Source organism: Oncorhynchus mykiss, chromosome 26 (assembly GCF_057628025.1).
Source record: "Oncorhynchus mykiss isolate SJ-2025 chromosome 26, ASM5762802v1, whole genome shotgun sequence".
Taxonomy (NCBI): Eukaryota; Metazoa; Chordata; class Actinopteri; order Salmoniformes; family Salmonidae; genus Oncorhynchus; species Oncorhynchus mykiss.
This window is the reverse complement of record NC_143047.1, coordinates 44,391,128-44,463,216: the sequence shown is the minus strand read 5'-3', so window position 1 is coordinate 44,463,216 and position 72,089 is coordinate 44,391,128. Positions and strand designations below refer to the sequence as shown.

The window sequence follows — 72,089 nt, the reverse complement described above, 5'->3', positions numbered from 1 at the left end:
GTGAGGGTGAACCCCAACAACAGAATGGTGAGGGTGAACCCCAAAAACAGAATGGTAAGGGCGAACCCCAACAACAGAATGGTGTGGGTGTACCCCAACAACAGAATGGTGTGGGTGAACCCCAACAACAGAATGGTGAGGGTGAACCCCAAAAACAGAATGGTGAGGGCGAACCCCAACAACAGAATGGTGTGGGTGTACCCCAACAACAGAATGGTGAGGGTGAACCCCAAAAACAGAATGGTGAGGGCGAACCCCAACAACAGAATGGTGTGGGTGTACCCCAACAACAGAATGGTGAGGGTGAACCCCAACAACAGAATGGTGTGGGCATACCCCAACAACAGAATGGTGTGGGCATACCCCAACAACAGAATGGTGTGGGTGTACCCCAACAACAGAATGGTGAGGGTGAACCCCAACAACAGAATGGTGTGGGCATACCCCAACAACAGAATGGTGTGGGTGTACCCCAACAACAGAATGGTGTGGGTGTACCCCAACAACAGAATGGTGAGGGTGAACCCCAACAACAGAATGGTGTGGGCATACCCCAACAACAGAATGGTGTGGGTGTACCCCAACAACAGAATGGTGTGGGTGTACCCCAACAACAGAATGGTGAGGGTGAACCCCAACAACAGAATGGTGAGGGTGAACCCCAACAACAGAATGGTGTGGGCATACCCCAACAACAGAATGGTGTGGGCGAACCCCAACAACAGAATGGTGAGGGTGAACCCCAACAACAGAATGGTGAGGGTGAACCCCAACAACAGAATGGTGTGGGCATACCCCAACAACAGAATGGTGTGGGCATACCCCAACAACAGAATGGTGAGGGTGAACCCCAACAACAGAATGGTGTGGGCATACCCCAACAACAGAATGGTGTGGGCAAACCCCAACAACAGAATGGTGAGGGCGAACCCCAACAACAGAATGGTGAGGGCGAACCCCAATAACAGAATGGTGTGGGCATACCCCGGGTTTGAGATCTCAGGTGGGATTTTTGAAGTGGGTTTTTCCTTCCAATTTATGCTTTGGCCACAGGACGAGTCATCAGCATTATGAGTTAACAGAATATTAACTTTTAAAAGTGAGATTTTCACTGGACAGTTACTCTAACTGAATTGTGAAAACGAATTAAGAATATGTTAATGTCATTACTGAAACGGTGACAATTGAAAACCATGGCAACATGAAAATAAATGTAGAAAACGGTCCCTTTTTTAGTCTGTCTCTGCATCATTCTGCCTGCTCAAACCTTAAACCTGACACTTCTCCATCTTGTCTGTCTCTGCATCATTCTGCCTGCTCAACACTTAAACCTGACACTTCTCCATCTTGTCTGTCTCTGCATCATTCTGCCTGCTCAACCCTTAAACCTGACACTTCTCCATCTTGTCTGTCTCTGCATCATTCTGCCTGCTCAACCCTTAAACCTGACACTTCTCCATCTTGTCTGTCTCTGCATCATTCTACCTGCTCAACCCTTAAACCTGACACTTCTCCATCTTGTCTGTCTCTGCATCATTCTGCCTGCTCAACCCTTAAACCTGACACTTCTCCATCTTGTCTGTCTCTGCATCATTCTGCCTGGTCAACCCTTAAACCTGACACCATCTTGTGACCCTTTGCATAGCGTCGGCAGGGTCTGGGCCACTGAGTGAGCAGTTGTGGAGCAGGGGACAGTTGTGGAGCAGGGGACAGTTGTGGAGCAGGGACAGCTGTGGAGGAGGGGACAGTTGTGGAGGAGGGACAGTTGTGGAGCAGGGGACAGTTGTTGAGTAGGGGACAGTTGTGGAGCAGGGGACAGTTGTGGAACGGGGATAGTTGTGGAACAGGGGACAGTTGTGGAGCAGGGACAGTTGTGGAGCAGGGGACAGTTGTGGAGCAGGGACAGTTGTGGAGGAGGGGACAGTTGTGGAGGAGGGACAGTTGTGGAGCAGGGGACAGTTGTGGAGCAAGGACAGTTGTGGAGCAGGGGACAGTTGTGGAGAAGGGACAGTTGTGGAGCAGGGACAGTCGTGGAGGAGGGGACAGTTGTGGAGGAGGGACAGTTGTGGAGGAGGGACAGTTGTGGAGCAGGGGACAGTTGTGGAGCAGGGGACAGTTGTGGAGGAGGGGACAGTTGTGGAGGAGGGACAGTTGTGGAGCAGGGGACAGTTGTGGAGAAGGGACAGTTGTGGAGCAGGGGACAGTTGTGGAGCAGGGGACAGTTGTAGAGCAGGGGACAGTTGTGGAGCAGGGACAGTTGTTGAGCAGGGGACAGTTGTGGAGAAGGAACAGTTGTTGAGCAGGGACAGTTGTGGAGCAGGGGACAGTTGTGGAGCAGGGGACAGTTGTGGAGCAGGGGACAGTTGTGGAGCAGGGGACAGTTGTGGAGCAGGGACAGTTGTTGAGCAGGGGACAGTTGTGGAGAAGGAACAGTTATTGAGCAGGGACAGTTGTGGAGCAGAGGACAGTTGTGGAGCAGGGGACAGTTGTGGAGCAGGGGACAGTTGTGGAGCAGGGACAGTTGTTGAGCAGGGGACAGTTGTGGAGCAGGGACAGTTGTGGAGCAGGGGACAGTTTTACTCTCTTGTGTTTCTGTTCTCCCAGGTTCTGCCGTCTCTCTCTGGGTGGTGCTTGTGGCAGCTGAGGGGCAGCTGAGGCACTTCCTGCTGGTCTATGAGACTGTCCTAACTGGCCTGGGGCGTGTTAAGGCGCCGTACGGGTGAAGGCTGAGCCGAACTGTGGACGTGGCTGGAGGTGTGGTCTGCATGGTGAAGCTGAGGAGGACAGCTAAGAGGACAATACTGCCATGGCAGCCCGCAGACAGCCGGGTGGAGTGGGCCACTCAAAGTGGATGAGCGATGGGGCTGAGGTGACTGAAAACAGGCAGAGTGCTGGATGTTACACCCGTCGTTGCCTGGCAGTCAGGACCCCAGGTCGACCAGGAGACAGGAAGCAGGGGATAGAGAAAACTACCAGAATGGCCCCGGCCGCCTCAGGACACCGTGTGGGAGGGTTGCTAGCTAGCTGGCTGCCTCAGGACACCGTGTGGGAGAGCTGCTAGCTAGCTGGCTTCCCCAGGACACTGTGTGGGAGGGTTGCTAGCTAGCTGGCCGCCTCAGGACACCGTGTGGGAGAGCTGCTAGCTAGCTGGCTGCCTCAGGACACCGTGTGGGAGGGTTGCTAGCTAGCTGGCCACCTCAGGACACCGTGTCGGAAGGTTGCTAGCTAGCTGGCCGCCTCAGTACACCGTGTGGGAGGGTTACTAGCTAGCTGGCTGCCTCAGGACACCGTGTGGGAGGGTTGCTAGCTAGCTGGCCACCTCAGGACACCGTGTCGGAAGGTTGCTAGCTAGCTGGCCGCCTCAGTACACCGTGTGGGAGGGTTACTAGCTAGCTGGCCGCCTCAGGACACCGTGTGGGAGAGCTGCTAGCTAGCTGGCTGCCTCAGGACATGGTGTGGGAGAGCTGCTAGCTAGCTGGCTGCCTCAGGACACCGTGTGGGAGAGCTGCGAGCTAGCTGGCTGCCTCAGGACATGGTGTGGGAGAGCTGCTAGCTAGCTGGCTGCCTCAGGACACCGTGTGGGAGAGCTGCTAGCTATCTGGCCACCTCAGGACACCGTGTGGGAGGGTTGCTAGCTAGCTGGCCGCCTCAGGACACCGTGTGGGAGGGCTGCTAGCTAGCCGGCTGCCTCAGGACACCGTGTGGGAGAGCTGCTAGCTAGTAAGCTGCCTCAGGACACTGTGTGGGAGAGCTGCTAGCTAGCTGACCGCCTCAGGACACCGTGTGGGAGAGCTGCTAGCTAGCCGGCTGCCTCAGGACACTGTGTGGGAGAGCTGCTAGCTAGCTGGCCGCCTCAGGACACCGTGTGGGAGGGCTGCTAGCTAGCCGGCTGCCTCAGGACACCGTGTGGGAGAGCTGCTAGCTAGTAAGCTGCCTCAGGACACTGTGTGGGAGAGCTGCTAGCTAGCTGACCGCCTCAGGACACCGTGTGGGAGAGCTGCTAGCTAGCCGGCTGCCTCAGGACACTGTGTGGGAGAGCTGCTAGCTAGCTGACCGCCTCAGGACACCGTGTGGGAGGGCTGCTAGCTAGCCGGCTGCCTCAGGACACCGTGTGGGAGAGCTGCTAGCTAGTAAGCTGCCTCAGGACACTGTGTGGGAGAGCTGCTAGCTAGCTGACCGCCTCAGGACACCGTGTGGGAGAGCTGCTAGCTAGCCGGCTGCCTCAGGACACTGTGTGGGAGAGCTGCTAGCTAGCTGGCCGCCTCAGGACACCGTGTGGGAGGGCTGCTAGCTAGCCGGCTGCCTCAGGACACCGTGTGGGAGAGCTGCTAGCTAGTAAGCTGCCTCAGGACACTGTGTGGGAGAGCTGCTAGCTAGCTGACCGCCTCAGGACACCGTGTGGGAGAGCTGCTAGCTAGCCGGCTGCCTCAGGACACTGTGTGGGAGAGCTGCTAGCTAGCTGACCGCCTCAGGACACCGTGTGGGAGAGCTGCTAGCTAGCTGGCTGCCTCAGGACACTGTGTGGGAGAGCTGCTAGCTAGCCGGCTGCCTCAGGACACTGTGTGGGAGGGTTGCTAGCTAGCTGGCCGCCTCAGGACACCGTGTGGGAGGGCTGCTAGCTAGCCGGCTGCCTCAGGACACCGTGTGGGAGAGCTGCTAGCTAGTAAGCTGCCTCAGGACACTGTGTGGGAGAGCTGCTAGCTAGCTGACCGCCTCAGGACACCGTGTGGGAGAGCTGCTAGCTAGCCGGCTGCCTCAGGACACTGTGTGGGAGAGCTGCTAGCTAGCTGGCCGCCTCAGGACACCGTGTGGGAGGGCTGCTAGCTAGCCGGCTGCCTCAGGACACCGTGTGGGAGAGCTGCTAGCTAGTAAGCTGCCTCAGGACACTGTGTGGGAGAGCTGCTAGCTAGCTGACCGCCTCAGGACACCGTGTGGGAGAGCTGCTAGCTAGCCGGCTGCCTCAGGACACCGTGTGGGAGAGCTGCTAGCTAGCCGCCTGCCTCAGGACACCGTGTGGGAGAGCTGCTAGCTAGCCGCCTGCCTCAGGACACCGTGTGGGAGAGCTGCTAGCTGGCCGGCTGCCTCAGGACACCGTGTGGGAGAGCTGCTAGCTAGCCGGCTGCCTCAGGACACTGTGTAGGAGAGATGCTTGCCGGTATTGAATAACTTTCTGTTCAAGGGGACTTTGTTGTTTGTTTTTAGTAAATATGGGGGGTTTATTTATTTTTGTGTGAAATAGTTGCTTTTGCTAACCAAACGTAATATTGCGTGTGATCCAGGCAGCTGCCCACAGGAAGTGATTCTGTCCAGAGGCATGGTGGATCCTTGTTGCAATAGACCTTATAGCTGAAATCTTTGATGAGAGCACATGGCAAATGGACTTTGTTGTACGACCAGAGATACCGCATACAATGAGGAGATGCTTGTGTCTCCGCCCTAACAACGGGATTCGTTGTCCACAGAGCGGACGGGCGGGCTGTCAGTCTCCCGCCTATTTCTTTCTTTGGATTGGTGGATGGATGGATTGGTGCGTGGATTTTAAGTTAAAAGTAAAGAAGCAATTGACATAAAGCGTTTTAACTGAATTGTGAAGAGGAATTGACAATGTGTTAACTTGATGACTGAAACGGTAACGATTGAAAACCATGCCTTATTAAAATAATTGTAAAAAAAAAACAGTCATTTTTGTTGTCTACCTTTGCGTCACTCTGCCTTTGCGTCACTCTGCCTGCTCAATCCAGACCCTAGAACCGGGCACTTTTCCATCTTGTCACATATCTCGGCCTATATACCATTATTAACAGTCCATCAATAATTGGATGGATGGGTCTCCTACACTGTTGTCATGGAAGATAACAGAAGCCATGGAAAAGGGAGGGCGCATCACTTTAATTTTTGCAACGTCTACTTTCCAGAGGCGGGAGTGTGCTGTGACTCTCTGCAAAATCCAATCGCAACGCACAGACATATCAGCATCCGACCACGGAAGGACCCACATATGTTTCAGCAATCATGTAAGAGCAATGCCATACGTGCACACCTTTAAAAACTTGCTCCCAACTCATCATGTAGCCAGCTTTACGAGGTTCAAATAAGAGACCACTCCTATCAATAGTAATAATATCCGTCGCTTCCATTGCGCTGAGGAAAACATCACACTGGTAAGATGTGTTATGTTGCTTTTGATGGCGAGGATGAATGTGTTTATTTTTGCTTAGAAATTGGAATTTGTAGAATGTAGCATTGGCCTTTTAATTGCGTTTTGACCTCTAAGGACACCTGAGTCATCGTGAAATATAACTAACGTTTACTTCCTAAACGTTTTACATTTAGTTGTGGGTTTTTTTTTGCAGTGAAATGTCGCCTTGTTTGATGCATGACCATAGCATTCTACTCCAGCTGCACGCATGTACTGATTCCGCGGTTAACAACATCATAAGCGGTGCCGGTGCCGGTGCTGTCCGTCTCAGCACCAAGGACAGGGCTCGGGCACAGTCGCTGTGGCGTAGTTTAAAAACAAACTGCATGCGCTCCAAAAAGGTGGCAACCTTTTTCACAAGCCGCTCTGGTTTAGTTGAACTGATCAGCTGGGTTGAAATTTCAAATTTAATAAAACAATCTTTCTATATTTGTATAACAGTACATTATTATCAATGGATATTGAAACTAATAATTCTGGTTAAAAAAAAATGTATCAATCAATATTTTTGTTCTAATTTAAGCAGAATTCCTAAGGCATAGCAGGCTATCAGACAGATATAAACTATTACAGTTAATATTTAAATCCTGTAAGTGGATTTCAAAGTCAGGGGTTGGCAGTTGCAATGTTTATTAGCATATATTCATCAATATTCATATTTTCATTGCTGCATTTACACTCAAGAGAATGTTGAGGTATCTTTTTATCCAGGGACTGTTTATGAATGGTGACTGAGAGTGTGCAGATATCTAGTAACAACAATGACATTTACTTTTGCAGGAAGAGAACATGTCTCGTTCCTACGTGTTCTTCCTCTCCTTATGGAGCTCTGTTATTGAAGTCGGACGCGGTTGTCCTGAACTATGCGACTGCTCCGACAAATACGGACGCCACTTCGCTGAATGCTCCTACAAAGACTTGGTTGACATCCCTGAAAGGCTGCCCCCCAACGTGACCACTCTGAGTCTCACCGCCAACAAAATATCTCTGGTGGAGTCGGGCAGCTTCGACAATGTGACCCAAGTCACGTCCTTATGGATGGCCCATAACGAGATAGTCACCATCGAACCGGGCACCCTGGCTCCCCTGGTCCAGCTGAGGAACTTTGACGTCAGTCACAACAAGATGGTGGATTTCCCTTGGGAGGATCTCTGTCACCTCACAGCCCTGCAGCTGCTGAAGATGGACCACAATGAGATGGTCAGTCTGCCTAAAGACTCCTTCTCTAACCTCAAGGACCTGAGGTCTCTCCGCCTCAACAACAACCGGTTCACCACTATAACGCAGGGGACTTTCGACAGCCTGATCTCCCTGTCTCATCTACAGCTCTATAACAACCCATTCACATGCCACTGCAGGATGGACTGGCTGAGGGACTGGATTCTAAACGCCACCATATCGGTTCCGGAACAGAACTTGATTGTCTGTGAAACTCCAGAGCAGTTGAGAGGAGCGGTGATCGTGAAACTGTCTGAGTCAAAGTGCATGGCCCCTAATGTCAGCATAACAGCTGAGCCTAACGTTGAGAATACGACACTCTATGAAGGCACAGTGTTGATCCTGAACTGTGAGATCAAAGGGAACCCAAAGCCAGACGTTATCTGGAAAATCCACACAAACCGTCAAAGTGTAGAGTACCCTCTGTCCACCAAAGGTAAAGAATCAGCAGAATCCAATGAATCTAACGAGGATTCTAGAACGACAGACAATCCATTTGAAATGTTCCGTAACGGCACTCTAGTCATACCGCGCCTTAGTAAAAAGAACAATGGTAACTACAGCTGTACCGCCACCAATGAGTTTGGTAAAGATGACGATTCACTATCAATAGTAGTGGTAGTACCGAAACCACCACCACCTCAACCTGTTGGAAAAGTGATTGGGCCACCAGTTACTATTAATGGGGAGAAAATCCCCTCAGTACTTCAACCTGTGATCAAAACCTCCATTAATAACCCTTTTAAACCATTCAACATTCCCCAGGGAAAGTACAATATCTTCCCAACCCTTCCTCCCATTGAAGTTGACACTGAGCGTACGGCGCAAGTGCCCAAATATCCATCCCGTGCAACTAGCAAATGTACCTTGACCAGTGAGACACAGTACATCTCCAACCAGGCCTTCAATTTAAGCCTGGAAGATGTCAGGCAGTATACCTTTGACTTTGGAGTCATAGCCTTAGGGGTGTCGGAGACCGAGGCTAAAGTTAGACTCAATCCTCTCCTCCTTCCTAAAGACGACACAGACATCCATCTCAGCCCCACAGAAGGGTTCCATTCCATCCACAAAGAGCCTCCCAACCAATCAGAGGTAACCAGGAGAGCCCGGGCGGACTCAGGGCTGTATCTGTGTGTCACCTCAGACCACAGACACTCAGCCATCCAGTGGTCCAGGATGGAAGATGGCATCAACACCTATCTGTTCCAGGACCTGCGCCCCGGCGCCAACTACTCCCTCTGTCTCACCTACAGAGGAGATGACTGTGAGGTACAGGTCCTCTTCACCACCAGGAAGAGAGTTCCTAACCTGTTGATCATTATAGTCGTCAGTATCTGTCTCCTTACAGTCTCCACCGTGCCCCTGCTGGGGGCCACCTGCTTCCACCTGGTCTACAAATATAGGAGCAAGACCTACAAGCTCATCATGAAGGCTAAAGACCACCAGCATCACATGGAGAGGAACCTAGTGGTCAACTTCAACCTGAGGAACTCGTACGCCGAGTCACAGACGCAGATCACAGCCAGCGAGACGGGGGAGGGAGAGGACGGGGAGTCGGAGAGTGGGGGGGAGAGAGAGGAGGACGTGGAGGGGAGTGCGGTGACCGAGTCGTTCACTCTGTCTCAGTACAGAGGGAATCTGGATGAGTGTGAGATGGGCTCAGAGTTCAGCGATAGGTTACCACTCGGGGCGGAAGCTGTTAATATCTCTGGTCAGTACAAAGAGCCACACCACTGATCCTGTTGTTGTTGTTAGTGTTTGATAGATCGTCTTGACCTAGACAGGTTCTAGTCATCTTCAGTCATGATCACATGTAATGTAAGTCTCACAGTAACTGTTTATCGATCCCACGAGAGAAGAACCTGTGACCTGTCATTTTTCAAAATGGCTGCCGTATCAATGACCTGGACACAGTGTAGACAAAGTCATAGGTGCTTCCGCTGTTGAAAGGAAAAGTAAAGAAGGTAGTTTATGTACGCTGTGAAGATTATGTAAAAGAAAGAAAGAAAAGGTCCCTGTAAGTAAAATATTTAAGCCTAGTCTAAAAATAGACCCCTCCGGTGTGCTCTTAGCAGTGACAGTTTCCTGAGACTTGTGACCAGTTATTCAGTGTAGTCTGTCACAGGCAAGAAGGCAAAAAGTTCTGTAACTGTATGTCTAAAATGTATCTTTTTTAAAAGTAACAGATGCACTTATGAATGTCTATGTTAATCTATTGTAGGCTATCAATGCTATTTTCTATCTAGAGTGAATGTCTATGCTAATCTATTGTAGGCTATCAATGCTATTTTCTATCTAGAGTGAATGTCTATGTTCATCTATTGTAGGCTATCAATGCTATTTTCTATCTAGAGTGAATGTCTATGTTCATCTATTGTAGGCTATCAATGCTATTTTCTATCTAGAGTGAATGTCCGCTTCACTGTTGCCAACAAACCCTTTAAGCTGTGTGTCACAAGCTATTGTTGTACGTCATTTTACAGTGACCTTTAACCCGGTATTGTGTCAATAATATACAGTACCAGACAAAAGTTTGGACACAAAAACCCTTGAATGAGTAGGTCTTTATTTTTATTTATTTTTACTATTTTCTACATTGTAGAATAATAGTGAGGACATCAAAACTATGAAATAACACATATTGAATCATGTAGTAACCAAAAAAAAGTGTTAAACAATGTAAAATATATTTTAGATTTTAGATTCTTCTAAGTAGCCCCTCCCCCTTTGCCTTGAGGACAGCTTTTCACACTATGTTTTGTTTTTGAATCTAGAGTGAACGTCCACTTCACTGTTGCCAACAAAACCCTTATTAAGCTGTGTGTCACAAGCTATTGTTGTACGTCATTTTACAGTAACCTTTAACCCGGTAATGAGTCAATAACATGCATGATCCACGTGTCTCTATCTCATATCCATTAAAACCCTCACTGTTGCTCAACTCTTACATTTTAACAGTAAGATAAGTGTTACATTTTGATAGCGCATGGTTAAATGTAAGTGTTTCAGATGTGTACATTGCCTCAGTGTTCATCCTCTGCTATATGTGCCTGAAGTAATAAAGTATTGACAAGGAATGCTTGGTCGTTATTGATTTGCAGCTTCCGAACATGGCATGTTATTCGATCTATAGTGAAATGCCAAAAATAGGGGTTGTTGTACTACGAATGAACTGTCTGAATATTGGCTTCTGTAAAAATGGGTTTTCCGTACGCAGTCATCGTGGTTCTTGAAAACATGCTTACACGTTTGTTGTTCCCCTGTATTTACTTTAAAACGGTTTTATTCGTTTGAAAAGAAGTCTCTCTTTCAAAATAAGAGTCTTAATCACATTCTCCCACCTGGGAGAAAAACTGTTGATTTTTTTTTTGTTTTTTCACTCTGGATTGTGATGTCAGTTACATTAATTTACACAAAAAAAAATAAATGTATCATTGTTCTTAAATATATTTTGAAAGCAAATATCTCAACCTCTGAAAACTTACCGAAACAACTGATAAAAGGCAGCACATTAAAGGAAGCGGTGGATAGTGGATGCTAAAACAGGATGTGTTCTGTGCATCATAACCAAACACATACAACCGTTAAGATGTTGTACTATTTCACCGTAACGACCTTTACCAAAAACTAAATAATAGACCAGCAAATTTTAAAATCGACATTGCAGACAACAATATGACACAGAAAGCAACATACATAGAGATTCACTTCATGTGCAGCTGAACAAGCCAAGGCACTTGACTGCAACCCACAGAAATTACAGGCCTCTTACAGTCAACTGCTACCCTGAAGACCAAGCAGTTGGAACATTGGGTTCTATAGAGAGCAGCAGGGTGTCCGTACCCCATAAACCACATGACATCAGTCATGACCGTGTGTCATGGTCTCAGTTAGCAGCGGCGTCGGTGGCAGCGCCTGAGGGTGTGGCAGCGCCTGAGGGTGTGGCAGCGCCTGAGGGTGTGGCAGCGCCTGCCTCGGCAGCGGTGGGTTTGCTGCTGGCGTCTTTCTTGCTTCCTGCCGCGGCGCTACGGTTCGTTCCGTTCACGAAGCTGTCAGAGGGCTGGAGAAGAAAAAATGTGTTTGTCTTGTAGAGTACAGGAAGTTGTCACACACACACACACACACACACACAGACACACACACACACACACACACACACACATACACACACACACACAGACACAGACACACACACACACACACACACACACACACACACACACAGACACACACACACACATACACACAGACACACAGACACACACACAGACACACACACACACACACACAGACATACACACACACACACACACACACACACACACACACATACACACAGACACACACAGACACACACACACACACACACAGGTTGCTGGCCTGCTTTTCTACTCTCTATTTTGGCGACCGACCTGCAGCTGGTAGTGTTTTCTGGACCCCAGTAGAGACGGGTTGTTGACCAGCGTGTAGAGTAACTGCCAGCGTGCCCGCACCCTCCTGCTGTTAACCACCTTGTCCGGTCTCTTCTCCTGATTCACCAGCTGGATCCCTGAAAGGAGAATGAGGAGGAGGAGCAGGCTGTCAGGGCAGAGCAAGAGACTGACACTGGATGGATGGATGGAATTATTTGGTGGTATAAATTCCACATTGTGTAGTAGTAGTAGTAGGTTCAGTCAATGTCATGTCTGGGAAGTGTCTGCGAGGGACCGAAAAGGCCACACCCCTTTTGTGCAAATCCGTGTATGAGTGTGTATGTCTATAACAACCTTCCTCAGCATCTCGCATCTTCTGCCCAGCACCTCCAGCCGAGGCAGCCTGCAGCGCCAGCCCACAGAAGGCCTTCATCACAGGGTGGGATTGGCTGACCTCTACCTTCAGGTAGTGGGTGTAGTAACAATAAGCTGTATGAAGGTCAGAGGTCAGGGATTCAGACATATCGAGAGCACATATTCATAAACCAATGTGTTAGGTTTAACCTGTTCACCTGTGTATTTCATAGGATCAGGAACATATTTCAGAAATGTTTTTCAATTACGTGGGTTATTGTTAGATGATTGCTAATGAACGTGGTAACCAATACATGAGAATACTTTAATTAGGGTGATGGTCAGTCAGTGTCCCGGCTGGCAAACCGTGAGGCTGCTGGTTTTGTTTTGGTGGCCATGACACCTTTCGTTTGTTTTTTGAAGTCTTTAGTTTGGGCATGCCTTTGGTATTTTTAAATGTTTTTACATATTTATGTATCGCCACCATCTGAACAAAATAATCTGCTTGGACTGGCCAACCAAGAGGTCAAGAGAGACAGAGCTGGCTGGCACTGGACCAAAGTAAGGTTGCTGTCTCCCTTAGGCACATGTCCAGCCAACACGGTTCCTCAAACCCTTTATTTCTCACATTCATTCAGGTTACAGACGATGTAACTAGGACCCCTAGACAATATCCGTTCTGTAACAAATGTACCAGTGACAGGCCTTTCAACAACAAAAAAAGTTCCTATAGAATTCCCTGAACTGTATGTTGACGTACCCGGGTCGTAGGATTCAGCCGCGCGGTTGAGGAGGCTGATGTCCATGCGCCCCAGGTGGATGATGTTATAGAGGGCAGTGATGACCATCCTCCAGATGGCTGCTATCAACCCCACCACGATGTTGATCAGGAAGAGCAGGTAGGTAAGCAGGAACAGACTGCCTCTGGAACAACACAGCCAGTAAAACATCTAGTTAGTTCTACTTTGAATGGATCAATGGTGCTAAGAAAGTACAGGGGGTCCGGGGGCATGTCCCCCTTGAAAAAAAAAAAATAATTGAAATGTGTCATTTTTCATGTTAACATGAAATTTACCAAAAAGAAAAGAAACCCATCTTTCAACTCAAGAAGTGTGTAATCCAGCATTTCCACAAAATCAGTCCTCGGGACCCCAAGGGGTGCACCTTTTGGTTTTTGCCCTAACACTACACAGCTGATTCAAATGATCAACGCTTGATTATTTGAATCAGCTGTGTTGTGCTGGGGCAAAAAAAAAACGGGAAACCGTGGTGAAATCTATGATGTCACTAGTTCTGAGAAAAAAAAGTTAGAAATAAACAAATAAATAAAGTAAATCATTTATAGAGTTCTAGAATCTTAGTACCAACTGCGACCTGGCAAGATAAAGCATAGCAGTGTGAACAGATTTATAGAGTTCTAGAATCTTAGTACCAACTGCGACCTGGGCAAGATAAAGCATAGCAGTGTGAACAGATTTATAGAGTTCTAGAATCTTAGTACCAACTGCGACCTGGCCAAGATAAAGCATAGCAGTGTGAACAGATTTATAGAGTTCTAGAATCTTAGTACCAACTGCGACCTGGCCAAGATAAAGCATAGCAGTGTGAACAGATTTATAGAGTTCTAGAATCTTAGTACCAACTGCGACCTGGCCAAGATAAAGCATAGCAGTGTGAACAGATTTATAGAGTTCTAGAATCTTAGTACCAACTGCGACCTGGCCAAGATAAAGCATAGCAGTGTGAACAGATTTATAGAGTTCTAGAATCTTAGTACCAACTGCGACCTGGCCAAGATAAAGCATAGCAGTGTGAACAGATTTATAGAGTTCTAGAATCTTAGTACCAACTGCGACCTGGCCAAGATAAAGCATAGCAGTGTGAACAGATTTATAGAGTTCTAGAATCTTAGTACCAACTGCGACCTGGCCAAGATAAAGCATAGCAGTGTGAACAGATTTATAGAGTTCTAGAATCTTAGTACCTGTTGTTCAAGTCTCTTGTCCCAGCATCCTTTTTGATAAAAGCAAACCTGGCTGTGACGTGTTGTAGAGTAATAGTCAGTATCAACGTCACCCACACAGGCCTGGTGAGATCAGATACCACAACGGGAAAATAATCCACACAATATGAAAATAATCCACACAATATGAAAATAATCCACACATATGAAAATAATCCACACAATATGAAAATAATCCACACAATATGAAAATAATCCACACAATATGAAAATAATAAGCTTTTATCAACTGATGAGTATCTCAAATAAGTTCAAAGTGTATTGTGGTGATGAGCTAGCTGGTCAAAAACAATTCTGTAAGATGGTGCTTGAAAATCAGATAAAGGCTTCGTGGCAAGAGTATGATTCCATATAAGAGTATGATTCCATATGAGAGTATGATTCCATATAAGAGTATGATTCCATATGAGAGTATGATTCCATATAAGAGTATGATTCCATATGAGAGTATGATTCCATATGAGAGTATGATTCCATATGAGAGTATGATTCCATATGAGAGTATGATTCCATATGAGAGTATGATTCCATATAAGAGTATGATTCCATATAAGAGTATGATTCCATATAAGAGTATGATTCCATATGAGAGTATGATTCCATATGAGAGTATGATTCCATATGAGAGTATGATTCCATATGAGAGTATGATTCCATATAAGAGTATGATTCCATATGAGAGTATGATTCCATATGAGAGTATGATTCCATATGAGAGTATGATTCCATATAAGAGTATGATTCCATATGAGAGTATGATTCCATATAAGAGTATGATTCCATATGAGAGTATGATTCCATATAAGAGTATGATTCTATATGAGAGTATGATTCCATATAAGAGTATGATTCTATATGAGAGTATGATTCCATATAAGAGTATGATTCCATATAAGCACACAGGAACAAATGTAGTTCCAATTTAAAGATGCACTCACCAGGCCTTGGCAGCGACCTGGAAGAGTATAAGGTTCTGGCCATACAAGATGGGGATGATGATGAGGAACACCAACCACACAAAACAGATGAAGAAGACCAAAGTCTGGAGGACCATTCCTGACAAAATAATATTAAATAGTAAGAGAGGAATTTAGAATAAGAATATAAAATTCATAAAATTCATTTTTAAAAGTAAGTTTTAAAAGGAATTGAGGTTGGTAGCACACAGAAATTACCAAGTATTCACTGAAGAACTATATGATAAAATGGGAATTGGATAATCCTTTAATTAGGAATTAAAACCACAGTGTCAGGTCAGCCTACCTAAAGAGATGACAGCAGCCTGATATCCAATGAAGCCCATCCAACACACTAGGCCTGTCTGAGACGGACGGATGCTCTTCTGGCAATTATACACGTTGTAAATATCTCCTCTGTACAAGCCCTGGAGGTTCCATCTGATGTTAGAAACATGAAGACGTAGAATTACTGAAAGGATTATGAAAGGAACACACTTGAAAATATCAGTTATTTGGTATTTTCCAAATGTTTCTTGAACGTACAAAAGAACACAATGTTTGCTGCACTGATATAGTTACTGTGTTAGTGTGTTAGTGTGTTACTGTGTTAGTGTGTTAGTGTGTTAGTGTGATACTGTGTTACTGTGTTAGTGTGTTAATGTGATACTGTGTTAGTGTGATACTGTGTTAGTGTGTTAATGTGATACTGTGTTAGTGTGATACTGTGTTAGTGTGTTAGTGTGTTACTGTGTTAATGTGTTACTGTGTTAGTGTGATACTGTGTTAGTGTGTTACTGTGTTAATGTGTTACTGTGTTAATGTGTTACTGTGTTAGTGTGATACTGTGTTAGTGTGTTACTGTGTTAATGTGATACTGTGTTAGTGTGATACTGTGTTAGTGTGTTACTGTGTTAGTGTGATACTGTGTTAGTGTGTTACTGTGTTAGTGTGATACTGTGTTACTGTGTTAGTGTGATACTGTGTTAGTGTGTTAGTGTGATACTGTGTTACTGTGTTAGTGTGTTAGTGTGATACTGTGTTACTATGTTAGTGTGTTAGTGTGATACTGTGTTAATGTGTTACTGTGTTACTGTGTTAGTGTGTTACTGTGTTAGTGTGTTAGTGTGATACTGTGTTACTGTGTTAGTGTGTTAGTGTGATACTGTGTTAGTCTGTTACTGTGTTACTGTGTTGGCTGATCAAATGTATTTACCTGTGAAGGATCATGGACCTCATGAGCATGATCAGGGTGAGCATACAGGCCAGGGTCAACCCACACAGGTAACACACTACAAAACATAACGAACAGGCCATGGTCAACCCACACAGGTAACACACTACACAACATAACGAACAGAACAGGATCAACCCACACAGGTAACACACTACACAACATAACGAACAGGCCAGGTTCAACCCACACAGGTAACACACTACACAACATAACAAACAGGCCAGGATCAAGCCACACAGGTAACACACTACACAACATAACGAACAGGCCAGGATCAACCCACACAGGTAACACACTACACAACATAACGTCAACCCACATAGGTAACACACTACACAACATAACGAACAGGCCAGGTTCAACCCACACAGGTAACACACTACTCAACATTACGTCAACCCACACAGGTAACACAATACACAACATAACGAACAGGCCAGGTTCAACCCACACAGGTAACACACTACACAACATAACGTCAACACACACAGGTAACACACTATACAACATAACGAACAGGCCAGGATCAACCCACCCTTGTGCTGCAGCTCATGTCAGTAAATGCAGGACAGACACCCACCTTCCAGACACCAGGTATAGTGAATAACAATCTGGACCACCTCCATCCTGTCCTCTGATAGGACGATACCAACGCCCTCCAGAAGGAAGGGGAACTTGTCATCTATACCAGCACGGACTATATGGAGGGTGGGGATCACCAGTATTACCAGCAACAGCGCCACCTAGGGGATGGATGACCACATGACTGTTAAGAGTTATTTCTATTAAAACAACTGGCATCTTGTCAGGTTATCTGAAAGCAGCCATGTTCACAACCAACCTTCGATGTGGATTGTTGTTATGTTCCTTTGTTTATTGTTACGTTTTGCTGAAACGTGACGGATTCCTAATTAACTGCAGTATTTATTTACCTGATAAACTGCTATGGACGACACAAATGCTGAGATCGCCAGCTTCAGTGGAAACCGAAATACTACAATAAAAAATCATGGTAAAACAATGGTGTCGTTAGAATATTTTGTTTTAAAAGAAAAAGATTAGCGGACAAATTGTCAAAAGCCTCCAGACTTACCTTTCTCTGGTGTGTAGATGTAGGACTTGACTGTGTCTTTTATTGTCTCCAACAGTTTGGGTTTATCTGATCTGATAGAGGTACTGAACAAGAACACAATGATGTCAATAACGGCATGCTGCAGTCATCACTACTTAGTTTACTTAGTTACTTTACTTAGTTTATGTCATAGAATAACACACCTTTCAGTTTAGTATCTTGTTTCTCTCAGAATAAAACACAGTCTGGTCATTCAGTTTAGTATCTTGTTTCTCTCATCATAAAACACAGTCTGGTCATTCAGTTTAGTATCTTGTTTCTCTCAGAATAAAACACAGTCTGGTCATTCAGTTTAGTATCTTGTTTCTCTCAGAATAAAACAGTCTGGTCATTCAGTTTAGTATCTTGTTTCTCTCATAATAAAACACAGTCTGGTCATTCAGTTTAGTATCTTGTTCCTCTCATAATAAAACACAGTCTGGTCATTCAGTTTAGTATCTTGTTTCTCTCAGAATAAAACACAGTCTGGTCATTCAGTTTAGTATCTTGTTTCTCTCATAATAAAACAGTCTGGTCATTCAGTTTAGTATCTTGTTTCTCTCATAATAAAACAGTCTGGTCATTCAGTTTAGTATCTTGTTTCTCTCATAATAAAACAGTCTGGTCATTCAGTTTTAATATCCTGTTTTTCTCATAAACCCCACCTGATGTTTGACTTTTTCTTCTTTAGAATTAATTTCACGTAGTCTGTGTAGTAGCTGCTCTCCAGGTCCTGAAGCCAAAGTAGGATCAGAATCAAACTGTTTAAATTAACACATAAACATGATGGGATGCATGATCTGACAACACTGACCACCTGCAACACTGTATAGAATCAATCATTTTGGATGCAGAAAATTCACATTCAAATAATGTGTGAGGTCGCTAGAACTGTAGCTGTGATCACAACACAGACGGATTAACGACCTCACGTGATCTCACTGTCACCGACAGTTTACAGCGAGACAATCCACGGATTACAGTGAAATAAACACTGCATTGTGTAGACCTTGAGAGAAATAACATTCCTGGGTCATAATCTGTGCAGGGGATATTTTACACTAAATCAATCCCATCCAAGCTGTTTACGTAATCAGACCTTTTGGTTACAAGTTACGTGGTTAATGTAGTTTCATAACTTTAAAAGTGTCTTGAGGAGCTACGTTTAGTTTTTACATACTGTAGATATTCCAGAAGCATCACGAGCAGGACAATAACCCCAGCGTTTTGACATCCTAAATACAGGCAGTTCTCATCCAGATATTAGACTAGCAGTCCAATAACCCCAGCGTTTTGACAACCTAAATACAGACAGGACAATAACCCCAGCGTTTTGACAACCTAAACACAGATAGGACAATAACCCCAGTGTTTTGACAACCTAAATACAGGCAGGACAATAACCCCAGTGTTTTGACAACCTAAATACAGGCAGTTCACTAACCCCAGCGTTTTGACAACCTATATACAGGCAGTTCAATAACCCCAGCGTTTTGACAACCTATATACAGGCAGTTCACTAACCCCAGCGTTTTGACAACCTATATACAGGCAGTTCACTAACCCCAGCGTTTTGACAACCTATATACAGGCAGTTCAATAACCCCAGCGTTTTGACAACCTAAACACAGACAGTTCAATAACCCCAGTGTTTTGACAACCTAAACACAGACAGTTCAATAACCCCAGCGTTTTGACAACCTAAAGGATCATGACACGTTGACATCGTTCTCATCAAAACCTTAAAGAGAGACTACAGCGGCTGGCAGGGTCATGACTAATACACTCCTTGGTCAAAGAGCAGGCTTCCCTCACCTCAGAACCATTAGCCTTGGCACCTTTGAGAAACAGCAGTGGGTACTTGATACAGAGGAATCCCAGACAGCCGATCTGTGGGAGACTGGCCAGCAGGGAATAGTACTTATACAGCTGTGGAGACCAAGAGAAACATATTGATACAAAACATACAGTTTGTTATGGTTTTAAGATACTGTTATTATAGAATAAGTTTCAGCTGGAGATATGAACTCTGTTAAATATGACACAACAACAACAACAACAACAACAGCAACAACAACAACAACAACAGCAACAACAACAACAACAACAACAACAACAACAACAGCAACAACAACAACAACAACAACAACAACAAAAAAGATGTGCCCTCCCCTTTTTTTTCTCCCACTTTATATATCAGATGATTTTACCTCCGGTGTTTTGGGACAGTCAATCTTCTGCCAGACGAGGACAGCAAAGTGGGTCCAGGAGAATAGACTGCCCAGCACATAGCCCAGTTTACTGTGGAGCGTACCACAGGCCAGGAGTGGGTAGTACAGGGCAGGCCAGTAGAAGATGGCGATGATCTTCATGTACTCTGGAAGGAGTAGGAACACACACAGTATGTATTCAGTATCACAACCAGTTCATCCTTCAATGTGTTTACACTGTTCCACAGTTGGATCGCAGAGTGAAGGAAAAGCAGCCAACAAGTGCTCAGCATATGTGGGAACTCCTTCAAGACTGTTGGGAAAAGTATTCCTCATCAAGCTGGTTGAGAGAATGACAAGAGTGTGCAAAGCTGTCATCAAGGTAGAGGGGGGCTACTTTGAAGAATCAATATAAAATATATTTTGATTCAAGACTTTTTGTTGGTTACTACATGATTCCATATGTGTTATTTCATAGTTGTCATGTCTTCACTATTATTCTACAATGTAGAAAATAGTAAACATAAAGAAAAACCTTGAATGAGAAGGTGTGTCCAAACTTATGACTGGTACAGGAGTAAGCTAACTAGGCAACAGGATAAGATTATTATCAACCTCACTCTAACATTGTGGTGGTGTTATGGGGTATCCAGGGTACACTTAATTGTCCTTTCAACCTCACTCCAACATTGTGGTGGTGTTATTGTCACACCCTGACCATAGTTTACTTTGTATATTTCTATGTTTTGGTTGGTCAGGGTGTGAGCTGAGTGGGCATTCTATGTTTCATTGTCTAGTTTGTCTATTTCTATGTCTGGCCTGATATGGTTCTCAATCAGAGGCAGGTGTTAGTCATTGTCTCTGATTGGGAACCATATTTAGGTAGCCTGGGTTTCACTGTGTGTTGGTGAGTGATTGTTCCTGTCTCTGTGTTTCCACCAGATAGGGCTGTTTCGGTTTTTGTTACGTTCTTGGTTTTGTAGTGTTTGTATCGATTCGTGTTTTACGTTTGTTTATTAAACATGGATCGCAATCTACACGCTGCATTTTGGTCCGACTCTCCTTCTCACACAGAAAACCGTGACAGTTATGGGGTATCCAGGGTACACTTAAGTGTCCTTTCAACCTCTCCAAAGTGTCAATGTTTTAACTAAACCGTTTTTGCACGTTGGATCTTAAAAGGTTCTAGGCAATGCTTTGTCCCAGTCAGGTAAACCGCATATCTCTGGAAAGCTTATCTCATTGGCTACGATACTGTCAAGGTGCCATAGTAGCCAATCCCCTGTGTAACGGATGCCTACAGCGCGTAACCAGGCAACATATTTTTGCTGTGCAAAGATATAGTCCCTCGGTGGACATTGGATGTTGCCATTAAGGCCTACATCATCAGATAACATGACAGTAGGCCGGTGATCGATAACGGTAGGTCACGGGCAGACAAATAAGACCTCCTCATGATCTGTGGAGTCCCGGCTTTCGGTGTCTATCGACGTATTCCCTGTTTATTTAGTTTATGCTTCACAACGCTAACCGAAATGTAGGTGGCAGCCATCTTGAAAATGAGGTCATCGGCTCTGCCTGCGCTTTTAAATTCGTATGCCCATATATGGTAGTAAGTCACACCGAAGATTTGAAGGCACCGATCAATAGCCAAAGATACTCAGCTGACGGCAGACTTTGCAGATAGGGGCCACCGTTTTCATACCAGACTGAATTTAATAAAAATAATTTAAAAAATAGGGTCACCAAATATGAGAACTTTAAATTCAAGAGGTTTTAATGGGACAGGGACACAGCTGCTCACCTTTGATTTCCTGAGGGGTGTCTTTGGAGAAGGGCAGGGGATCTGGAGCCAGGACCAATACAGACAGCTTGCTGAAGACCAGCCCAAACACAGCTACTGCTAGGGCTTTGTGCTGCGTCTGGTCCAGGAAGTTCACTGGACTGGTGGTCGGGCACACAGCGGGAAGAGACCAGAGATAAGACCAAGCAAACACCCGCAAATGAATGGTAACTTATTTCATTGTTATAAATGATCTCATAGTGTGTTATGGCGATGAGGCAGCCTGAGTTGTTTTTGTAATAGTGGTGTTTCCCGCTGGGCACAGACGTCAGTTCAACGTCTAGTTTTGATTTACATTTGGTTGAGTTGTCAACTAACATGAATTCAACATGAAATCAACAACAAAATGTCACCATGTCATTGGATTTTAGGTTCAATTTTGGGTGAAAAAACAATAGGAAATTCCCTCAGGTTTCCTTTCTCTTTTCAAATCCAATCAGTTTTACACATTGATTCAACGTCACATTTAATTTTTGAAGTTGAAATTACATGGAAACAAACGCTGGATTTTTAACCAGTATTTGCCCAGTGGGTTGTCACAAATTGACAAGAGTTCCTGGTTGCTTCATGTTGATGTGTCTGGTAAATGAACCTGCACTTTACCTTGAGTTACCAGTTGATCCACTGGCAAAACCCTCACATAGACTCTTTCTCCTCTTCAGGACTGCTAGAATCAGCACCACAACGAGCTAGGAGACAAGATATTCCATAAAGTGATACAATAAGAACTCTAATTCCTCTCCTAAACTACAGTACAACTAAAACAATCAGCTAATGTACCTTGTTGTCAAGCCAGAGGGCCTGAAGGAATATGGGGGGGGGGGGGATACTCCTAGGAAAGGACCTTCTGAATGCTCCCTCCCCATTGTCTCATTATTTTTGATGAGCCCCTGGTAAGTGGAGACGCTGACCCACCCTTCCAGCCTGGTCTCATGGACTAGACGTAACATAGGAAACCTTAAATAACCTGGGACACTCAAATGAGTATGATACGTTAGGTTTGGTACGGTTACGTAGGACAGAAGGTTGCTTACAGCAAGAAGAAAAGAAGGGTGGTTGGTTGGGGTGTTTGGGTGTATAACATGGGGGTGTATAACATGGGGGTGTATAACATGGGGGTGTATAACATGGGGGTGTATAACATGGGGGTGTATAACATGGGGGTGTATAACATGGGGTGTATAACATGGGGTGTATAACATGGGGTGTATAACATGGGGGTGTATAACATGGGGGTGTATAACATGGGGTGTATAACATGGGGTATATAACATGGGGTATATAACATGGGGTGTATAACATGGGGGTGTATAACATGGGGTATATAACATGGGGGTGTATAACATGGGGGTGTATAACATGGGGTGTATAACATGGGGTGTATAACATGGGGGTGTATAACATGGGGTGTATAACATGGGGGTGTATAACATGGGGTGTATAACATGGGGGTGTATAACATGGGGGTGTATAACATGGGGTGTATAACATGGGGGTGTATAACATGGGGGTGTATAACATGGGGTGTATAACATGGGGTATATAACATGGGGGTGTATAACATGGGGGTGTATAACATGGGGTGTATAACATGGGGTGTATAACATGGGGGTGTATAACATGGGGTGTATAACATGGGGTGTATAACATGGGGTGTATAACATGGGGGTGTATAACATGGGGTGTATAACATGGGGGTGTATAACATGGGGGTGTATAACATGGGGTATATAACATGGGGGTGTATAACATGGGGGTGTATAACATGGGGTGTATAACATGGGGTGTATAACATGGGGGTGTATAACATGGGGTGTATAACATGGGGGTGTATAACATGGGGGTGTATAACATGGGGTATATAACATGGGGGTGTATAACATGGGGGTGTATAACATGGGGGTGTATAACATGGGGGTGTATAACATGGGGTGTATAACATGGGGTGTATAACATGGGGTGTATAACATGGGGGTGTATAACATGGGGGTACACATCACAGACAAACTGAAATGGCCCACCCACACAGACAGTGTAGTGAAGAAGGCGCAACAGCGCCTCTTCAACCTCAGGAGGCTGAAGAAATTTGGCCTGTCACCCAAAACCCTGACAAACGTTTACAGACGCACAATCGAGAGCATCCTGTCGGGCTGTATCACAGCCTGTTACGGCAACTGCACCGCCCTCAACCACAAGGCTCTCCAGAGGGTGGTGCGGTCTGCACAACGCATCACTGGGGGCAAACTACCTGCCCTCCACGACACCTACACCACCCGATGTCACAGGAAGGCCATAAAGATCATCAAGGACATCAACCACCCGAGCCACTGCCTGTTCACCCCGCTATCATCCAGAAGGCGAGGTCAGTACAGATGCATCAAGGCTGGGACCGAGAGACTGAAAAACAGCTTCTATCTCAAGGCCATCAGACTGTGAAATAGCCATCAGTAACTCAGAGAGGCTGCTGCCTACACTGAGACCCAATCACTGGCCACCTTAATAAATGGATCACTAGTCACTTTAAATAATGTTTACATATCTTACATTACTCACATCACATGTACAGTATATACTGTATTTTATACCATCTACTGCAGGATATACTGATATGTACTCATTCTCATTCACCCCTTTAGATTTGTGTGTATTAGGTAGTTTCGCTACACTCACGTTAACATCTGCTAACCATGTGTATGTGACCAATAACACTTGATTAACATGGTGCTTCTACACCTGCATTGCTTGCTGTTTGGGGTTTTAGGCTGGGTTTCTGTACAGCACTTTGAGATATCAGCTGATGTACGAAGGGCTATATAAATACATTTGATTTGATTTGATTTTGATTTGATTTGAACACGAATATCTAGCAACCAAAATATTGCGTGTTTGAATTTCCTCACAGACAACTTTAGCATTTTTATCTAATTAACAACATTGGAACTACTAACTACTTTTTAGCTACTTTGCGACTATATAGCATGTTAGCTAACCCTTCCCTTCCCCCAATTATCCACCTAGCTAGCGTTAGCCAAAACAAATTGGAATTTGTAATATATCATATGAATTGTAATTCAGGAACATATCATACAAAATGGATGATGGACAGCCACACATACCATACCAAACTTAACATATCACACTCATTAGAGTGTCACGGGTTTACATTTACTATGTTACGTGTACCCCTGAGTCCAGGTTGTCCCTACATAGTGCTCTGAGTGTGCTCTATTTGGCAGAATACCAAAGTCCTACGGTGTGTCAGTTCAATTATAATTCATGCCATTGTTCTCCTCAGAAAAGTGGAGCGAGCCCTCTACCACAAATTGGACAAGGCCTAACGATGACATATATCACTGATGATGTTGAGGGAGATGGCTATCTGAGATCATAGAGAGTAACACCAATGTACTGACTGAACATCCCCTTTAGGGCATGGCCTACAGTCATCTGTACTGACTGAACATCCCCTTTAGGACATGGACTATAATCATCTGTACTGACTGAACATCCCCTTTAGAACATGGCCTATAGTCATCTGTACTGACTGAACATCCCCTTTAGGACATGGTCTACAGTCATCTGTACTGACTGAACATCCCCTTTAGGGCATGGCCTATAGTCATCTGTACTGACTGAACATCCCCTTTAGGGCATGGTCTACAGTCATCTGTACTGACTGAACATCCCCTTTAGGGCATGGTCTATAGTCATCTGTACTGACTGAACATCCCCTTTAGGGCATGGCCTACAGTCATCTGTACTGACTGAACATCCCCTTTAGGGCATGGCCTATAGTCATCTGTACTGACTGAACATCCCCTTTAGGGCATGGCCTACAGTCATCTGTATTGACTGAACATCTCCTTTAGGACATGGCCTATAGTCATCTGTACTGACTGAACATCTCCTTTAGGACATGGCCTATAGTCATCTGTACTGACTGAACATCCCCTTTAGGACATGGCCTATAGTCATCTGTACTGACTGAACATCCCCTTTAGGACATGGCCTATAGTCATCTGTACTGACTGAACATCTCCTTTAGGACATGGCCTATATAAACATTCACTGTTTCCATTCATTCCAAACATTCATATTTGATATTCATTTGACCTGTGACCCCTACTGTTGTTGGTAAATGTGTACCGGATGTGTGTGTCTCTGTAATGACATGGCTCATTAGTAAAAGAGACCTTGGTCTCAACATGACTTCCTGTTCGAGGTTCAAGTAAAATGTTTTCACCAGGTGTAAATATTGAAAATAGACAGAAGGTCTGATACTTACAGATACTGAAGCGATGCCTATGTGGAAAAGCTGGTCATCCACTGTGGGGTCACACGGGAGAATAACTCTGAAACAGTCATGTAACACAAGCTGAGCAATGACCGTCAGAAACCATTTAGACAGAGCAAAAACAAACGCCCTAGACATCCTGTTCAGCCTGACTGTGCTCTCGGTAGCAAATCTGACAAGAGTTTCACCTAACAACTGAAAATATGCCATTTGTAATAGATCATTTAATCACGGATGGAAAAACTGGAATGATTGAAAACCAGCTATACTTTGGCCCATGCCAGGTCAGTGATTGAGAAACCCTTGATCTTAGATTAAATAAAATCATCGTAACATTATGACACAGTCCCCCCCATAATTCATTGCACTGGTCCTGTGTGGCTCAGTTGGTAGAGCATGATGCTTGCAACATCAGGGTTGAAAAAAATGTGATTCCCGCTGTGCTGTGGCCACCTATACGAAAATATATGTATATGTATACATATGTATATGTAAGTCCTATGGATTTTTAAAAAAGTGTTGGCTAAATAGTATGCTATTTACTGACCCCCATACTTACTCTTTTGGAGGTCTGGTGGGTTCCATATTGTTGGAGTACCAGTCTGAGTAGTCATAGTAGTTATATGGTTCCTCTTCTACTACCTTGGTCTGGTTCATCTTGATCTTGTCTCTGTTGCTATAGTCCACGTTGACGGGTGAAAACCAGAGGAAATCCACCTGGCCAACCTTCGATCATCAACCGTCTCTCCAGCTATGTCCCAACGCAGCGCAGCACTTCCCGATCAATAAATATTGATACTTTTTAATTGTATTGAGAGTTGTAGCTTACTCCACTGTGTGTTGGTGGGTAGCTTTGAGTTCAGGTTGTGCAGCGTCTGAGGTACAGAGAGAGAGACCTCTGGTCAGGTGTCCAGTCGTGTTGTCCCTGCTGTAGGAGTTTAGTACACACTCTAACAGAGTCTGACAATGCACCCTTGCCCCAATACATTCCACACACACACTAACCACATAACACCCCCAGATTACCTCGGCACACAAAGACAGGAGGGAGGGAGGGAGGGAGGGAGGGAGGGAGGGAGGGAGGGAGGGAGGGAGGGAGGGAGGGAGGGAGACCAGGGTTAATAGGTGTGAGAAGGATGGCGAGAGGGATGAAGCTCTTTTGACCTCTAGTGACCTCAGTTTCATGATTGATGAATGATGGTTCACTTTATATAAAGTTAATATAAATATAAAGTTAATACAAAGTTAATATAAATATAAAGTTAATACAAAGTTAATATAAAGTTTAAATATATAAAGTTGATAAAAATACAAAGTTAATATAAAGTTTAAATAAATATAAAGTTTATGTAAATATAAAGTTAATATAAAGTATTTATAAAGTTTGATATAAATATAAAGTTGATATAAATTAATCTGGAAACCTAAGGCTGTACCTGTGTTGTTCTATCAGACAGGCAACATTGAACAACAGCTCAGTGAAACAGTTGTGAAAATCAACATGTTCCAGCTGCCCAGAACTCTCAGTGTGATTGAGAAATACTGTGCTGCAACGTGGTTTAACCTGCTCGCTTCACACTGCCTGTTACTCAAAGAGCTTAGCTTTTAATATGATGAAAAATCACTGGTTGAAAGTCTCTTATTCTAACAGGGGCTAGCTTTGTGCTGTGGGGATTGGCCTCAGGGCAAGGGGAGAGAGAGAATGTTTAACAGTTTATACGTCAGAGAGAGGTTCTGAAACACTTGTTTTTGCACTGAAAATGATGGCATCCTATTAGCGTTGTTTCTGAGGTTTCTGCCATATTAACTGTCAATATTTATTACATCCAGAATATAGTGGCTGTAAAGAGCCTCCCTGAGCCCTCCTTAGTCCATGGTTTACTAGTTGTGTATTTAATGATCTGCTGATAGCAGGCAACGGTAAGAAGCAGCTAGGACATCTGCCGCTGTCTCTGCTGTTTTAATGAATGGAACAGGGTCAGACATCTACGTTTTGGGTTCTCATAAAACATCAGACACATCAATTAGTTGATTTTCCTGCAGCATCATTTTCTCTCCTCATTAAAGAAGAAAGCAGTGTACTCTCTACAACTCAGGATAAAAGGATGGTTGTTTTGTTAGAGGGGTTCAGAGTTCCATAATCTCAACCTGTGAGCCAGCTCATACAATAAGAGAAGAAGGAGAGGGAGATGGAGGAGAGGGGGAGGGAGGAGAGGGAGTGGGAGGAGAAAGGAAGGAGGGGGGAGGGAAGTGAGGAAGGAGAGGGAGAGGGAGGGAGGAGAGGGAGAGAGGGAAAGGGAGGGAGGAGTGGGAGAGGGCAGAGAGAGGAAGGAGAGGGAGAGGGAGGAGAGGAAGGAGAGGGGAAGGAGAGGGGGAAGGAGGAGAGGAATGGAGAGGGAGGGAGGAGAGGGGAAGGAGGAGAGGGAGGGAGGAGAGGGGGGGGGAGGGAGGGAGGGAGGGAGGAGAGGGGAGGGAGGAGTGGGAGGAGAGTAAGGGGGGGAGGGAAAGGGGGAGGAAGGAGAGGGGGAGGGATGAGATTAAGGAGAGGGGGAAGGAGGAGAGGAAGGAGTGAGGGAGTGAGGGAGTGAGGGAGGAATGGGGGGAAGGAGAGGGCGGGAGAGGGGGAGAGAGGAGAGAGGAAGGAGAGGGGGAAGGAGAGGGGGAAGGAGGAGAGGAAGGAGAGGGAGGGAGGAGAGAGGAAGGAGAGGGGGAAGGAGAGGGGGAAGGAGGAGAGGAAGGAGAGGGAGGGAGGAGAGGGAGGGAGGAGAGAGGAAGGAGAGGGGGAGGAAGGAGAGGGAGGGAGGAGAGAGGAAGGAGAGGGGCATGGGGAGGGTAGGATGGAGAGCCTAAGCTTTTCTGCTTTGTGGATTAGATGATGGAGGTCTCACAAGGCCTTGGCACACAGCAGGCTAACGGCTAAGGGTTCTGGCAGAAGGCTGAGAAGGCTGCTAATGTCTGTTCCTTCAGACCCTGCTAAGAAGGCTTAGGCCTCTGGAGGAGGAGACACCGCTTGTTAAACAAGGTCCGATAGGGCCTGAGGGGCGAATGCGGTTCATTGGTTCATTTGATAGCCAAATGATTATCAAGCTGATCCATGTGTTTGTCCAAAAGCTTTGAAATTGTGGTATATTTCAACACTGGTTGTTTTCATGTGGCGTTGTAATGGTTGTCTCAATGTATTTCACGTAACCCTTGATACTGTTCACACACCAAGCTACTGTACTGCTTATAGTGTCTATGAGCAGAGCATGAAGGTGGAACTCAAAATAATAGTGGTTAAGCATTGCTAGAATATTCTACCTGTGTGTGTGTGTGTGTGTGTGTGTGTGTGTGTGTGTGTGTGTGTGTGTGTGTGTGTGTGTGTGTGTGTGTGTGTGTGTGTGTGTGTGTGTGTGTGTGTGTGTGTGGATCAGAGGCAGTGCTTTATTCCAATTGTCTTTGTCTCAAATGGCACCCTATACCCTATGTAGTGCACTAACTTGTGGCACTATGCAGGGAATAGGATGCCATTTTGGGACAGAACCATTGGCTGCTGCCTCTGAGCTAAGCTGCTTCTAAAACACTTGTTTGATGTCTCCTCACAGGTGTCCAGGACAGGCCCCTGCTGTGTAGCCCTGTTTCTCAACTATTTCAAAATGTCCTTTCTGTTGGTGTTGGACCACTAAGACTGAGTGGCATTCCTTATCTAGCTGGCATTCTGGGAGCTCGGGCCAGACGGCCACAACTGGCTCAAACTACTTCTGAATTGTTTAGGTGTTTTGTTTTTTTGTAAAGGTAAGAAACTAGGCCAGTTTGTGGACAAGAAAGGCCCTGGTCTGTAGTAGTGCACTAGATAGGGAACAGGGATCCATTTGGGACGGAGACTAAAGGACTCGTTTACTGAGGGCTGAAGGACGAAGTCTTTGACTCTCTGATATTTTAGTATTTATATTTTAGATATGCAAATTGTGTGAAAGTTTAACATATGTTTTATGAGATAAGGACTAATATAAGTACTACTGATTTCATTACATACACATGTGTCCAATGCTATTTTCTATGCAACTGTTTATGATATTAATTTAGCATTTCTTCAGGTTGTTTTTGTAAACTGTGAGCAGGAATCAATCAAGTCAAAGTCAATATCCATATGAATACTGCTGAGAACTGAATCTCCTTTTCAGACGAACATTACAGACACTGACAATGTGTAGAATATAACATTACAGACACTGACAATGTATAGAATATAACATTACAGACACTGACAATGTATAGAATATAACATTACAGACACTGACAATGTATAGAATATAACATTACAGACACTGACAATGTATAGAATATAACATTACAGACACTGACAATGTATAGAATATAACATTACAGACACTGACAATGTATAGAATATAACATTACAGACACTGACAATGTATAGAATATAACATTACAGACACTGACAATGTATAGAATATAACATTACAGACACTGACAATGTGTAGAATATAACATTACAATTCTGTTCAGATGTGTTCTTGAGTGTAGAATTCTCACATTTAAGTTAAAGACAGGACATTGACTACATGTGGTTAATTAATTAAGAAGTAAGAAATATAAGCATAAATAAATTAACAGACTAACAACAACAAGACTAACAACAACAGACTAACAACAACAGTATCAAACAACAACAGACTAACAACAACAGACTAACAACAACAGACTAACAACAGACTAACAACAACAGACTAACAACAACAGACTAACAACAACAGACTAACAACAACAGACTAACAACAGAGTAACAACAACAGACTAACAACAACAGACTAACAACAACAGACTAACAACAACAGACTAACAACAACAGTATCTAGCAACAACAGACTAACAACAACAGTATCTAGCAACAACAGACTAACAACAACAGACTAACAACAACAGACTAACAACAACAGACTAACAACAACAGACTAACAACAACAGTATCTAGCAACAACAGACTAACAACAACAGACTAACAACAACAGACTAACAACAACAGACTAACAACAACAGACTAACAACAACAGTATCTAGCAACAACAGACTAACAACAACAGACTAACAACAACAGTATCTAGCAACAACAGACTAACAACAACAGTATCTAGCAACAACAGACTAACAACTCTCTCTCTCTCTCTGTCTCTCTCTGTCTCTCTCTCTCTGTCTCTCTCTCTCTCTCTCTCTCTCTCTCTCTCTCTCTCTCTGTGTCTCTCTCTCTTCCATCTCACTAATCATTGTTATTATAGTATGCTCCCTGCAGCTTCCTAACTGGCCTCCCAATGTCCCTTCAGTCATTGGAGGAATAAAGTGGGCAGAGTATGAAACGTTTAAATTGCTCTGTTTCCAAAATGGATCCTTGTTGTCATTCTGAGGTTTAAATTTCTCTGTTTCCAAAATGGATCCTTGTTGTCATTCTGAGGTTTAACTTGCTCTGTTTCCAAAATGGATCCTTGTTGTCATTCTGAGGTTTAAATTGCTCTGTTTCCAAAATGGATCCTTGTTGTCATTCTGAGGTTTAAATTTCTCTGTTTCCAAAATGGATCCTTGTTGTCATTCTGAGGTTTAAATTTCTCTGTTTCCAAAATGGATCCTTGTTGTCATTCTGAGGTTTAAATTTCTCTGTTTCCAAAATGGATCCTTGTTGTCATTCTGAGGTTTAAATTGCTCTGTTTCTAAAATGGATCCTTGTTGTCATTCTGAGGTTTAAATTTCTCTGTTTCCAAAATGGATCCTTGTTGTCATTCTGAGGTTTAAATTGCTCTGTTTCCAAAATGGATCCTTGTTGTCATTCTGAGGTTTAAATTGCTCTGTTTCCAAAATGGATCCTTGTTGTCATTCTGAGGTTTAAATTGCTCTGTTTCCAAAATGGATCCTTGTTGTCATTCTGAGGTTTAAATTTCTCTGTGTCCCAAAATGGATCCTTGTTGTCATTCTGAGGTTTAAATTGCTCTGTGTCCCAAAATGGATCCTTGTTGTCATTCTGAGGTTTAAATTGCTCTGTGTCCCAAAATGGATCCTTGTTGTCATTCTGAGGTTTAAATTGCTCTGTTTCCCAAAATGGCACCTCATTCCCCAAAGGACTCTGGTCAAAAAGTAGTGTGCACTATAAAGGGAATAGGTTCCACTTGGGACACGTTCATGAATGAATCTATGGTATAACCAAGGCCTGTAGGGCTTCTGTAATCCTCTGAGAAATGGCTGGGACATACTGTATATCAGTGGAGGCTGCTGAGGGGAGGACGGCCCATAATAATGTCTGGAACGGAGCGAATGAAATGACATTAAACACATGGAAACCATGGAAACCATGTGTTCTGATGTGTTTGATACCATTCCACTTATTCCGCTCCAGTCATTACCACGAGCCTGTCCTCCCTGATTAAGGTGCCACCAACCTCCTGTGCTGTATAAACCCATACTGTTGTAGCCTAGGTTAGTATTATACGTTTATTCTGAAACTATGTCAATATTACTGACAGTGCCAATTTTTAAGATTTTTATTGTGAAGCACTTCCTTATTCCCAGAAGGCACCTGTGTGTGTGTGTGTCCAGAGGGGAAGAGGAGGGTGTTGATGGGATTCCTACTAGACTGTGTCCTTGTGATTAGAGAACTAATACAAGATGAGGTACTTCACCTGCTGGAACCGATTTATTCTAAAGAGCTACAAGTCCTCCTGAAGAGACTGATAATACAATCCACCACCCAGAAATGAAGGTTACAGACTGGTGATGTGGTGCTTGGTGATGTGGTGGTGATGTGGTGGTGATGTGATGCTTGGTGACGGTGGTGGTGATGTGGTGTGGTGCTTGGTGATGTGGTGGTGATGTGGTGGTGATGTGGTGGTGATGTGGTGGTGATGTGGTGCTTGGTGACGGTGGTGGTGATGTGGTGTGGTGCTTGGTGATGTGGTGGTGATGTGGTACTTGGTGACGGTGGTGGTGATGTGGTGTGGTGCTTGGTGATGTGGTGGTGATGTGGTGCTTGGTGATGTGATGGTGATGTGGTGTTGGTGTGATGTGATGTGATGTGATGTGATATGATGTGATGGTGATGTGGTGGTGATGTGATGGTGATGTGGTGGTGATGTGATGGTGATGTGATGGTGATGTGATGTGATGGTGATGTGGTGGTGATGTGATGGTGATGTGGTGGTGATGTGATGGTAATGTGATAGTGATGTGATGGTGATGTGGTGGTGATGTGATGGTGATGTGATGGTGATGTGGTGGTGATGTGGTGCTTGGTGATGTGATGGTGATGTGGGGCTTGGTGATGTGATGTGGTGGTGATGTGGTGGTGATGTGGTGCTTGGTTACGGTGGTGGTGATGTGGTACTTGGTCATGTGATGGTGATGTGGTGGTGATGTGGTGGTGATGTGGTGCTTGGTCATGTGATGGTGATGTGATGGTGATGTGGTGGTGATGTGTTGCTTGGTGATGTGGTGCTTGGTGATGCGTTGCTTGGTGATGTGGTGCTTGGTGATGTGATGGTGATGTGGTGGTGATGTGATGGTGATGTGGTACTTGGTCATGTGATGGTGATGTGATGGTGATGTGGTGGTGATGTGATGTGATGTGATGGTGATGTGATGGTGATGTGGTGGTGATGTGGTGGTGATGTGATGTGGTGCTTGGTGATGTGATGGTGATGTGGGGCTTGGTGATGCGGTGCTTGGTGATGTGTTGCTTGGTGATGTGGTGCTTGGTGATGCGTTGCTTGGTGATGTGGTGCTTGGTGATGTGTTGCTTGGTGATGTGTTGCTTGGTGATGTGTTGCTTGGTGATGCGGTGCTTGGTGATGTGGTGGTGATGTGGTGGTGATGTGTTGCTTGGTGATGTGTTGGTGATGTGGTGGTGATGTGGCGCTTGGTGATGTGGTGGTGATGTGTTGCTTGGTGAAGTGGTGCTTGGTGATGTGGTGGTGATTTGTTGCTTGGTGAAGTGGTGCTTGGTGATGTGGTGGTGATGTGGCGCTTGGTGATGTGTTGCTTGGTGATGCGGTGCTTGGTGATGCGGTGCTTGGTGATGTATTGCTTGGTGATGTGGTGGTGATGTGGCGCTTGGTGATGTGTTGCTTGGTGATGTGTTGCTTGGTGATGCGGTGCTTGGTGATGCGGTGCTTGGTGATGCGGTGCTTGGTGATGTATTGCTTGGTGATGTGGTGGTGATGTGGCGCTTGGTGATGTGTTGCTTGGTGATGTGTTGCTTGGTGATGCGGTGCTTGGTGATGCGGTGCTTGGTGATGCGGTGCTTGGTGATGTGGTGCTTGGTGATGTGGTGGTGATGTGTTGCTTGGTGATGCGTTGCTTGGTGATGCGTTGCTTGGTGATGTGGTGCTTGGTGATGTGGTGGTGATGTGTTGCTTGGTGATGCGTTGCTTGGTGATGCGTTGCTTGGTGATGCGGTGCTTGGTGATGTGGTGCTTGGTGATGTGGTGCTTGGTGATGTGGTGGTGATGTGTTGCTTGGTGATGCGTTGCTTGGTGATGTATTGCTTGGTGATGCGGTGCTTGGTGATGCGGTGCTTGGTGATGTGGTGCTTGGTGATGTGTTGCTTGGTGATGTGTTGCTTGGTGATGCGGTGCTTGGTGATGCGGTGCTTGGTGATGTGGCGCTTGGTGATGTGTTGCTTGGTGATGCGGTGCTTGGTGATGCGGTGCTTGGTGATGCGGTGCTTGGTGATGTGGGGCTTGGTGATGCGGTGCTTGGTGATGCGGTGCTTGGTGATGTGTTGCTTGGTGATGCGGTGCTTGGTGATGTGGGGCTTGGTGATGCGGTGCTTGGTGATGCGTTGCTTGGTGATGCGTTGATTGGTGATACGTTGCTTGATGATGCGTTGCTTGGTGATGCGTTTCTTGGTGATGCGTTTCTTGGTGATGCTAGGTTGCTAGTAACAATCCACAATCCAGGAAGTAAGGTTACACTGTCATACAGTGGGGAACTGTAGTCTGAGAAATGGCTGGGACATATTCACCCTACTGTCATACAGTGGGGAACTGTAGTCTGAGAAATGGCTGGGACATATTCACCCTCCTGTCACACAGTGGGGACCTGTAGTCTGAGAAATGGCTGGGACATATTCACCCTACTGTTATACAGTGGTTGCCATGACATGTGGATACTGTTGAAGTCCAGTCTACTGTCCAAGTAGTGTTGACGGCCAGACTGGGAGGACCTCTAGTGGTAGGAAAGAGTAACTGGTGTTGTTGTTAGTAGTGGACAGAAGGTGGCGCTGTTCATTTGATTTATACTTTGTCTTTGCTCACTATTGAAGTTGCCACTGCGTCCATGCTCTGATGGGAAGCTTGTTTTCTCTTCGTCTGAGCTTGTGTATGATAGCTTGGTGTAAACCTGGTTTCTACTCATCCTCTTCAGTTAATAGATAGCTTGGTGTAAACCTGGTTTCTACTCATCCTCTTCAGTTAATAGATAGCTTGGTGTAAACCTGGTTTCTACTCATCCTCTTCAATTAATAGATAGCTTGGTGTAAACCTGGTTTCTACTCATCCTCTTCAGTTAATAGATAGCTTGGTGTAAACCTGGTTTCTACTCATCCTCTTCAGTTAATAGATAGCTTGGTGTAAACCTGGTTTCTACTCATCCTCTTCAGTTAATAGATAGCTTGGTGTAAACCTGGTTTCTACTCATCCTCTTCAGTTAATAGATAGCTTGGTGTAAACCTGGTCTCTACTCATCCTCTTCAGTTAATAGATAGCTTGGTGTAAACCTGGTTTCTACTCATCCTCTTCAGTTAATAGATAGCTTGGTGTAAACCTGGTCTCTACTCATCCTCTTCAGTTAATAGATAGCTTGGTGTAGACCTGGTTTCTACTCATCCTCTTCAGTTAATAGATAGCTTGGTGTAAACCTGGTTTCTACTCATCCTCTTCAGTTAATAGATAGCTTGGTGTAAACCTGGTTTCTACTCATCCTCTTCAGTTAATAGATAGCTTGGTGTAAACCTGGTCTCTACTCATCCTCTTCAGTTAATAGATAGCTTGGTGTAAACCTGGTCTCTACTCATCCTCTTCAGTTAATAGATAGCTTGGTGTAAACCTGGTTTCTACTCATCCTCTTCAGTTAATAGATAGCTTGGTGTAAACCTGGTCTCTACTCATCCTCTTCAGTTAATAGATAGCTTGGTGTAAACCTGGTCTCTACTCATCCTCTTCAGTTAATAGATAGCTTGGTGTAAACCTGGTTTCTACTCATCCTCTTCAGTTAATAGATAGCTTGGTGTAAACCTGGTCTCTACTCATCCTCTTCAGTTAATAGATAGCTTGGTGTAGACCTGGTTTCTACTCATCCTCTTCAGTTAATAGATAGAAGACAAAATACAAGTTTCAATTTATCAAGGCATGAAATCATAAATGCAGCACACATATTTACGACAGCAGAAATGTACAGTGTCTAAGACGAAACAGATTTTATGTAAATATATTACATTACATCGTGAAAAATATAGACCATGGACGACTAGACTGAAATGTAACTGAAGATATGAGACACAAACATTCTGCCCACAGTAAAGGACATTTTGAGTCTGGGGTCCAACACACAGTAAAGGACATTTTGAGTCCGGGGTCCAACACACAGCAAAGCCCATTATAACACATTATCAAGCTCAAAAAGCAGGTCTATTTACTCTCTTACAGCAATGACGTATTTACATGGTTTTCTTTACACACAGCAATAAGATATTTACAACATCCTGTTACACACATCAGTTTGTTAGCTTTCGGGCATGTTCACTTGCGGTGTGTCTCAGTGCAGTATAACTCAGCGTCCATTTTGTTTTTTTCCGTGTATTAGTTCTTGAACATGTCACACAGAAGTTTCTCCATGGGGGTGTTGCCGATGGTCCTGTGGAAGAAGAGGAGCTCGATCCGCTCAGAGCTGACGAAACGCAGAGAGGGCAACAGCAGGAGGAGCTTCCCAAATCTACACAGAGACAGAGAGGGGGGTGAGTTATACACTTTGAATTTACAGCAAAGAGAGATTCCATCAAAGTCCTGAAGTGTCTAAAAACAAAAAAATTAAAAACTGATTCCAATTCTGTTAGCAGCTATCAAAATATTATCAAGATCAAGTCATTTACAGATCCATAACAGTGAAATTTGATTTCACAGGCCATTTTAACATCATCTCATTCTTCAGGTTGGTAGCTAGATATACATACAGTGGAATCCATTTTAACATCCTCTCGTTCTTCAGGTTAGTAGCTAGATATACATACAGTGGAATCCATTTTACCATCCTCTCATTCTTCAGGTTAGTAGCTAGATATATATACAGTGGAATCCAGATCCATGTGGATAAAAGGTCATAAAGGTCAGGGAGGTTGTGTAGGGAGGTCAGGGAGGTCAGGGAGATCAGGGAGGTTGTGTAGGGAGGTCAGGGAGGTTGTGTAGGGAGGTCAGGGAGGTTGTGTAGGGAGGTCAGGGAGGCTGTGTAGGGAGAATGTGTAGGGAGGTCAGGGAGGTTGTGTAGGGAGGTCAGGGAGGTTGTGTAGGGAGGTCAGGGAGGCTGTGTAGGGAGGTCGTGTAGGGAGGTCAGTGAGGTTGTGTAGGGAGGTCAGGGAGGCTGTGTAGGGAGGTTGTGTCGGGAGGTTGTGTAGGGAGGTCAGTGAGGCTGTGTAGTGAGGCTATGTAGGGAGGTTGTGTAGTGAGGTTGTGCAGGGAGATCAGGGAGGTTGTGCAGGGAGATCAGGGAGGTTGTGCAGGGAGATCAGGGAGGTTGTGCAGGGAGATCAGGGAGGTTGTGCAGGGAGATCAGGGAGGTTGTGCAGGGAGATCGTAGTAGTCCTACCTGGCAGGCTGACTGGAGTAATGTGATCTGATGTGTTGTCCCAACATCACCTGGGACTGATCCTGTAGGTTCTCGACCTGCTCCGGGTCCTTCAGACCTCGGGTCTCTATGACAACAAAGAGAAGAAGAAGGAAAGATCAGTCAAACAGGCCTAGTCTCACGTCTTATCCACGTGTCCAGACGGAATCTGGAGAAGTAGAATTTACAGCCCCAGACAACAGAAAGCCCTAATGCAGATCAAACAAAAACATGTATCTCATGACATTCAGCTCTGGACACAAAAACATCACCACAGATTACATCTGGCCATTCTTATTGCAAAGAAATGACACCATAGCAACAAAAATCACAAACCAACATCCCCCCCAGGCACCCACCTGGTTTGAAGAGGACGATGGCCTTGAGGCAGGCAAACTCAGTGGGGTCTACGACCAGAGCTTTGAACCTACTGAAGACCTCCTGGAGCAGACGCAGGTCCACGCTGGTGTAGGATGTCTTACTCTGCATGGTTGGGGGGGACAGGTCGGGGAGGGACAGCAGAGGACAGCTGTCCAGGGGGAGAGACCACTGGATGGCACACAGCAGGAAGAGTTCAGACCATGCCTCCTCCAGCAGGATTACCTGGAGGGGAACAAGGAAGTCAGATCAGTGGGGGTCGCACAAGGTTAGAGGTCAAGGGTGACAGGTCATAAACATGACATCACAAACTATGCAGAAAAATGTTTTTGAAGCAGTTCAACTGTCTCTAAACAGATGGAACTTGTATCAAACTATTCTTTGCACCGTAAAAAAAAATGTTTGGCTTGTTTACCCGTTTGAGCTTTACGAAAGCGTTCATATTGACTAACTATTAGTTACCAAACAATGTTGTGATATATTTAATCTTCGGGATCGGTGTCCCTTCCATGGGACGGTTGAGCTAACGAAGGCTAATGTGATTAGCATGAGGTTGTAAGTAACAAGAACATTTCCCAGGACATAGACATATCTGATATTTGCAGAAAGCTTCAATTCTTGTTCATCTAACCGCACTGTCCAATTTACAGTAGCTATTACAGTGAAAGAATACCATTCTATTGTTTGAGGAGAGTGCACAGTTATGAACATGAAACGTTATTAATGAACAAATCAAGCACATTTGGGCAGTCTTGATACAAAGGTTTGAACAGAAATACAATGGTTCATTGGATCAGTCTAAAACGTTGCACATACACTGCTGCCATCTAGTGGCCAAAATCTGAATAGCACCCGGGCTGGAATAATACATTATGGCCTTTCTCTTGCATTTGAAAGATGATGGTAAAAAAAAAGATAAAATACAAAAGAACATTTGTTTTTTTCTTTGTATTATTTTTTACCAGATGTAATGTGTTATATTCTCCTACATTCCTTTAACATTTCAATAAACTTCAAAGTGTTTCCTTTCAATTGGTACCAAGAATATGCATATCCTTGCTTCAGGGCCTGAGCTACAGGCAGTTAGATGTGGGTTTGTCATTTTAGGCAAAAATTTAAGGTAAAAAAAGAGTCTAATCCTTAAGAGGTTTTATCCTTATTAATAAGCAGTTTATACTGTAAGTAAACCCTATCATAGTATCCCGTCTATACCTGGTCTCTGAATGGGAGATTGGAGAACACTGGCAGGTTCTTGGCCCATTTAACAGACATGAAGAGAAGCCGGGCTGACGTCTCGTACACATTCTCTGTACTGGAAGGGTACAGGGACATGTGGTAGTCTGAGGACTCCCTCTCTGGCTCGTTACTGGTCACATCTATGTTCTCATCAACTGTGGAAGAAGTGGAATTATTTCAATATACATAAAATAAAAACCTGGAGATTATGTCAACTGTAGAGATAGAAATTGTAAATACTCGAGAAAGAAAGATTGAGAAGTGGAGAAAGAGAGAAAGAAATAAAGAAAGAGAGAGAGAGAGAGAGAGAGAGAGAAAGAGAGAGAGAGAAATAAAGAGAGAGAGAGGGAGAAAGAGAGAGAGAGAAATAAAGAGAGAGAGGGAGAAAGAGAGAGAGAGAGAGAGAGAGAGAGAGAGAGAGAAAAGGAGAGAGAGAGAGAGAGAAAGAGAGAGAGAGAGAGAGAGAGAAAGAGAGAGAGAGAAACAAAGAGAGAGAGAGGGAGAAAGAGAGAGAGAGAGACAGAGAGAGAGAAAGGGAGAGAGAGAGAGAGAGAAAGAGAGAGAGAGAGAGAGAGAGAAAGAGAGAGAGAGAGAAATAAAGAGAGAGAGAGGGAGAAAGAGAGAGAGAGACAGAGAGAGAGAAAGGGAAAGAGAGAGAGAGAGAAAGAGAGAGAGAGAGAGAGAAATAAAGAAAGAGAGAGAGAGAGAGAAACAGAGGAAAACCAAGGAACAGCCATAACAAAGCCCTCCTCACCATCCTCAGGCTCCAGTTTAGCGCAGGTCTCAGCGGTCATGAGGCTGACCATGAAGCGGTGGTTGTTCTGTGGGCTGGGGGGTGCACATCGCTGCGGTGGGGCAGACGACGAGCTGACTGAGGTGGAGGTGATGTGAGGTCGGGTGATCACAGAGCAGGAAGAAGAAGAGGAAGTGGGATCCCGTGTGGTGGACAGATGCTCCTTGTCTGTGTCCACGTCGATGGAGTCCAGACGCACCTGAGACGTGCTGCGGGGCTGACGCTCGTTCTGGACAGCTGGGGGAGAGAGTTAAGACACAGCTCAGACTCCTGACACATCTTCACACTTGACTGTCCAAGGAGACAGACTACCTCAACAAACATATCCCAACTCTAACTTGAATTATACAAACTTTCAGATTTATTCATACTGAGAAAAAAAACAGATTATTATCTTTGACATCAAATAAATACATTTCACTGACTCACCATCTTTGTTCATGCCCGCCTGGAGGCACTTCTTCAGCCGACAGGCTTGGCACTGGTTACGATGGGCCTTATCCACTGGGCACATTCCCGTACCAGCCTGACACCTGTTGGGATGAGGAAAACATATTTTACAGTAACAAAATAAACTATTCTAGAGATTTAAACATCAACTAAGAAGTCTGGTTCAAACTTAAATATATTAAACTCACAAATAGTTTTTTTTTAAATAATTGTAAAAAGTTAAGTTGTGACAACACAGGTAGTCTATCTATCAGTGGGTAGTTTGACTATACACTGGGCCAGAGTGTCTCTCTCTCCTCTCTCTCTCCTCTCTCTCTCTCTCTAACAGGTAGTCTATCTGTCAGTGGGTAGTTTGACTATGCACTGGGCCAGCGTGTCTCTCTCTCCTCTCTCTCTCCTCTCTCTCTCTCTCTAACAGGTAGTCTATCTATCAGTGGGTAGTTTGACTATACACTGGGCCAGTGTCTCTCTCTCCTCTCTCTCTCCTCTCTCTCTCTCTCTAACAGGTAGTCTATCTGTCAGTGGGTAGTTTGACTATACACTGGGCCAGAGTGTCTCTCTCTCTCTCTCTCTCTCTCTCTCTCTCTCTCTCTCTCTCTCTCTCTCTCTCCTCTCTCTCTCTCTAACAGGTAGTCTATCTATCAGAGGGTAGTTTGACTATACACTGGGCCAGAGTGTCTCTCTCTCCTCTCTCTCTCTCTCTCTCTCTCTCTCTCTCTCTCTCTCTCACAGGTAGTCTATCTGTCAGTGGGTAGTTTGACACTGGGCCAGAGTGTCTCTCTCTCCTCTCTCTCTCTCTCTCACAGGTAGTCTATCTATCAGTGGGTAGTTTGACTATACACTGGGCCAGAGTGTCTCTCTCTCTCTCTCTCTCTCTCTCTCTCTCTCTCTCTCTCTCCTCTCTCTCTCTCTAACAGGTAGTCTATCTATCAGTGGGTAGTTTGACACCGGGCCAGAGTGTCTCTCTCTTTCTCTCTCTCTCTCTCTAACAGGTAGTCTATCAGTGGGTAGTTTGACGATACACCAGAGTGTCTCTCTCTCTCTCTCTAACAGGTAGTCTATCTATCAGTGGGTAGTTTGACACCGGGCCAGTGTGTCTGTTCTCCAACTCACCTGTATATGAGTCTCCGTCGGACGCTGCGTTTGAAGAATCCACTGCAGCCGTTGCAGGCGTAGATGCCGTAGTGTTTTCCACTGCTGGTGTCCCCACAGACCTTACAGAGCAGGGCTGGACTCAGGGCTTTACCCGGGGCTGGACTCTTTGCTGGGGGAGAGAGAGAGAGACAGAGACAGAGAGAGAGAGACAGAGAGAGAGAGACAGAGACAGAGAGAGAGAGACAGAGAGAGAGAGACAGAGGGAGAGAGAGAGAGAGAGAGAGAGAGAGAGAGAGGTGGGGGAGTTAGAGACTGTTAGATGCATGCTTTGTTGGCTGCTGTAGGCTGGGAGACAACAGAGAGAGAGAGAGAGAGAGAGAGAGAGAGGGAGGTGGGGTAGTTAGAGACTCTGTTAGAGGAATGCTTGTTGACAGCTGTATGCTGGCTCGTGTTGCGTTAAATATCCAACTATCAAATGATTTAAAATTCAAATTAAGCAGCATTACTTTTTTCTCTCCAATATAAATGATATATTTTTTCAAAGATCTGGTTATTATTTCCCCCCCCCCCAAAAAAAATCCTACTAATTGAAAATGAGTATTTGTATCAATTAAATAAAATACAGTTCAATCAATTCCATTAGAAATGTCAGATCTGATAGAAAGAGAACATTTGACGTGTTTATGTGTTTGAAATGTGGAGCCACAAACTAAGCGCTGTTATCAGTCACAACTACATCAGGCTCACCATGCTGCCATGTAAGCTGGACAGCAACCTGCTATTTCTAATGGGAGAGAGGGCTGTACTGAGGGCTGTACTGAGGGCTGTACTGAGGGCTGTACTGAGGGCTGTACTGAGGTCCTGTACTGAGGGCTGTACTGAGGGCTGTACTGAGGGCTGTACTGAGGGCTGTACTGAGGTCCTGTACTGAGGGCTGTACTGAGGGCTGTACTGAGGGCTGTACTGAGGGCTGTACTGAGGGCTGTACTGAGGTCCTGTACTGAGGGCTGTACTGAGGGCTGTACTGAGGGCTGTACTGAGGGCTGTACTGAGGTCCTGTACTGAGGGCTGTACTGAGGGCTGTACTGAGGGCTGTACTGAGGGCTGTACTGAGGTCCTGTACTGAGGGCTGTACTGAGGGCTGTACTGAGGGCTGTACTGAGGGCTGTACTGAGGTCCTGTACTGAGGGCTGTACTGAGGGCTGTACTGAGGGCTGTACTGAGGGCTGTACTGAGGTCCTGTACTGAGGGCTGTACTGAGGGCTGTACTGAGGGCTGTACTGAGGGCTGTACTGAGGTCCTGTACTGAGGGCTGTACTGAGGGCTGTACTGAGGGCTGTACTGAGGGCTGTACTGAGGTCCTGTACTGAGGGCTGTACTGAGGGCTGTACTGAGGGCTGTACTGAGGGCTGTACTGAGGTCCTGTACTGAGGGCTGTACTGAGGGCTGTACTGAGGGCTGTACTGAGGGCTGTACTGAGGGCTGTACTGAGGTCCTGTACTGAGGGCTGTACTGAGGGCTGTACTGAGGGCTGTACTGAGGGCTGTACTGAGGTCCTGTACTGAGGGCTGTACTGAGGGCTGTACTGAGGTCCTGTACTGAGGTCCTGTACTGAGGGCTGTACTGAGGTCCTGTACTGAGGGCTGTACTGAGGTCCTGTACTGAGGGCTGTACTGAGGGCTGTACTGAGGGCTGTACTGAGGTCCTGTACTGAGGTCTGTACTGAGGTCCTGTACTGAGGGCTGTACTGAGGGCTGTACTGAGGGCTGTACTGAGGGCTGTACTGAGGGCTGTACTGAGGTCCTGTACTGAGGGCTGTACTGAGGGCTGTACTGAGGTCCTGTACTGAGGTCTGTACTGAGGGCTGTACTGAGGTCCTGTACTGAGGGCTGTACTGAGGGCTGTACTGAGGGCTGTACTGAGGGCTGTACTGAGGTCCTGTACTGAGGTCCTGTACTGAGGGCTGTACTGAGGTCCTGTACTGAGGGCTGTACTGAGGTCCTGTACTGAGGGCTGTACTGAGGGCTGTACTGAGGGCTGTACTGAGGGCTGTACTGAGGTCCTGTACTGAGGGCTGTACTGAGGGCTGTACTGAGGTCCTGCATGCTTTGTTGGCTGCTGTAGGCTGGGAGACAACAGAGAGAGAGAGAGAGAGAGAGAGAGAGAGGGAGGTGGGGTAGTTAGAGACTCTGTTAGAGGAATGCTTGTTGACAGCTGTATGCTGGCTCGTGTTGCGTTAAATATCCAACTATCAAATGATTTAAAATTCAAATTAAGCAGCATTACTTTTTTCTCTCCAATATAAATGATATATTTTTTCAAAGATCTGGTTATTATTTCCCCCCCCCCCCCAAAAAAAATCCTACTAATTGAAAATGAGTATTTGTATCAATTAAATAAAATACAGTTCAATCAATTCCATTAGAAATGTCAGATCTGATAGAAAGAGAACATTTGACGTGTTTATGTGTTTGAAATGTGGAGCCACAAACTAAGCGCTGTTATCAGTCACAACTACATCAGGCTCACCATGCTGCCATGTAAGCTGGACAGCAACCTGCTATTTCTAATGGGAGAGAGGGCTGTACTGAGGGCTGTACTGAGGGCTGTACTGAGGGCTGTACTGAGGGCTGTACTGAGGTCCTGTACTGAGGGCTGTACTGAGGTCCTGTACTGAGGGCTGTACTGAGGGCTGTACTGAGGGCTGTACTGAGGGCTGTACTGAGGGCTGTACTGAGGTCCTGTACTGAGGGCTGTACTGAGGGCTGTACTGAGGGCTGTACTGAGGGCTGTACTGAGGTCCTGTACTGAGGGCTGTACTGAGGGCTGTACTGAGGTCCTGTACTGAGGTCCTGTACTGAGGGCTGTACTGAGGTCCTGTACTGAGGGCTGTACTGAGGTCCTGTACTGAGGGCTGTACTGAGGGCTGTACTGAGGGCTGTACTGAGGTCCTGTACTGAGGTCTGTACTGAGGTCCTGTACTGAGGGCTGTACTGAGGGCTGTACTGAGGGCTGTACTGAGGGCTGTACTGAGGGCTGTACTGAGGTCCTGTACTGAGGGCTGTACTGAGGGCTGTACTGAGGTCCTGTACTGAGGTCTGTACTGAGGGCTGTACTGAGGTCCTGTACTGAGGGCTGTACTGAGGGCTGTACTGAGGGCTGTACTGAGGGCTGTACTGAGGTCCTGTACTGAGGTCCTGTACTGAGGGCTGTACTGAGGTCCTGTACTGAGGGCTGTACTGAGGTCCTGTACTGAGGGCTGTACTGAGGGCTGTACTGAGGGCTGTACTGAGGGCTGTACTGAGGTCCTGTACTGAGGGCTGTACTGAGGGCTGTACTGAGGTCCTGTACTGAGGTCCTGTACTGAGGGCTGTACTGAGGTCCTGTACCTGTTCTGCTAGTAAAGAAGCAAACCGCACCACACATGGTAAATGCTGATCCCAAGTGCCTCATTACGGAACACAATCAATAATATACAACGTGGTTTCTGAAGTCTGAACTTCACTGATTTAGTCACAAGAATAAAGCAGCTCTGGAGCAGCATTTAGCAGGGTCTCATTTCCTGTCTTCCCTGAGCTTTTGGCCCGAGCACCAGTTTTTAAGAAAGGTCCATATCAGCCAAACGTTTACCTCCTCTGCTGTCACAGTCGGTGCCACTGCTCCCTGAAGAGTCACTAGGAGACGAGGAAGGATGGATGTTAGACAGGTGTTCCTCCATCACGGTTTCTCAATAACGATGTCTTGTGGACCGGTCACTTTCCCCCCCCACACACACCCCACCCCCCACGCCTCTATTAGAGGGTTACTGTAAACGGCTTTAAAAATTCTGATATAGTGTCCCAATGCAACGGCTAGTCTAGGTGCTGTGTGACGGTTCTTCCTTCAGCCGTGAGGAGGTCACACCAACGGCCTCCCCTGACGTCTGGGACCTTGGCGATCAGCGATGATGCGGGAAAAGTTTGTCAAAGTGTCACTGCCAATCTATTGGAGAAGTGTGCTGATGGATGGGTAGCTGTAACTGGCTCCTTGTGTCCGCAGTCAGGCTGGCAGACGTCTGGTCAGTTCCTCTTCAGTCCAGATCAACTCCCCTTATGATCACTGGATGTCCCGTCCGATTGTCTCTCCTTCCTCTGTCCCTTGGTGTTGGGAGATACGATGATCTCTCTCTCTCTCTCAGGTCCTGGATAGTCCCTTGGTCTCTGTAACAGTGGTGTGAATCTGCTGAACAATGGAAGTTAGTGAACACTGTGGGGCTCCCTCTTGTCCCGGAGCTGTGTGTGTGTCTGTGGGTCCTGACTGGTGTCTGCTCCTCTAAAGGGGAGACGGTGGGGACCCGGTGGTGGGGGCAGGATTAGTCCACAGCGCTGTGTAAGCACATGCTGCTTATTACTCATCCTCTTAATCTTTACTGTTATGTTCATCCACTGGTCTGATCAATCAGTCACATTTCCAGGACTTAGAACAATGTGGAACAAGGTGGCCGGAGGGGGGGGGGGGGGGGGTCTTTATCATGTTGGTAAGAAGAAATATTGATGGAAATATTAGACGAGAAGTACAGAGAAAGTCAGAGGGTCTCTCTCTTTCTCTCTCTCTCTCTCTCTTTCTCTCTCTCTCTTTTTCTCTCTCGCTTTCTCTCTTTCTCTCTTTCACTCTCTCTCTTTCTCTCTTTCTTTCTCTCAATTCAATTGAAAGGGCTTTATTGTCACGAGAAACATATGTTTACATTGTCAAATCAAGTGAAATAGATAATAAACAAAAGTTCAAATAAACTATCAACAATGAACAGTAAAATATTACACTCTGAAATGTTCTGGAAGACATTTCAAATGTCATATTATTTATATATACAGTGTTGTAAATATGTGCAAAAGGGAAAATAAATCAATATAAATATGGGTTGTATTTACAACGGTGTTTGTTCTTCACTGGTTGACCTTCTTGTGGTATTGTGGTATTTCACCCAGTAGATATGGGACTTTATCAAATTTGGATTTGTTTTCTAATTCTTTGTGGATCTGTGTAATCTGAGGGAAATATGTCTCTCTAATATGGTCATACATTGGGCAGGAGGTTAGGAAGTGCAGCTCAGTTTCCACCTCATTTTGTGGGCAGTGAGCACATAGCCTGTCTTCTATTGAGAGCCTTTCTCAATAGCAAGGCTACGCTCGCTGAGTCTGTACATAGTCAAAGCTTTCCTTAATTTTGGGTCAGTCACAGTGGTCAGGTATTCTGCCGCTGTGTACTGTCTGTGTAGGGCCAAATAGCATTCTAGTTTGCACTGTTTTTTTGTTAATTCTTTCCAATGTGTCAAGTAATTATCTTTTTGTTTTCTCATGATTTGGTCTAATTGTGTTGCTGTTCTGGGGATCTGTTTGTGTTTGTGAACAGAGCCCCAGGACCAGCTTGCTTAGGGGACTCTTCTCCAGGTTCATCTCTCTGTAGGTGATGGCTTTGTTATGGAAGGTTTGGGAGTCGCTTCCTTTTAGGTGGTTGTAGAATTTAACAGCTCTTTTCTGGATTTTGATACTTAGCAGGTATCGGCCTAATTCTCACTCTGGCTTTCTCTGTAACTCTCTCTCTGCCCCTCTCTCTCTGTCTCTCTGTCTCTCTCTCACTCTCTCTCTCTCTCGCTCTGTCTCTCTCTCTCTCTGCCCCCCTCTGTCTCTCTCTCTCTCTCTCTCTCTCTCGCTCTCTCTCTCTCTCTCTCTCTCTCTCTCTCTCTCACTCTCTCTGTCCATCTCTCTCTCTCTCTGTCCCCCTCTCTCTCTCTGTCCGTCTCTCTCTCTCTCCGTCCCCCTCTCTCTCTCTGTCTGTCTCTCTCACTCGTCTGTCTATGAGGGTATCCGTCAGTCAACAGCCCTCTACGATGTCTGAACCTTTTTAAAGGGATGATTACATGGACTGGGGAAGCACATTATTATGTTTGCTGGACCCATCAATTTGTATTGCCCTCCTCTCTCTCTCTATATCCCCCCTGCCTCTGTATGGAATCCAGCTCAATTTCCCCCTGTATATTTGATCTATGTGATTGCTCTCCATTCAGTGTTTGCCAAGGTATCCAGCTGACCCATTATATCCCATTAAGACTCTCTTTTGACAGACTGGAGAGATTGGAGATCGCCCTGGTCCAAAAACGGTCTGGGGGGGTTGCAGAGGAGGACAATTGAATTTTAAATGGCTAAATTATGTTTTGGGTTGGACTAATGTTGTCTGTCTATCAGTCAGTTAGTTGTGGGAGAGAAAAGGGGGCCATATGCATTATTCAGTGGTAACCATGGTGAGGATGGCCATATAGGATCATTACCCCGTCATTACAACATAACCATACCTGGTCTACTGTCCCAGTATCATAACCATACCTGGTCTACTGTCCCAGTATCATAACCACACCTGGTATACTGTCCCAGTATCATAACCACACCTGGTCTACTGTCCCAGTATCATAACCATACCTGGTATAGGTCTACTGTCCCAGTATCATAACCACACCTGGTATAGGTCTACAGTCCCAGTATCATAACCACACCTGGTCTACTGTCCCAGTATCATAACCATACCTGGTCTACTGTCCCAGTATCATAACCATACCTGGTCTACTGTCCCAGTATCATAACCATACCTGGTCTACTGTCCCAGTATCATAACCACACCTGGTCTACTGTCCCAGTATCATAACCACACCTGGTATACTGTCTCAGTATCATAACCACACCTGCTATACTGTCCCAGTATCATAACCATACCTGGTCTACTGTCCCAGTATCATAACCATACCTGGTCTACTGTCCCAGTATCATAACCACACCCGGTCTACTGTCCCAGTATCATAACCATACCTGGTATAGGTCTACTGTCCCAGTATCATAACCATACCTGGTCTACTGTTCCAGTATCATAACCATACCTGGTATACTGTCCCAGTATCATAACCATACCTGGTCTACTGTCCCAGTATCATAACCACACCTGGTCTACTGTCCCAGTATCACAACCATACCTGGTCTACTGTCCCAGTATCATAACCATACCTGGTCTACTGTCCCAGTATCATAACCATACCTGGTCTACTGTCCCAGTATCATAACCATACCTGGTCTACTGTCCCAGTATCATAACCATACCTGGTCTACTGTTCCAGAATCATAACCATACCTGGTATACTGTCCCAGTATCATAACCACACCTGGTACACTGTCTCAGTATCATAACCACACCTGCTATACTGTCCCAGTATCATAACCATACCTGGTTTACTGTCCCAGTATCATAACCATACCTGGTCTACTGTCCCAGTATCATAACCATACCTGGTATAGGTCTACTGTCCCAGTATCATAACCACACCTGGTATACTGTCCCAGTATCATAACCATACCTGGTCTACTGTCCCAGTATCATAACCACACCTGGTCTACTCTCCCAGTATTATAACCACACCTGGTCTACTGTCCCAGTATCATAACCACACCTGGTCTACTGTCCCAGTATCATAACCATACCTGGTATACTGTCCCAGTATCATAACCACACCTGGTATACTGTCCCAGTATCATAACCACACCTGGTCTACTCTCCAAGTATCATAACCACACCTGGTATACTGTCCCAGTATCATAACCACACCTGGTATACTGTCCCAGTATCATAACCATACCTGGTATAGGTCTACTGTCCCAGTATCATAACCATACCTGGTCTACTGTCCCAGTATCATAACTTCACCTGGTATAATGTCCCAGTATCATAACCACACCTGGTATACTGTCCCAGTATCATAACCATACCTGGTATAGGTCTACTGTCCCAGTATCATAACCATACCTGGTCTACTGTCCCAGTATCATAACCATACCTGGTCTAATGTCCCAGTATCATAACCACACCTGGTATACTGTCCCAGTATCATAACCACACCTGGTCTACTCTCCCAGTATCATAACCATACCTGGTCTACTGTCCCAGTATCATAACGATACCTGGTCTACTGTCCCAGTATCATAACGATACCTGGTCTACTGTCCCAGTATCATAACCATACCTGGTCAACTGTCCCAGTATCATAACCACACCTGGTATACTGTCTCAGTATCATAACCATACCTGGTATACTGTCCCAGTATCATAACCACACCTGGTATACTGTCCCAGTATCATAACCACACCTGGTCTACTGTCCCAGTATCATAACCATACATGGTCTACTGTCCCAGTATCATAACCATACCTGGTATACTGTCCCAGTATCATAACCACACCTGGTGTACTGTCCCAGCATCATAACCATACCTGGTATACTGTCCCAGTATCATAACCACACCTGGTATACGTCTACTGTCCCAGTATCATAACCATACCTGGTCTACTGTCCCAGTATCATAACCACACCTGGTATACTGTCCCGGTATCATAACCATACCTAGTATACTGTCCCAGTATCATAACAACACCTGGTCTACTGTCCCAGTATCATAACCATACCTGGTCTACTGTCCCAGTATCATAACCACACCTGGTATACTGTCCCAGTATCATAACAACACCTGGTCTACTGTCCCAGTATCATAACAATACCTGGTATACTGTCCCAGTATCATAACCACACCTGGTACACTGTTCCAGTATCAAAACCATACCTGGTCTACTGTCCCAGTATCATAACCACACCTGGTATAGGTCTACTGTCCCAGTATCAAAACCATACCTGGTATACTGTTCCAGTGTCATAACCATACCTGGTCTACTGTCTCAGTATCATAACCATACCTGGTCTACTGTCCCAGTATCATAACCACACCTGGTATACTGTCCCAGTATCATAACCATACCTAGTATACTGTCCCAGTATCATAACAACACCTGGTCTACTGTCCCAGTATCATAACCATACCTGGTCTACTGTCCCAGTATCATAACCACACCTGGTATAGGTCTACTGTCCCAGTATCATAACCATACCTGGTCTACTGTCCCAGTATCATAACCACACCTGGTATAGGTCTACTGTCCCAGTATCAAAACCATACCTGGTCTACTGTCCCAGTATCATAACCATACCTGGTATAGGTCTACTGTTCCAGTATCATAACCATACCTGGTCTACTGTCTCAGTATCATAACCATACCTGGTCTACTGTCCCAGTATCATAACCATTCCTGGTCTACTGTCCCAGTATCATAACCACACCTGGTATAGGTCTACTGTCCCAGTATCAAAACCATACCTGGTATACTGTTCCAGTGTCATAACCATACCTGGTCTACTGTCTCAGTATCATAACCATACCTGGTCTACTGTCCCAGTATCATAACCATACCTGGTCTACTGTCCCAGTATCATAACCACACCTGGTATAGGTCTACTGTCCCAGTATCAAAACCATACCTGGTATACTGTTCCAGTGTCATAACCATACCTGGTCTACTGTCCCAGTATCATAACCATACCTGGTATACTGTCCCAGTATCATAACCATACCTGGTATAGGTCTACTGTCTCAGTATCATAACCACACCTGGTATAGGTCTACTGTCCCAGTATCAAAACAATACCTGGTATACTGTCCCAGTATCATAACCACACCTGGTATAGGTCTACTGTCCCAGTATCAAAACCATGCCTGGTATACTGTCCCAGTATCATAACCATACCTGGTCTACTGTCCCAGTATCATAACCATACCTGGTCTACTGTCCCAGTATCATAACCATACCTGGTCTACTGTCCCAGTATCATAACCACACCTGGTATACTGTCCCAGTATCATAACCATACCTGGTCTACTGTCCCAGTATCATAACCATACCTGGTATACTGTCCCAGTATCATAACCATACCTGTTCTACTGTCCCAGTATCATAACCATACCTGGTATACTGTCCCAGTATCATAACCACACCTGGTATACTGTCCCAGTATCATAACCATACCTGGTATAGGTCTACTGTCCCAGTATCATAACCACACCTGGTATACTGTCCCAGTATCATAACCACACCTGGTATACTGTCCCAGTATCATAACCATACCTGGTATACTGTCCCAGTATCATAACCACACCTGGTATACTGTCCCAGTATCATAACCACACCTGGTCTACTGTCCCAGTATCATAACCATACCTGGTATACTGTCCCAGTATCATAACCATATCTGGTCTACTGTCCCAGTATCATAACCACACCTGGTATACTGTCCCAGTATCATAACCATACCTGGTATACTGTCCCAGTATCATAACCACACCTGGTATACGTCTACTGTCCCAGTATCATAACCATACCTGGTCTACTGTCCCAGTATCATAACCATACCTGGTATACTGTCCCAGTATCATAACCACACCTGGTACACTGTTCCAGTATCATAACCATACCTGGTCTACTGTCCCAGTATCATAACCACACCTGGTATAGGTCTACTGTTCCAGTATCATAACCACACCTGGTACACTGTTCCAGTATCATAACCATACCTGGTCTACTGTCCCAGTATCATAACCATACCTGGTATACTGTCCCAGTATCATAACCACACCTGGTACACTGTTCCAGTATCAAAACCATACCTGGTATACTGTCCCAGTATCATAACCACACCTGGTATAGGTCTACTGTCCCAGTATCAAAACCATACCTGGTCTACTGTCCCAGTATCATAACCACACCTGGTATAGGTCTACTGTCCCAGTATCAAAACCATACCTGGTATACTGTCCCAGTATCATAACCACACCTGGTCTACTGTCCCAGTATCATAACCATACCTGGTATACTGTCCCAGTATCATAACCACACCTGGTACACTGTTCCAGTATCATAACCATACCTGGTCTACTGTCCCAGTATCATAACCACACCTGGTATAGGTCTACTTTCCCAGTATCAAAACCATACCTGGTATACTGTTCCAGTGTCATAACCATACCTGGTCTACTGTCTCAGTATCATAACCATACCTGGTCTACTGTCCCAGTATCATAACCACACCTGGTATACTGTCCCAGTATCATAACCATACCTAGTATACTGTCCCAGTATCATAACAACACCTGGTCTACTGTCCCAGTATCATAACCATACCTGGTCTACTGTCCCAGTATCATAACCACACCTGGTATAGGTCTACTGTCCCAGTATCATAACCATACCTGGTCTACTGTCCCAGTATCATAACCACACCTGGTATAGTCTACTGTCCCAGTATCAAAACCATACCTGGTCTACTGTCCCAGTATCATAACCATACCTGGTATAGGTCTACTGTTCCAGTATCATAACCATACCTGGTCTACTGTCTCAGTATCATAACCATACCTGGTCTACTGTCCCAGTATCATAACCATACCTGGTCTACTGTCCCAGTATCATAACCATACCTGGTATACTGTCCCAGTATCATAACCACACCTGTTACACTGTTCCAGTATCATAACCATACCTGGTCTACTGTCCCAGTATCATAACCACACCTGGTATAGGTCTACTGTCCCAGTATCAAAACCATACCTGGTGTACTGTTCCAGTGTCATAACCATACCTGGTCTACTGTCTCAGTATCATAACCATACCTGGTCTACTTTCCCAGTATCATAACCACACCTGGTATACTGTCCCAGTATCATAACCATACCTAGTATACTGTCCCAGTATCATAACAACACCTGGTCTACTGTCCCAGTATCATAACCATACCTGGTCTACTGTCCCAGTATCATAACCACACCTGGTATAGGTCTACTGTCCCAGTATCATAACCATACCTGGTCTACTGTCCCAGTATCATAACCACACCTGGTATAGGTCTACTGTCCCAGTATCAAAACCATACCTGGTCTACTGTCCCAGTATCATAACCATACCTGGTATAGGTCTACTGTTCCAGTATCATAACCATACCTGGTCTACTGTCTCAGTATCATAACCATACCTGGTCTACTGTCCCAGTATCATAACCATACCTGGTCTACTGTCCCAGTATCATAACCACACCTGGTATAGGTCTACTGTCTCAGTATCATAACCATACCTGGTCTACTGTCCCAGTATCATAACCATACCTGGTCTACTGTCCCAGTATCATAACCATACCTGGTATACTGTCCCAGTATCATAACCATACCTGGTATAGGTCTACTGTCTCAGTATCATAACCACACCTGGTATAGGTCTACTGTCCCAGTATCAAAACCATACCTGGTATACTGTCCCAGTATCATAACCACACCTGGTATAGGTCTACTGTCCCAGTATCAAAACCATGCCTGGTATACTGTCCCAGTATCATAACCATACCTGGTCTACTGTCCCAGTATCATAACCATACCTGGTCTACTGTCCCAGTATCATAACCACACCTGGTCTACTGTCCCAGTATCATAACCATACATGGTCTACTGTCCCAGTATCATAACCATACCTGGTATACTGTCCCAGTATCATAACCACACCTGGTGTACTGTCCCAGCATCATAACCATACCTGGTATACTGTCCCAGTATCATAACCACACCTGGTATACGTCTACTGTCCCAGTATCATAACCATACCTGGTCTACTGTCCCAGTATCATAACCATACCTGGTATACTGTCCCAATATCATAACCACACCTGGTACACTGTTCCAGTATCATAACCATACCTGGTCTACTGTCCCAGTATCATAACCACACCTGGTATAGGTCTACTGTCCCAGTATCAAAACCATACTGTCCCAGTATCATAACCATACCTGGTATACTGTCCCAGTATCATAACCATACCTGGTCTACTGTCCCAGTATCATAACCATACCTGGTATACTGTCCCAGTATCATAACCACACCTGGTACACTGTTCCAGTATCATAACCATACCTGGTCTACTGTCCCAGTATCATAACCACACCTGGTATAGGTCTACTGTCCCAGTATCAAAACCATACCTGATATACTGTTCCAGTGTCATAACCATACCTGGTCTACTGTCTCAGTATCATAACCATACCTGGTCTACTGTCCCAGTATCATAACCACACCTGGTATACTGTCCCAGTATCATAACCATACCTAGTATACTGTCCCAGTATCATAACAACACCTGGTCTACTGTCCCAGTATCATAACCATACCTGGTCTACTGTCCCAGTATCATAACCACACCTGGTATAGGTCTACTGTCTCAGTATCATAACCATACCTGGTCTACTGTCCCAGTATCATAACCATACCTGGTCTACTGTCCCAGTATCATAACCATACCTGGTATACTGTCCCAGTATCATAACCATACCTGGTATAGGTCTACTGTCTCAGTATCATAACCACACCTGGTATAGGTCTACTGTCCCAGTATCAAAACCATACCTGGTATACTGTCCCAGTATCATAACCATACCTGGTATACTGTCCCAGTATCATAACCACACCTGGTCTACTGTCCCAGTATCACAACCATACCTGGTCTACTGTCCCAGTATCATAACCACACCTGGTACACTGTCTCAGTATCATAACCACACCTGCTATACTGTCCCAGTATCATAACCACACCTGGTATACTGTCCCAGTATCATAACCACACCTGGTCTACTGTCCCAGTATCATAACCATACATGGTCTACTGTCCCAGTATCATAACCATACCTGGTATACTGTCCCAGTATCATAACCACACCTGGTGTACTGTCCCAGCATCATAACCATACCTGGTATACTGTCCCAGTATCATAACCACACCTGGTATACGTCTGCTGTCCCAGTATCATAACCATACCTGGTCTACTGTCCCAGTATCATAACCATACCTGGTATACTGTCCCAATATCATAACCACACCTGGTACACTGTTCCAGTATCATAACCATACCTGGTCTACTGTCCCAGTATCATAACCACACCTGGTATAGGTCTACTGTCCCAGTATCAAAACCATACCTGGTATACTGTTCCAGTGTCATAACCATACCTGGTCTACTGTCTCAGTATCATAACCATACCTGGTCTACTGTCCCAGTATCATAACCACACCTGGTATACTGTCCCAGTATCATAACCATACCTAGTATACTGTCCCAGTATCATAACAACACCTGGTCTACTGTCCCATTATCATAACCATACCTGGTCTACTGTCCCAGTATCATAACCACACCTGGTATAGGTCTACTGTCCCAGTATCAAAACCATACCTGGTCTACTGTCCCAGTATCATAACCATACCTGGTATAGGTCTACTGTTCCAGTATCATAACCATACCTGGTCTACTGTCCCAGTATCATAACCACACCTGGTATAGGTCTACTGTCCCAGTATCAAAACCATACCTGGTATACTGTTCCAGTGTCATAACCATACCTGGTCTACTGTCTCAGTATCATAACCATACCTGGTCTACTGTCCCAGTATCATAACCACACCTGGTATACTGTCCCAGTATCATAACCATACCTAGTATACTGTCCCAGTATCATAACAACACCTGGTCTACTGTCCCAGTATCATAACCATACCTGGTCTACTGTCCCAGTATCATAACCACACCTGGTATAGGTCTACTGTCCCAGTATCATAACCATACCTGGTCTACTGTCCCAGTATCATAACCACACCTGGTATAGGTCTACTGTCCCAGTATCAAAACCATACCTGGTCTACTGTCCCAGTATCATAACCATACCTGGTATAGGTCTACTGTTCCAGTATCATAACCATACCTGGTCTACTGTCTCAGTATCATAACCATACCTGGTCTACTGTCCCAGTATCATAACCATACCTGGTCTACTGTCCCAGTATCATAACCACACCTGGTATAGGTCTACTGTCTCAGTATCATAACCATACCTGGTCTACTGTCCCAGTATCATAACCATACCTTGTCTACTGTCCCAGTATCATAACCATACCTGGTATACTGTCCCAGTATCATAACCATACCTGGTATAGGTCTACTGTCTCAGTATCATAACCACACCTGGTATAGGTCTACTGTCCCAGTATCAAAACCATACCTGGTATACTGTCCCAGTATCATAACCACACCTGGTATAGGTCTACTGTCCCAGTATCAAAACCATGCCTGGTATACTGTCCCAGTATCATAACCATGCCTGGTCTACTGTCCCAGTATCATAACCATACCTGGTCTACTGTCCCAGTATCATAACCATACCTGGTCTACTGTCCCAGTATCATAACCATACCTGGTCTACTGTCCCAGTATCATAACCATACCTGGTATACTGTCCCAGTATCATAACCACACCTGGTATACTGTCCCAGTATCATAACCATACCTGTTCTACTGTCCCAGTATCATAACCATACCTGGTTTACTGTCCCAGTATCATAACCACACCTGGTATACTGTCCCAGTATCATAACCATACCTGGTATAGGTCTACTGTCCCAGTATCATAACCACACCTGGTATACTGTCCCAGTATCATAACCACACCTGGTATACTGTCCCAGTATCATAACCACACCTGGTATACTGTCCCAGTATCATAACCATACCTGGTATACTGTCCCAGTATCATAACCACACCTGGTATACTGTCCCAGTATCATAACCACACCTGGTCTACTGTCCCAGTATCATAACCATACCTGGTATACTGTCCCAGTATCATAACCATACCTGGTATACTGTCCCAGTATCATAACCATACCTGGTCTACTGTCCCAGTATCATAACCACACCTGGTATACTGTCCCAGTATCATAACCATACCTGGTATACTGTCCCAGTATCATAACCACACCTGGTATACTGTCCCAGTATCATAACCACACCTGGTCTACTGTCCCAGTATCATAACCATACCTGGTATACTGTCCCAGTATCATAACCACACCTGGTCTACTGTCCCAGTATCACAACCATACCTGGTCTACTGTCCCAGTATCATAACCACACCTGGTAAACTGTCTCAGTATCATAACCACACCTGCTATACTGTCCCAGTATCATAACCACACCTGGTATACTGTCCCAGTATCATAACCACACCTGGTCTACTGTCCCAGTATCATAACCATACATGGTCTACTGTCCCAGTATCATAACCATACCTGGTATACTGTCCCAGTATCATAACCACACCTGGTGTACTGTCCCAGCATCATAACCATACCTGGTATACTGTCCCAGTATCATAACCACACCTGGTATACGTCTACTGTCCCAGTATCATAACCATACCTGGTCTACTGTCCCAGTATCATAACCATACCTGGTATACTGTCCCAGTATCATAACCACACCTGGTACACTGTTCCAGTATCATAACCATACCTGGTCTACTGTCCCAGTATCATAACCACACCTGGTATAGGTCTACTGTCCCAGTATCAAAACCATACCTGGTATACTGTTCCAGTGTCATAACCATACCTGGTCTACTGTCTCAGTATCATAACCATACCTGGTCTACTGTCCCAGTATCATAACCACACCTGGTATACTGTCCCAGTATCATAACCATACCTAGTATACTGTCCCAGTATCATGACAACACCTGGTCTACTGTCCCAGTATCATAACCACACCTGGTATACTGTCCCAGTATCATAACCATACCTGGTATACTGTCCCAGTATCATAACCACACCTGGTATACTGTCCCAGTATCATAACCACACCTGGCCTACTGTCCCAGTATCATAACCATACCTGGTGTACTGTCCCAGTATCATAACCACACCTGGTCTACTGTCCCAGTATCACAACCATACCTGGTCTACTGTCCCAGTATCATACCCACACCTGGTACACTGTCTCAGTATCATAACCACACCTGCTATACTGTCCCAGTATCATAACCACACCTGGTATACTGTCCCAGTATCATAACCACACCTGGTCTACTGTCCCAGTATCATAACCATACATGGTCTACTGTCCCAGTATCATAACCATACCTGGTATACTGTCCCAGTATCATAACCACACCTGGTGTACTGTCCCAGCATCATAACCATACCTGGTATACTGTCCCAGTATCATAACCACACCTGGTATACGTCTACTGTCCCAGTATCATAACCATACCTGGTCTACTGTCCCAGTATCATAACCATACCTGGTATACTGTCCCAGTATCATAACCACACCTGGTACACTGTTCCAGTATCATAACCATACCTGGTCTACTGTCCCAGTATCATAACCACACCTGGTATAGGTCTACTGTCCCAGTATCAAAACCATACCTGGTATACTGTTCCAGTGTCATAACCATACCTGGTCTACTGTCTCAGTATCATAACCATACCTGGTCTACTGTCCCAGTATCATAACCACACCTGGTATACTGTCCCAGTATCATAACCATACCTAGTATACTGTCCCAGTATCATAACAACACCTGGTCTACTGTCCCAGTATCATAACCATACCTGGTCTACTGTCCCAGTATCATAACCACACCTGGTATAGGTCTACTGTCCCAGTATCAAAACCATACCTGGTCTACTGTCCCAGTATCATAACCATACCTGGTATAGGTCTACTGTTCCAGTATCATAACCATACCTGGTCTACTGTCTCAGTATCATAACCATACCTGGTCTACTGTCCCAGTATCATAACCATACCTGGTCTACTGTCCCAGTATCATAACCACACCTGGTATAGGTCTACTGTCCCAGTATCAAAACCATACCTGGTATACTGTTCCAGTGTCATAACCATACCTGGTCTACTGTCTCAGTATCATAACCATACCTGGTCTACTGTCCCAGTATCATAACCATACCTGGTCTACTGTCCCAGTATCATAACCATACCTGGTATACTGTCCCAGTATCATAACCATACCTGGTATAGGTCTACTGTCTCAGTATCATAACCACACCTGGTATAGGTCTACTGTCCCAATATCAAAACCATACCTGGTATACTGTCCCAGTATCATAACCACACCTGGTATAGGTCTACTGTCCCAGTATCAAAACCATGCCTGGTATACTGTCCCAGTATCATAACCATAACTGGTCTACTGTCCCAGTATCATAACCATACCTGGTCTACTGTCCCAGTATCATAACCATACCTGGTCTACTGTCCCAGTATCATAACCACACCTGGTATACTGTCCCAGTATCATAACCATACCTGGTCTACTGTCCCAGTATCATAACCATACCTGGTCTACTGTCCCAGTATCATAACCATACCTGGTATACTGTCCCAGTATCATAACCATACCTGGTCTACTGTCCCAGTATCATAACCATACCTGGTCTACTGTCCCAGTATCATAACCATACCTGGTCTACTGTCCCAGTATCATAACCATACCTGGTCTACTGTCCCAGTATCATAACCATACCTGGTATACTGTCCCAGTATCATAACCACACCTGGTATACTGTCCCAGTATCATAACCACACCTGGTATACTGTCCCATTATCATAACCATACCTGGTATAGGTCTACTGTCCCAGTATCATAACCACACCTGGTATACTGTCCCAGTATCATAACCACACCTGGTATACTGTCCCAGTATCATAACCATACCTGGTATACTGTCCCAGTATCATAACCACACCTGGTATACTGTCCCAGTATCATAACCATACCTGGTATACTGTCCCAGTATCATAACCATACCTGGTCTACTGTCCCAGTATCATAACCATACCTGGTCTACTGTCCCAGTATCATAACCATACCTGGTCTACTGTCCCAGTATCATAACCATACCTGGTATACTGTCCCAGTATCATAACCACACCTGGTGTACTGTCCCAGCATCATAACCATACCTGGTATACTGTCCCAGTATCATAACCACACCTGGTATACGTCTACTGTCCCAGTATCATAACCATACCTGGTCTACTGTCCCAGTATCATAACCATACCTGGTATACTGTCCCAGTATCATAACCACACCTGGTACACTGTTCCAGTATCATAACCATACCTGGTCTACTGTCCCAGTATCATAACCACACCTGGTATAGGTCTACTGTCCCAGTATCAAAACCATACCTGGTATACTGTTCCAGTGTCATAACCATACCTGGTCTACTGTCTCAGTATCATAACCATACCTGGTCTACTGTCCCAGTATCATAACCACACCTGGTATACTGTCCCAGTATCATAACCATACCTAGTATACTGTCCCAGTATCATAACAACACCTGGTCTACTGTCCCAGTATCATAACCATACCTGGTCTACTGTCCCAGTATCATAACCACACCTGGTATAGGTCTACTGTCCCAGTATCAAAACCATACCTGGTCTACTGTCCCAGTATCATAACCATACCTGGTATAGGTCTACTGTTCCAGTATCATAACCATACCTGGTCTACTGTCTCAGTATCATAACCATACCTGGTCTACTGTCCCAGTATCATAACCATACCTGGTCTACTGTCCCAGTATCATAACCACACCTGGTATAGGTCTACTGTCCCAGTATCAAAACCATACCTGGTATACTGTTCCAGTGTCATAACCATACCTGGTCTACTGTCTCAGTATCATAACCATACCTGGTCTACTGTCCCAGTATCATAACCATACCTGGTCTACTGTCCCAGTATCATAACCATACCTGGTATACTGTCCCAGTATCATAACCATACCTGGTATAGGTCTACTGTCTCAGTATCATAACCACACCTGGTATAGGTCTACTGTCCCAATATCAAAACCATACCTGGTATACTGTCCCAGTATCATAACCACACCTGGTATAGGTCTACTGTCCCAGTATCAAAACCATGCCTGGTATACTGTCCCAGTATCATAACCATAACTGGTCTACTGTCCCAGTATCATAACCATACCTGGTCTACTGTCCCAGTATCATAACCATACCTGGTCTACTGTCCCAGTATCATAACCACACCTGGTATACTGTCCCAGTATCATAACCATACCTGGTCTACTGTCCCAGTATCATAACCATACCTGGTCTACTGTCCCAGTATCATAACCATACCTGGTATACTGTCCCAGTATCATAACCATACCTGGTCTACTGTCCCAGTATCATAACCATACCTGGTCTACTGTCCCAGTATCATAACCATACCTGGTCTACTGTCCCAGTATCATAACCATACCTGGTCTACTGTCCCAGTATCATAACCATACCTGGTATACTGTCCCAGTATCATAACTACACCTGGTATACTGTCCCAGTATCATAACCATACCTGTTCTACTGTCCCAGTATAATAACCATACCTGGTATACTGTCCCAGTATCATAACCACACCTGGTATACTGTCCCATTATCATAACCATACCTGGTATAGGTCTACTGTCCCAGTATCATAACCACACCTGGTATACTGTCCCAGTATCATAACCACACCTGGTATACTGTCCCAGTATCATAACCATACCTGGTATACTGTCCCAGTATCATAACCACACCTGGTATACTGTCCCAGTATCATAACCATACCTGGTATACTGTCCCAGTATCATAACCATACCTGGTCTACTGTCCCAGTATCATAACCATACCTGGTCTACTGTCCCAGTATCATAACCATACCTGGTCTACTGTCCCAGTATCATAACCATACCTGATATACTGTCCCAGTATCATAACAACACCTGGTATACTGTCCCAGTATCATAACCATACCTGTTCTACTGTCCCAGTATCATAACCATACCTGGTCTACTGTCCCAGTATCATAACCATACCTGGTCTACTGTCCCAGTATCTTAACCATACCTGGTATACTGTCCCAGTATCATAACCACACCTGGTATACTGTCCTAGTATCATAACCATACCTGGTATACTGTCCCAGTATCTTAACCATACCTGGTATACTGTCCCAGTATCATAACCATACCTTGTCTACTGTCCCAGTATCATAACCATACCTGGTATACTGTCCCAGTATCTTAACCATACCTGGTATACTGTCCCAGTATCATAACCATACCTGGTCTACTGTCCCAGTATCATAACCATACCTGGTCTACTGTCCCAGTATCATAACCATACCTGGTATACTGTCCCAGTATCTTAACCATACCTGGTATACTGTCCCAGTATCATAACCATACCTGGTATACTGTCCCAGTATCTTAACCACACCTGGTATACTGTCCCAGTATCATAACCATACCTGGTATACTGTCCCAGTATCTTAACCATACCTGGTATACTGTCCCAGTATCATAACCATACCTGGTCTACTGTCCCAGTATCATAACCATACCTGGTCTACTGTCCCAGTATCATAACCATACCTGGTCTACTGTCCCAGTATCATAACCACACCTGGTCTACTGTCCCAGTATCATAACCATACCTGGTCTACTGTCCCAGTATTATAACCATACCTGGTATACTGTCCCAGTATCTTAACCATACCTGGTATACTGTCCCAGTATCATAACCATACCTGGTCTACTGTCCCAGTATCATAACCATACCTGGTCTACTGTCCCAGTATCATAACCATACCTGGTCTACTGTCCCAGTATCATAACCACACCTGGTCTACTGTCCCAGTATCATAACCATACCTGGTCTACTGTCCCAGTATCATAACCATACCTGGTATACTGTCCCAGTATCATAACCATACCTGGTCTACTGTCCCAGTATCATAACCATACCTGGTCTACTGTCCCAGTATCTTAACCATACCTGGTATACTGTCCCAGTATCATAACCATACCTGGTATACTGTCCCAGTATCTTAACCATACCTGGTATAGGTATAAGCACACCAGATTCAACTAACCAAGGGCATGATGATTAGCTGATTAGTTGAATCAAGTGTTGTTGTGCAGAACTAGAAGAAAAATGTGCAACTTTGGAAAATACGTTAAGAAATAATTCCTGAGAGGGTCAAATATAAGCTTCATTAAGAACGACCCCTGAAGGCAACAGTTGTATGATAGATTCAGAATGATTATTCATATCTGGAGTCCCTAGTCAGACTGAGTCCTGGCCCCGTTATCGAGTCAGACTGAGTCCTGTCCCCGTTATCCAGTCAGACTGAGTCCTGTCCCCGTTATCCAGTCAGACTGAGTCCTGTCCCCGTTATCGAGTCAGTCTGAGTCCTGTCCCCGTTATCCAGTCAGACTGAGTCCTGGCCCCGTTATCCAGTCAGACTGAGTCCTGTCCCCGTTATCCAGTCAGACTGAGTCCTGGAACCCATCACAACTTTCTGGTGATTTCATCAGTTGTTGTTATACAGTTGACTGGTCTCAGTGAATCATGTTAATCTGGACATGACGCTCACTACAATATGGCCACGCTTGCAGTTTCTCTATTTTCTGCTACTTGGCACATAAATGACATCAGTCAAGACATCTGTCTTCTACAAGCATTTTGTTTGTTTGTTACTTTGTTGTTCTGTTTTTGTTGCTGATTAGTTCTTGCTGATTATTCACTTTGTTGATAGAAACAACAATATTTACTGTATGATTCAGACACACACACGCAACACAAAATGTGTAAGAACACTTTTTATTTTTTGTAAATGTTTCACTTTAGTCGTCCAAGTATCTGATCAGTGATTTGATTCAGAGTTGCTCCTGTTCTGATCCCACAGAGCAGCAAGGAGACTTGATACAACATTTTGAACATAAATGCAACGGTTCATTGGATCAGTCTAAAACGTTGCACGTACACTGCTGCCATCTAGTGGCCAAAATCGAAAGTGCGCCTAACCTGGAATAATACATTGTGGCCTTTTCTCCTGCATTTCAAAGATGATGAAAAAAAATAGAATGTGTATTATTTGTATGGTCTTTTACCACATCTAATGTGTTATAGTCTCCTCATTGCATATTTCTACAAACTTCAAAGTGTTTCCTTTCAAATGGTATCAGGAATATGCATATCCTTCAGTTAGATTTGGGTATGTCATTTTAGGCCCACATTTTTTTTAAAGGGTCCGATCCTTAAGAGGTTTTAAGGTCTTTCCTTTCCTTTCCAAATGTACCTAATTGGTTTATTGATACATTTTCAAGTTCATAACCGTGCTCTCTCCTCAAACAATAGCATGGTATTATTTCACTGTAATAACTACTGTAAATTGGACAGTGCAGTTAGATTAACAAGAATTTAAGCTTTTTGCCCATATCAGATATATCTCTGTCCTAGGAAATGTTATTGTTACTTACAACCTCATGCTAATCACATTAGCACACGATAGCGCAACCGGCCCGCGGGGGACACACCAATCCTGTAGGGGTTTTTAAGCTGCAGCTGGCCCAGAACAGACCGGCACATCTTGATCTTCATTGTAATCAGAGGGCTGATATAAATACTATGCATGCCAGTCTCTCTTGGCTAAGAGTTGAGGAAAGACGGACAATCCCAAATTGTTTGCATAGTCAACTTACACACAGCTCTGACACACACACTTACCCCACCAGACATGCCACCAGGGGTCTTTTCACAGTCCCCAAATCCAGAACAAATTCAAGAAAGCGTCCAGTGGAAATATAGAGCCCTTATTGCATGGAACTCCGTTTCATCTCATATTGCTCAAATGAACATGTCACTGTGTGCTCAACTGGCTGAAGGGAAGTCAGGTGCAGGAGAGCAGAGATGGGTGATAAACAGGCACACTTTATTCATGCCCAAGGAAAACCGCAATAACGCCCAAAGTAGACAAACGGTACAATAAACAAAACACAACGGGTCAAACACATACCCGGCGCCAACCAGCCTGAAGCGAACCGCACGTAAAAAAACAAACAATTCCACACACAGACATAGGGGGGGAACAGAGGGTAATGTACATTTAGTCAGATGAGGGAATGTGAACCAGGCGTGCGGAAAACCAAGACAAAACAAAAAGAAAGGTGGCGCGGCGATGGGCTAGGAGACCGATGACGTCGACCGCCGAACGCCGCCCGAACGAGGAGGGGGACCGACTTCGGCGGAAGTCAGCAACAGCAAACCTGTTGTTTTAAACGGATAAAGCAACGCCTCACGCCTCACGGCACAACGCCTCACGCCTCACGGCACAACGCCTCACGCCTCACGCCTCACGCCTCACGGCACAACGCCTCACGCCTCACGCCTCACGGCACAACGCCTCACGGCACAACGCCTCACGCCTCACGGCCCAACGTCTCACACCTCACGGCAGAACGCCTCACGGCACAACGCCTCACGCCTCACGGCACAACGCCTCTCCCCTTCATGACCTAGATAGTGTGTGTGTATGTACTGTATTGGTATTGATATGTATCCTACGTGAGTCTTTTTTAACATGTATTGTTTCATTGATATAGTTCTGTCCATGAGCTGTTCTTCTCTATTAATGTCCTGTATCAATGTCCTGTATTAATGTCCTCGTTAGTCCTGTATTAATGTCCTGTATTAATGTCCTGTATTAATGTCCTGTATCAATGTCCTGTATTAATGTCCTGTATTAATGTCCTGTATTAATGTCCCCGTTAGTCCTGTATTAATGTCCTGTATTAATGTCCTGTATTAATGTCCTGTATTAATGTCCTGTATTAATGTCCTGTATTAATGTCCCCGTTAGTCCTGTATTAATGTCCTGTATTAATGTCCTGTATTAATGTCCTGTATTAATGTCCTGTATTAATGTCCTGTATTAATGTCCCCGTTAGTCCTGTATTAATGTCCTGTATTAATGTCCTGTATTAATGTCCTGTATTAATGTCCCCGTTAGTCCTGTATCAATGTCCTGTATCAATGTCCTGTATTAATGTCCCCGTTAGTCCTGTATTAATGTCCTGTATTAATGTCCTGTATTAATGTCCTGTATTAATGTCCTGTATTAATGTCCTGTATTAATGTCCTGTATCAATGTCCTGTATTAATGTCCCCGTTAGTCCTGTATTAATGTCCTGTATTAATGTCCCCGTTAGTCCTGTATTAATGTCCTGTATTAATGTCCTGTATTAATGTCCTGTATTAATGTCCTGTATCAATGTCCTGTATCAATGTCCTGTATTAATGTCCTGTATCAATGTCCTGTATTAATGTCCTGTATTAATGTCCTGTATCAATGTCCTGTATTAATGTCCTGTATCAATGTCCTGTATCAATGTCCTGTATTAATGTCCTGTATTAATGTCCTGTATTAATGTCCCCGTTAGTCCTGTATTAATGTCCTGTATTAATGTCCCCGTTAGTCCTGTATTAATGTCCTGTATTAATGTCCTGTATTAATGTCCTGTATTAATGTCCCCGTTAGTCCTGTATTAATGTCCTGTATTAATGTCCTGTATTAATGTCCTGTATTAATGTCCCCGTTAGTCCTGTATTAATGTCCTGTATTAATGTCCCCGTTAGTCCTGTATTAATGTCCTGTATTAATGTCCTGTATTAATGTCCTGTATTAATGTCCTGTATTAATGTCCTGTATCAATGTCCTGTATCAATGTCCTGTATTAATGTCCTGTATCAATGTCCTGTATTAATGTCCTGTATTAATGTCCTGTATCAATGTCCTGTATTAATGTCCTGTATCAATGTCCTGTATCAATGTCCTGTATCAATGTCCTGTATCAATGTCCTGTATTAATGTCCTGTATTAATGTCCTGTATTAATGTCCTGTATCAATGTCCTGTATTAATGTCCTGTATCAATGTCCTGTATCTATGTCCTGTATTAATGTCCTGTATCAATGTCCTGTATTAATGTCCTGTATTAATGTCCTGTTTCCTGTTTTGTGTAGAACCCAGGAAGAGTAGCTGCTGCTTTTTCAACAGCTAACGGGGATCCTAATGAAATACCAAATGTAAACGGGGAATAACCCAGAGGTTTACTGTAGCTTACCCCCTCAAAAAAGTCTTCCCACAAAAAAAATTGCTTAAAGAGATCAGATTAAATGTCGATGTCAGCAAGTTCCACCTCGACACAAAACAGCTTAAAAACCCCCATTGTAGTAAACCAGCTAATCAGCTTACACCACTATAAAACTTAGTCTTCTACTTAGGGGTACCATAGACTGTGATCAGACCAGTAGTGGACGAGGTGGGATGAGGGAGGAGAAGAAAACAATTAGCCCAAAAGATTAAAAGAGCAGTAAAGAAGACGGAATCCTGGTGATGGGCATCTTTAGCCATATGGTGGCTGCTGCTGCTCTCTGCTTCATACTTATCTGTAACACTGATGACCTCTGCTAGATTTACCCGGTAACTAATTAGTGTTCTGAGAGAGGCCACTGATTGGCTATTTTCTTTGATTGGTTGGATTTATCTCATTAAATGTCTTGGTTTTTTTTTGTTTTTTTGTCGTGAGTCACAATGAAAATAGTAAAGACACACACACGTGCCTTCTCGTTGTAAATCTCTTGTCAATTCCAGTCCTTACTGTAGGTACCTCCAATGTAACACAGTTTTATTCTGGCCCAGTACTGACACACCTAATTCAAAGACTCAATTCATCGAAAAGATGACACAAACCGGCATCACAACAGTTTTGAAAATATGTGCGTGTACTGTATGTGGTTGACTTGGGCCCTGACATACTTGGGTGCTTGTCCGAGATGCATAGCATCATTTACACACATAGTAAACAAGGACAAAGAAACCATCTTGTCTCTTACAGATAAAAAAAAAAAGGCATCTGCCATTTTAAGATCACCACAAACGATGAGGTTAATCTCTGACCTCAAATTCCAGGGTTAACTCCGGGTTAACTGCGCGACAAACCAGACAGAAAGGTCACAGTAGGTGACGTGTCAGGATCAGGCTCGACTCCTAACGTAATTTAGTGGAGAAGTGGGGCGGAAGGGAGCCTAGAGCGTTGGGACAGTAACCGAAAGGTTGCTGGTTCAAGCCGACTAGGTAAAATACATATTGATGTGCCCATGAGCAAGGCACTTAACCCTGATTGCTCCTGTAAATGGCTCTGGATCAGAGTGTCTGCTAAATGATTGAAATGTTAAGGGCAGACTAGTGTACACTCCAGTCAACATGGTCGTGTGAGTTGGCATGGAGGATCAAGGGCGAAAGATGCATATTTTAACAGAGTCTTCTCATTATCTTTAGAGGAAATCAAATCAAAATCAAATCAAATTTTATTTGTCACATACACATGGTTAGCAGATGTTAATGCGTTTGTAGCGAAATGCTTGTAGGCTCGACTCCTAATGTCATTTAGTGACAGATAAAAAAATGCTTTGGTCGATAGCACAGCTCTGCCTCGTGCCTCATGTCCTGACTTTAATCTACCAGGTCGCGGTGGTGAGATAAGTAAGGTGGGGTGGACACAGCTAATAGCTTTATACAAGAAACAGATATACAGTATATACATATATAAGAAATATAACATGAAATATATACATATTCCTATTGTGTATGTTTCACAGGACATGGTATTCAGACCCGTTGACTGTTGTGTATGTTTCACAGGACATGGTATTCAGACCCGTTGACTGTTGTGTATGTTTCACAGGACATGGTATTCAGACCCGTTGACTGTTGTGTATGTTTCACAGGACATGGTATTCAGACCCGTTGACTGTTGTGTATGTTATACAGGACATGGTATTCAGACCCGTTGACTGTTGTGTATGTTATACAGGACATGGTATTCAGACCCGTTGACTGTTGTGTATGTTATACAGGACATGGTATTCAGACCCGTTGACTGTTGTGTATGTTTCACAGGACATGGTATTCAGACCCGTTGACTGTTGTGTATGTTATACAGGACATGGTATTCAGACCCGTTGACTGTTGTGTATGTTTCACAGGACATGGTATTCAGACCCGTTGACTGTTGTGTATGTTTCACAGGACATGGTATTCAGACCCGTTGACTGTTGTGTATGTTTCACAGGACATGGTATTCAGACCCGTTGACTGTTGTGTATGTTATACAGGACATGGTATTCAGACCCGTTGACTGTTGTGTATGTTTCACAGGACATGGTATTCAGACCCGTTGACTGTTGTGTATGTTTCACAGGACATGGTATTCAGACCCTTTGACTGTTGTGTATGTTAAACAGGACATGGTATTCAGACCCTTTGACTATTTCCATGTTTTGATACATCACAGTCCTATTCTAAAATGGATTAAATAAATGAATAAATCCTCAGCTATCTACACACAACACCCCATAATAACAAAGTGGAAAACAGGTTTTTAGAAGTGTTTGCAACTGTATTAAAATAGAAAAACAGATATACCCCCCTTCCCTTCCCTTCCCCAATACCATGTCATGTATAGTCTGACCAAGTCCAACATGTGATGTGTATCCCACAGGTCACGTCTAGAAGTGAGTGTTCAAAAATGGTTTTTATGGTGGAGAGGTTTTACGTCACACCTTCTCCACTGAAATTGTAATTTTAATTTGACCTTTATTTAACTAGGCAAGTCAGTTAAGAACAAATTCTTATTTTCAATGACGACCTAGGAACAGTGGGTTAACTGCCTTGTTCAGGGGAACAGTGGGTTAACTGCCTTGTTCAGGGGGCAGAACGACAGAACCTTGTCAGCTCGGGGATTTGAACTTGCAACCATTCCGGTTACATGTCCAACACTCTAACCACTAGGCTACTCTGCCACCTCTACGCTCTAACCACTAGGCTACCCTGCCGAACAAAAGAAGAAATAAAAACACATGTGTTTGATTAAAGCAGATAGAAGATCTGCTAATGATCCCTGTAAGGATTTAAGACAGTATCCTAACTTGTTCAAAAAAGGATGTTCCAAAACGATCTGTTCATCACCGGACAGGATCACTGAGAATCAGCTTGTGTCTGGATCTGCAACAGTTACAACTCTTTACCTTGCATCATATGGTAGAACAGCCAGGTGTTTGGAGTGATATACATTTTTAGGGATGTTCTGTAGAGTAGGACAGAATGTTTTTAAACACTTTCTAATATTAATTCATTTTACTTAAAAATCAGACTTGTTTTAAATGTTTTATTCCATTATTAAAGTTGCCAAGAATAAGATATTGGGGAATTGTAAAGATCGGGTCGATAGAAAGCAAACGTGATATCTCAGCGATATACTTGGAAACATTTGGTTTATGTACAGTACATCCAGTACATTCAAATCTTCATAACGTTTACACCTACGAATGTGACCATGGGACTTACAGCCAAATCCTTGACCCAAAGACGATCTCCGGTCTCCATATAGAAAATGATCCTATCTGTCCACTGTACCTGTTGTTCACAGTGTGACCACCTGCTGTGAGTTAGACAGGTAGAACAGGCCGTTGGATCGCTTTACGTAACAACACACCTGGTTACAGCAGGACAGATGATAGCAACACGAGTTGTGCAGTGCAGACTTGCTTAGATGAGCAGGGCAGAGATTATGGCAAGACAAAGAGATTAGGAATGGGAGTGGGGGAGGAGCCTAATATTAGAATTCAACGAATGATTAGAGCCGTTGGATTGTGATGTAACGATATTAATGAATGTTTATATTTCACATACAGGACATGCCCTGAATCACACCAAGCCTGCTCGGTTACAGTACAATCATATTGATTTATTATAATTTTATTTCCTTCATGATTTACATATTTATCTTTTTCTATGTTTTTATTTTTTAATTAAAAAATATATATATTCATGTTTCTGATATTCCTGTATCAATTCATTACTACTGTATATCATATATTCATATATATATTCATATATATATTCATAACCGAACACGTATTTAATGTATAAGTCTAATAAAGTACTTAGTATGAGTGCTGACTGTGGCAGTGTGGCGGTCCAGACATCAATGTTTGTGTGTTGAGGGAGTGTTATGTTAACCAGGTGATAATGCCTTCTGTGCGATCGATCTTGAGCCTCTTACCTGTGCGTCAGGTGGAAAAGCTCGGGCCGCCCCACCAACACCCCACCTCCTCCACCCCGGACAAAGCTCACGCCACCTCTTCACTCAGCTTACTGCAGGATCTGCACTCATGTACACGACAATGATTGTGTGAGGAAAATGTGACCTTGTTGACTGTCTTGTCCTTTAATCAATCAGTTACTGTAATTTGTATTTATTTATTTAACCTTCATTTAAATAGGCAAGTCATTTACAATGACAGCCTAGGAACAGTGGGTTACAGTGCCTTGCGAAAGTATTCGGCCCCCTTGAACTTTGCGACCTTTTGCCACATTTCAGGCTTCAAACATAAAGATATAAAACTGTATTTTTTTGTGAAGAATCAACAACAAGTGGGACACAATCATGAAGTGGAATGACATTTATTGGATATTTCAAACTTTTTTAACAAATCAAAAACTGAAAAATTGGGCGTGCAAAATTATTCAGCCCCCTTAAGTTAATACTTTGTAGCGCCACCTTTTGCTGCGATTACAGCTGTAAGTCGCTTGGGGTATGTCTCTATCAGTTTTGCACATCGAGAGACTGACATTTTTTCCCATTCCTCCTTGCAAAACAGCTCGAGCTCAGTGAGGTTGGATGGAGAGTATTTGTGAACAGCAGTTTTCAGTTCTTTCCACAGATTCT

General features: G+C 44.5%; 3 protein-coding genes across 3 annotated transcripts; 1 reads left to right on the top strand and 2 right to left on the bottom strand.

The window, feature by feature from the left end:
- The first annotated feature begins 5,718 nt into the window (after positions 1 to 5,718).
- Positions 5,719 to 10,494, top strand: LOC110527023 (immunoglobulin superfamily containing leucine-rich repeat protein 2). Its single transcript, XM_021608193.3, has 2 exons — positions 5,719 to 6,161; positions 6,980 to 10,494. The coding sequence occupies exon 2, from the start codon at positions 6,989 to 6,991 to the stop codon at positions 9,152 to 9,154; it is 2,166 nt and encodes a 721-aa protein (XP_021463868.3). The 5' UTR covers positions 5,719 to 6,161; positions 6,980 to 6,988; the 3' UTR covers positions 9,155 to 10,494.
- Positions 9,967 to 26,863, bottom strand: LOC110527021 (receptor for retinol uptake stra6). The gene is made up of 18 exons (XM_090223234.1): positions 26,417 to 26,863; positions 25,849 to 25,915; positions 22,167 to 22,252; positions 21,525 to 21,664; positions 19,721 to 19,887; positions 19,326 to 19,439; positions 18,176 to 18,243; positions 17,493 to 17,575; positions 17,332 to 17,393; positions 16,980 to 17,142; positions 16,379 to 16,454; positions 15,470 to 15,603; positions 15,145 to 15,262; positions 14,168 to 14,269; positions 12,944 to 13,107; positions 12,184 to 12,318; positions 11,830 to 11,966; positions 9,967 to 11,477 (listed from the first exon to the last, which is right to left on the bottom strand). The coding sequence occupies exons 1-18, from the start codon at positions 26,512 to 26,514 to the stop codon at positions 11,304 to 11,306; spliced, it is 2,088 nt and encodes a 695-aa protein (XP_090079360.1). The 5' UTR covers positions 26,515 to 26,863; the 3' UTR covers positions 9,967 to 11,303.
- Positions 26,864 to 36,219: 9,356 nt separating this feature from the next.
- nr2e3 (nuclear receptor subfamily 2, group E, member 3) lies at positions 36,220 to 46,165 on the bottom strand. Its single transcript, XM_090223233.1, has 8 exons — positions 45,293 to 46,165; positions 41,681 to 41,831; positions 40,547 to 40,650; positions 40,079 to 40,354; positions 39,301 to 39,479; positions 38,070 to 38,313; positions 37,693 to 37,798; positions 36,220 to 36,825 (listed from the first exon to the last, which is right to left on the bottom strand). Exons 1-8 carry the CDS (start codon positions 45,378 to 45,380, stop codon positions 36,693 to 36,695), a joined length of 1,281 nt encoding a protein of 426 aa, XP_090079359.1. The 5' UTR covers positions 45,381 to 46,165; the 3' UTR covers positions 36,220 to 36,692.
- Positions 46,166 to 72,089: the final 25,924 nt, after the last annotated feature.

Excerpts from the sequence above, each read along its gene's own strand:
- LOC110527023 (XM_021608193.3), top strand. The coding sequence starts at position 6,989 with ATGTCTCGTTCCTACGTGTTCTTCCTCTCCTTATGGAGCTCTGTTATT.
- nr2e3 (XM_090223233.1), bottom strand. The coding sequence starts at position 45,380 with ATGGAGGAACACCTGTCTAACATCCATCCTTCCTCGTCTCCTAGTGAC. Across the intron at positions 41,832-45,292 it reads CGACTGTGACAGCAGAGGAG|CAAAGAGTCCAGCCCCGGGT; the intron begins GTAAACGTTTGG and ends TCTCTCCCCCAG. Across the intron at positions 40,651-41,680 it reads CGACGGAGACTCATATACAG|GTGTCAGGCTGGTACGGGAA; the intron begins GTGAGTTGGAGA and ends TCATCCCAACAG.
- LOC110527021 (XM_090223234.1), bottom strand. The coding sequence starts at position 26,514 with ATGAACCAGACCAAGGTAGTAGAAGAGGAACCATATAACTACTATGAC. Across the intron at positions 25,916-26,416 it reads CCCACCAGACCTCCAAAAGA|AGTTATTCTCCCGTGTGACC; the intron begins GTAAGTATGGGG and ends TGACTGTTTCAG. Across the intron at positions 15,604-16,378 it reads AGGTCCATGATCCTTCACAG|ATGGAACCTCCAGGGCTTGT; the intron begins GTAAATACATTT and ends TTCTAACATCAG.